The sequence below is a fragment of the Malus domestica genome, chromosome 15, assembly GCF_042453785.1.
Source record: "Malus domestica chromosome 15, GDT2T_hap1".
In the NCBI taxonomy this organism is placed as follows: Eukaryota; Viridiplantae; Streptophyta; class Magnoliopsida; order Rosales; family Rosaceae; genus Malus; species Malus domestica.
Window position 1 is genome coordinate 18,354,850 of NC_091675.1, and position 52,168 is coordinate 18,407,017.

Sequence of the window (52,168 nt, forward strand, 5' to 3'; positions counted from 1 at the left end):
AAAGTAACCACGTATTATAATTATTGATTTGCAACGATAAAAAATCCACCAGAAGCATGCCAAATCGAGTAAAGGTAACACTTTACCGTGAGTTTGGTAATGATGGTGATTAAGATCACCATTAATTATGATTATAATGAATATATAATATATAATTGTCAAATGATAACTTGGTATCGTATGCACAATCATTGCTAATGATGTTTCTCCGGAAAGGGATCCTCTCCGGATCTCTTCTTCATAATCCACCAAATCAGTGGATCCGTGCCATTGAAATGTGATCCAACGGCTGAAATTATTATAACTTTTAAAGTTGACCCTTGCTTGTAGTCGTTGGATCAAATTTCAATGGCATTGGTTCACTAATTTGGTGGATTAGGAAGAAGGGATCCGGCGGATCCCTTTCCGTTTTCTCCCAAGCAATAAGACTTGAAGGCATCCAATCTCACAAGTTGATAAAGACGATTGTCGATTCACTAATAAGGCAAGCAATTATGTTAATCTTTCCTATTGCGTGTTGCTTTAATACTATACTGGATAATGCTAGAGAGAACAAAATTTTTAAACCAAATTTACAAACCAAATAACGTAGTTGTAGATGATTGAATTATTAATTAAGTGTTGATTAAAGTGTTTGTTTCTTATTTGACACATCATTTGATTTACAAATTTGATCTCCTTAGCATTATCGTACCCTAATTCATTTTCTCTCCACCAAACAAATAATATCATATTTGCAAAGTTGGAGGACTACTAATTCATGCTAGATTTTGATATGTAATTGAAAACATATTTCGAGCTAAATGGAATTTTCTTATAGAATAGTGAGAAAATATAAAAAAACGTGATATATGTTGTAGCCTATTTTATCTGACAGGGGAAGGGGGCCGACAGCAACGAGAGAGATTGGAGAAAGATATGTGTTTGTAGGGTTGTGTATAATTATGTGTAGAGGATGTGTTATAGGGAGAAAAGAAATTTTTCATCCCCAAGGAATACAAGTTCATTTAGGAAAGAATAACTAGAATCAAATATAATCTAGGATTTACACAATCACACTTAAACTAGAAAGTTTATAACACTCCCATTTAAGTGTGTAAATACTGACGTAGATTCGGCATCATGTAGAGGTTGAGGAAGTCTAATTATCAATAAGGTAGGAACTTGCATAAGGAAGTAAGTCTCACTAAAGAACCCTATGGCTATGGTAAAAACCCAAGTAGGGACAAAACCCATAGTTTAAGGAAAAATGCGTGAGTAATGCAAAGTCAAATGAAACGTCTACGAGACGTCATCAAGGATATGATCAACCCAATGTGGGTGCCTCATTAAAACCTAGTTAGGTAGCAAAAACCTAGTGGGAAAAATGCTCCTAATCGAAGGAAAAAGAGTACATTAAGATCAAGCAAGTATACTTCAGGATACTCCCTCTGAGTTTAACACAATTCCAAAGAGAACTAGCAATGTTACAACTTAGAAAGTTTATGCATACCAATTCCATGAACAAGCTTCTGAAACGTCGCCTTCGGTAATGATTTGGTGAAGAGGTTAGCCAAATTGTCTTGTGAATGAATTTGTGTGATTTCAATCTTCTAATACTCTTGTTGTTGATGTGAGAAGAAGAACTTCAACGCAATGTGCTTGGTGTTGTCTCCTTTGATGTAACCCTTTTTTATATGTTCGATGCATGCTGCGTTGTCTTCATAGATCGTCACTGGGACATCAATGACGGGGTAAAGATCGATGAGCTTCAAATATGGCCCACAAGTGATCTCAACAAAAAACATTCCTAAGTTGCTTCATGTAAGGTGAGAATTTCAGCATGGTTAGACGAAGTGGCAACTAAGGTCTGTTTAGTTGACCTCCAAAAGATTGCGGTGCCTCCAACAGTAAAGACATAACCTATTTGAGAGCGTGCTTTGTGCGGATCAGATAATTATCTTACGTCAGCATAACCAACAAGGCAAGAAACGACTCGAGATAAGGAGGTGCGACATCATTTGAGGATTCATAGGGATAGAACAAGTCCAAATCCGTAGTACCCTTAAGGTAACGGAAAATGTCTTTAACACCAATCCAGAGTCTGCGTGTTGGTGCATTACTGTATCTTGCCAAAAAATTAACAGCGAAAGAGATGTCTGGTCTAGTGCATTGAGCTAAGTACAATAAAGCACTTATCACCCTTAGATAAGGAACTTCAAGCTCCAAAATCTCTTCATCATCCTCTTTCAGACGGAAGGGATCTCGTTTGCATCTAGCAATCGAACGACCATAGGAGTACTTGAAAGCTTTGCTTTATCCTCATTAAAGCAGTGTAACACATTTCGGGTGTAGTTCGATTGATGTACCAAGATTCCATTCGAATGGTGCTCTATCTCGAAACCGAGACAGTATCGAGTCTTTTCTAGATCTTTCATCTAAAATTTCAACTTCAGGTGAGCGGTAATTCTTGCGAGCTCTTCAGGAGTTCCGATAAGGTTCATGTCATTGATATATACTACAGCTATTGTAAAACTGGAATGTGACTTCTCAATGAACACACAAGGGCATAGTTCGTTATTCACATATTCCTAACTAGTCAAATACTCCCTCAGACGACTATACCACATTCTTTCGAATTGCTTCAAATTGTAGAGTGAACGCCTCAGCCGAATTGAGAGCGTGTTCCGGGGTTGAGAAATATTTGATCCAGTCAATGTAAGTCCTTAGGGAACTTTCATATAAATTTCTGTATCAAGATCCCCATAGAGATACACAATTACTACGTTCATTAGCTGCATACTCAGTTTTTTGGAAACTATCAAACTGATAAGGTAGCGAAAAGTAATCACATCTATAACAGGTGAATAAGTTTCGTCATAGTCAATCCCGGGGCATTGTGAGAAGCCTGGTGCAACTCGACGAGCTTTGTAATGCACAATTTTGTTCTTCTTATTACGCTTAAGAACGAAAACCCATTTGTAGCCAACGAGCTTCACATGTGGAGGAGTAAGAGCTATAGGTCCAAACACCTTACGTTTCGCAAGCGAATCAAGTTCAACTTGGATTGCTTGTTTCTAGTTTGACCAATCGATTCTACATTGACATTCATCAACAGAACAGGGTTCAATGCCATCACTCAACATGATCTCAATAGCTACTGCATATGTTAATGCATCGTCGATGACCATCTCATTTCTACACCACACATCATCTAAGCTAGCATAATAGACTGAAATCTCATGATTCTCGGAAGGTGGATTCATCTCTTCATTTAAAATTTTCTCATGAGTTGGATAGAATGAGTAAGCAACAGTCGGATTCATGGTAGGCTCTTCAGGTGCTTGTGTCGTGGGTTTCCTCTTCCGAAGGTGTGAATCCTTTGAACTAAGAAGTTTGCCACGCTTATGTGTAGGGGCAGATGATTGGCTAGCCGCTAATGTACGTGGATCACCAAAGTTAGCGTCCCAGGCCTCTAGGGGGAAGTCTGTCGTACATTTGGTACATCCATCTTTGTAGGCATATTCGTAGCTGGAATATGTGATTTTGTCACTCACGCCAGATCGGTGAAAGTATCTGGCATGCTCTGAGCTATGTTATGAAGATCTAATATGTGATGCACTTCAGTTTTAGACTTAACTATTCGGGGATCTAAATAAGACAAAGTGGGAGTCGTCCACGATAATTCACGTCGTTCTTTAGGAACGTTGACGCTCTTATCTCCCTTAACAACGAAAAGATTGTCTCATAGAAGTGACAATCCGCGAAATGAGTGGTAAACAGATCGCCTATCAAAGGTTCTAAGTAATGAATGATTGAAGGAGAATCATATCCGACATAGATTCCCATCATTCGCTGAGGCCTCATTTTTGTACCTAAGGGTAGCAAAATCAGCACATAGATCGCACAACCAAAAAACACGCAGATTTGATATGTCGGGTTCTTATCCGGTAACCAACTGAAGAGCGTTATATGGTTGGATTGCAGCAGGCCACAGGCGGACCAACATGGCTGCGTGCAATATTGCATGGCCCCAAACAGCGATCGGAAGTGTGGTACGCATGACCAACGTTAAGCAATCATTTGTAAGCGCTTGATGAATGCCTCTGCCAGGTCGTTTTGGGCGCGAACATGGGGTACTAGATGTTCAACTTCAAGCCCAACAGACATGCAATAGTCATCAAAAGTTTTAGATGTGAATTCTCTAACATTATCCAATCGAATAGATTTGATCGGATAATCAGGGTGTTGAGCCCCTGAGCTTGATAACTTGAGCCAACAGTTTGGAGAATGCAACATTTCTTATGGACAACAAGCACATGTGTGACCAACATATGGAGGCGTCAACCAAAACCATAAAATATCTAAAGGGTTCGCATATATGGTGAATTGGTCCATAAATGTCCCATTGAATCCCTTGTAGAAAAATATGAGGATTCAAACGAATCTTGTGATAAGAAGGCTTAATAATAAGCTTTCCCATATAATAGGTTTGACACGCAATTTCTTGAATCGAACCTAAACTTTGAGTTAGTGGATGCCCGTGTGATGATTTGAGGATACGGTGCATCGTTGTTCATCTAGGGTGTCCCAAACGATCATGCCAAAGTGTAATTTCGTGCGTCCCAGAGGTAAGGCCACTCGAGATATGCTCAAGTGTAATTTCGTGCCAAAGTGTAATTTCTATGAGGCGTATGGTTGTAGTATACAGACCACTCGAGATATACTCAATCTTCTCTAGAATACGCTTGTTGATGCACAAAACCGGATGGTCTTGGAACAACGTAAATCCGACCGTGAATCTGCATGAAATGTAAATAACACAAGATGTATCGTGGTTCACCCCAATGTTTGGGCTACGTCCACACTGTAGTTGATTCTGTTTCTCTGTAATTGTATGGATACAAGTGTTTGGGGGAAGTCCCCCGGAGGAGAAAGAAGAGAAGGGAGATGAGAGCTTCGGTGGTGTGAGGTCTCTCCTGAATGTAATGATAGCTTCTCTTAGCCTTCTTAGGCTTGGTTCTTTTTGCCTCCCCTAGAATGAGGGGAGGAGTCCCCTTTTATAGAATAAGGGGCTCCTCCTCTTTTACAAAGTATGGGCTTTAGTGTGAGGCCCAAATACAAGGCCCAAGGCCCAAATATACGAGGCCCTAAATATGGTATAAACAGTAGTCCCCCAAGTCTTCAGTCAAGAGAGTCTTTTGGCTGGAGACTTGAAATTCAGTCCATGTGTGGGCCGAAGTAACTAAATGTCGTCTAGAACTGATGCTCGATATGAGGCGGTGCCCAATCTGAAATGATGCTCAACTAGAAGTAGCACATGTTGTGAGGCCGCTTTGCTTGTAGCTTATGTTGCCTTGGTTGGCTTGGCTTGTGGCGTTTGAAGGTGAGGGAGTCCCTTTTATAAAATAAGGGCTCGCTCCTCGATACATAAATTTAGGAGTGATGCTCGTGGCGAGGTGGTTGCTCAGCTGGCGGCGATACTCTCTAATGGTGGTGAGGGAGTCCCTTTTATAAAATAAGGGCTCGCTCCTCAATACATAAGTGATGGGCTAAGTCCCCCAAGTATTTTTCATGAGGCCCAGTTGAGGCCCAATATATGGTACATAATGTAGTCCCCCAAGTCTTTAGTCAATAGAGTCTGTTGGCTGGAGACTTCAAATTGAATCCATGTATGGGCCGAAGTGGCGGTTGTTCGAATGCGGTATTTGTATACCCTGCACTGAAGCTTTGTAGGTGAAGCTTTGCAGGTGAAGCTTTGAAGCTAGAGCTCTGTAAATGAAGCTTTCGAAGCTGGAGCTTTTGTAAATGAAGCTTTTGAAGCTGATTGACATGAGTGATGCTCATGAATGTTTATGTTGATTGACATGAGTGATGCTCATGGATGTTGTCATGAGTGATGCTCATGAATGTTAACATGAGTGATGCTCATGAATGTTGACATGAATGATGGTCATGAATGTTTATGTACGATTGTCATGAGTGATGCTCATGAATGTTTATGTATGAGTGACATGAGTAGTGCTCATGTATAATTTTGGAGTACTAGGCGTACTTTTGATGACCTGGTTGGTGCCATTTCAGGCCTATGGGCCTTTGCCCTCCACAACATGTCAGCCCATTTGTTTTGGGCTTTTCCCTTTTTTTTTTCTTTTTTTTGTTTTTTTTTTGTTTTTTTTTTTTTGTTTTTTTTTTTTTTTGTTTTTGTTTTTGTTTTTTTTTTTTGTTTTTTGTTTTTTTTGTTTTTTGTTTTTTTTGTTTTTTTTTTTTTGTTTTTTTTTTTTTTGACCCTCTGATGGGGTTTATATATATTACCCTCTGATGGGGTTTATACATATGTCTCCGAAAGATACGAAAAATAAATTACATCATTCAAAAATAAAGAAAGTAAGCCACATCATTCTGATGGGGTGTTTATTCCTTGCTTTTACTTTCTCTTTTACTTTCTCTTTTCCTGATGCTTTTCTTGATCTCCCCGCTCATTCTCTGTCCACCTTGATTTGTAATGTATCTTTTGCCAAACCCACTTGCTTTGGTCGTGCCCATCCATTATCTCTGTCTCTGTCTTTTCCTTTTTCTATTTTGCTTTGCTCTTTTCCACCGCAAATCTCATGTTGAAAGGGTAGCCATGCTTTCTGCTTTGCTCTTTTACTTTGCTTTGCTTTTGCTTCCACTTTAATTATTTAATTGCTGGTTCTTGGTGGAGAAAATAGAGGCGGTGGAAAAGCAGTCAAAGTCTTGGAGCAATTGGTCCATTCTCCTATTCCCCGCAACTTCACCGTCTGATCGTCGCACGATGAGTCAAGCTCCGCTAGTTGATCTCGGCTTCCCCCACCAACACCCAAGTTGATTCTGGCTTGCATCGCCAGCACCACCTCCTTCATTGCCACATCAGCATCCATTTTGTTCCTTAGCAGGATCTCTCCTATCTGGGTCGGCGTGAGTACCCCGCCCGACCTCACACACCAGTCTACTGCTTCGAAGAGTGGGTGGGCATCGAGCCTCAAGTAATTCTTTGCCAGCTGCCGGAAGGTGAGGGGACCGCATGTACCGAGGCTGACGTGGACGTCCATGCGTTCGCAGTGCAGCAGTGCCATGTCGTTCATCTCCGCAGCAAGACCAGTGGCCGTCAGTGAAGTTGAGTAACCCCGACAGCGTCACTCTCCCTCCGCTGTTTTGCTCGTCGTTATTTTCGAGGATAAAAGATTCCTCGCATGTGTCACGGATCGTCATTGCTGCAATCTGGTTTCGGGATTTTGGCTTGTGCTTGCTGATCATCGCCGTCTACTACAATTTCTGCGCTCAAAGCTGGTACTGGAGCATCATGGCGGCTGGTGTTTGCGGCGGAGAGCTGAAGCGCAGATCTTGGAGAGGAGATGGTGTGGAGAAGATGACGAGGAGCACATGTGTGGGGTTCGTGGTGGCGAATCCGAGAGAGGACGGAGATGATGGTCCTTGTTAATGGGCTCTGGGAGGTGGGTGCGGGCCTGGGTATATGTCTGGGTTCGCAGCTGCTGAAGCCTGAATCTTTTGGTTTGGATCTGCTGAGGCGTGATGGGTGTTGAAGCTGGAGAGGTGTCAGATCCGGATCATCGGGCGAGTTGGGCCGGGTTAACGAGTCAGCAGGCTCGAAGGTGGAGGGAACGTCTAAGAGAGACGGAGGGAGAAGCTGAGACCGTGCAGCAGAGAGATGAAGAGATGGGATTGGCTTTTCTTTTTTTTTTCTTTTTTTTTTGTATCTCAGAGAGATAGAGAGAATGATCTGATGGAGAGTTGTGATTTTTGTTGGGAAAAACGGGAGAGTGTCGGTGCACTCACAGAGAGACGCAAAGATCTGATGAAAATGAGATGATGGTTTGATGGGTTTTTTCTGGGTTCTTTTTGCAGATACACGGGGAAGATTGTGAAGGTTTCACGGTGGTGTGATGAAAGATTGAAAGAGAACCGATGTAACTTTTCGTGTCGATTCCCACAGACGGCGCCAAATGTTGATGCACAAAACCGGATGGTCTTGGAACAACGTAAATCCGACCGTGAATCTGCATGAAATGTAAATAACACAAGATGTATCGTGGTTCACCCCAATGTTTGGGCTACGTCCACACTGTAGTTGATTCTGTTTCTCTGTAATTGTATGGATACAAGTGTTTGGGGGAAGTCCCCCGGAGGAGAAAGAAGAGAAGGGAGATGAGAGCCTCGGTGGTGTGAGGTCTCTCCTGAATGTAATGATAGCTTCTCTTAGCCTTCTTAGGCTTGGTTCTTTTTGCCTCCCCTAGAATGAGGGGAGGAGTCCCCTTTTATAGAATAAGGGGCTCCTCCTCTTTTACAAAGTATGGGCTTTAGTGTGAGGCCCAAATACAAGGCCCAAGGCCCAAATATATGAGGCCCTAAATATGGTATAAACAACGCTTTTGGCTATATTTGTAGGAAGTTATGTACAAAAATTCAACTCTATTTTCTACATAGGTTTTAGAATGGTAATTATTATCTCTAATGTCCTTGAAACTCAACAACGTTCTTCCAAAACGTGGAATAAAGTGCCTCATCAATGGTCAAAATTGTACCATTGGACAACATTATACATGTCTTACCATATCCTTCGATCAAGTTGGATGGACCTGAGAAGGTTGTCAGATATGCATTCTTAGGTATGAAGTTAGTGAAATAGATGTGTTTATGTAAACGCTGTGCGTGGTTGCACTATCCGCTAGACAATTAACTTCCCCACTAGTTATACCTAGAATAAAAATTAATTTGAATCGGTCACATGCATAAAAGTTCTAAAAAAAATATCAATTCAAAATAATTTTAAGTATTCAATGATGGTAATTAATTAAAACTTAATATCCAAAAACAAATCACCAACAAATAATCCAAACATAAAGGAAAATTGTTCAAAATTAACCAAAAACACAAGGGGGTTCGGCCACTAGGTGGAATTCGACCCCATTGTCAAAATTTCAACTAGAAAAATAGTTTATGTCTAAGATTCTAATCTTTCATAGGTGTAACGACCTCTTGAAAGTCAGAAACCTCCATCTTGGTACTCTCTTGTTCATCCACTTGCACAAAGGTGGATTCAAACTTCTTGCGACGAGAATGATATTTAACTACAACCTTCTGGGGAGTTCGGCAAACATGGGACTAATGATCTTTTGAACAACAGCGATAGCACCTGTCCGCATCCATGGTTTCAAGTGCTTTGCCCTTATTCTTGAAGTTTGGGGCCTTAGGAGCGAGGTTAGGGCGTTTCTGGGCTTTATTTCATTCTTTAGATGGGCCTTGGCTTTGTTGACCTTGATGGGGTGGCTTTTAGCCGCCCTTACCACACCTCTTTTGGTGTTTGGGGCGTTGGTTCATGCTATAATGTGTTTTAGGCACAACAATCGCCCCAGTAGGTCGAGCCTGATGATTCTTCATCAACAGCTGATTCTACTTTTCAGCGAGAAGTAAAACAGAGATCAAATCCAAGAACTTAGTGAACTTCTGAGCTATATATTGTTGTTACAGGACAATATTAGTAGCAGAGAAGGTCAAATAGGTATTCTCCAGGATATCCTCTTCGGTCAAAGTTCTTTACAAAACTTGAGAAGTGATCAGATTTGACAAATTTCAAAATTATATTTGTTTATACCATACTTAGGGCATCCGTATTTAGATCTCGTATAAATACTCGGGGGACTCAAATGTAATTATGTAATAAAGGAAGAGGCCAATATGTAAAAAGGGGAGAATCCCTTATTCTATAAAAGGGCCTCCTCACCCTCACAATCCTCAAGCCTCTCATATTCAGAGCAAAGCTCTAAGCTCTCTTAAAGCTCTCACTCTCATATTCAGAGCTCTCTCTCTCTCTCAGAAATACAATATCAGTGTGGACGTAGCCCAAACCTTGGGGTGAACCACGATACATCTTGTGTTATTTACTTTCTTGCAGATTCACGGTCGGATTTACGTTGTTCCAAGACCCATCCGGTTTTGTGCATCAACATTTGGTGCCGTCTGTGGGAAACGACACAAAAAAAACTATGTCGGTTCTCTTTCATTTTTTCATAAAATTTCACCACTGTCCACCGAAGATCTGCAAAACCAAGAGACGCTTAACTCTTTCTCTCAAGTCAATCTCAATTAAACAAAATCATTTTCAAGTCCGACACCACACTGCGAAGAAAGTCAGTGGGGAAGAAAGAGGAACTAGAGAGAGAGAAAAAGCGGAAGCTCACAAGAGAAACCGAAACCAATTTTATTGTTTTGAAGGAATTGGTAGAGTGAGATTACAAGAGCAAAGTTAATGGAAAGATGCATGCTTGTGGTCATGATTCTCATGTCGCAATGCTACTCGGAGTAGCCAAGTTGCTTCAAAACAAAAAAGATTTGTTGAAGGGAACCGCGAAACTAGTTTTCCAGCCAGGAGAGGAGGGTTATGTCGGTGCTTACCATATGCTAAAAGACGGTGTTTTGAATGATATTGATGCCATCTTGAGCATACATGTTTCACCATCATTACCAACTGGTGCCATAGCTTCGAGGCCCGAGGCAATACTTGCTGGCGTAGAGCTCTTTGAGGTTGCTATACAAGGAAAATGAGGGCACGGGTCATCTCCTCATGAGACTAAGGACCCAATTCCTGCAGCAGCCTCTATAACCCTTACACTCCAACAGATTGTGTCTCGAAAGACATATCCGCTTGATTCCAGAGTTGTAACAGTTGGCTATATACAAGGAGGTCAAGCAGGAAAAGTGATCCCCTACAGTGTGAAAGTCGGGGGAACTTATCACAGCTTGAGTCCCACTTCTAAGCTGGCAGAAAACAGTATTTCTCTCTATCTCTCTCTCTCTCTCTCCCACTTCCATCTTCTCTCTATGCAAGGAAGAGCAAGAGCAAGAGTTACAGAGAGAAAAAATGGATGTCGCCGGAGGTCTGCAACATGGGTGGATAAAGAATGAGCGGAGAGATCAAGAAAAACAAAAGATAAAGCTTCCTATTATTATGATTTCCTTGTCTGCCCTCTGCAAAAGGGAAAAGAGAAAGTAAAAGCACAAAGCAAAAGCAGAAAGGAAAAGAAGATAAAAAAAAGCAGACATAATTGCGGTGGTGAAGGCATTATGGGGGTGACCCATTGAGCAGAGGATCAAATTTATTTTTGAATGATGTAATTTATTTTTCTTATCTTTCGAAGACATCTGTATAATCCCCATCATAGGGTAAAAAACAAAACAAAAAAACAAAAAAAAAAGAAAAAAGAAAAAAAAAAGGAAAGCAACATAATGGGATGGAATGTTGTGTGGAGGGCGAAGGCCCATATGCCCAAAAGAGCCAAGCCCTCTATTATCACCAACCAGGTGATCAAAAGTACGTCCAGTACTCCAAATTTATTCAGCACCTTACTGTTATTATCATCAACTAAGTGATCAAAAGTACGCCTAGTACTCCAAAATTATTCGGCATCCTGCCGTTATTATCATCAACCAGGTGATCAAAAGTATGTCCAGTACTCCAAAATTATACATGAGCATCACTCATGTCTATCATACATAAACATTTCATAAGCATCACTCATGACAATCATACATAAACATTCATGACCATCATTCATGTCAACATTCATGAGCATCACTCATGTCAATCAACATAAACATTCATGACCATCACTCATGTCAATCAACATAAACATTCATGACCATCACTCATGTCAATCAGCTTCAAAAGCTTCATTTACAAAGCTCCAGCTTCGAAAGCTTCATTTACAGAGCTCTAGCTTCAAAAGCTTCATTTACAAAAGCTCCAGCTTTAAAAGCTTCATTTACAGAGCTCTAGCTTTAAAGGCTTCATTTACAGAGCTCCAGCTTCGAAAGCTTCATTTACAGAGCTCTAGCTTCAAAAGCTTCATTTACAAAAGCTCCAGCTTCAAAAACTTCATTTACAGAGCTCTAGCTTTAAAAGCTTCATTTACAGAGCTCTAGCTTCAAAAGCTTCATTTACAAAAGCTCCAGGTTCAAAAGCTTCATTTACAGAGCTTTAGCTTCAAAAGCTTCACTTGCAAAGCTTCACCAACAAAGCTTCAGTGCAGGGTACACAAATACCTCCTCCGAACAACCGCCACTTCGGCCCATACATGGATTCAATTTGAAGTCTCCAGCCAACAAACCCTATTGACTGAAGACTTAGGGGACTATATTATGTACCATATATTGGGCCTCAATTGGGCCTCATGAAAAATACTTGAGGGACTTAACCCATTATTTATGTATTGAAGAGCGAGCTCTTATTCTATAAAAGGGACTCCATCACCATCATTAGAGAGCATCGCCGCCTGCTGAGCAACCGCCTCGCCGCGAGCATCAATCCTAACCCATCACTTATATATTGAGGAGCGAGCCCTTATTCTATAAAATGGACTCCCTCACTTTTCATTAGAGAGCACCCATCACTTATGTATTGAGAAACGAATCCTTATTCTATAAAAGGGACTCCATCACCATCATTAGAGAGCATCACCGCCTGCTGAGCAACCGCCTCGCCGCGAGCATCAATCCTAACCCATCACTTATATATTGAGGAGCGAGCCCTTATTCTATAAAATGGACTCCCTCACTTTTCATTAGAGAGCACCCATCACTTATGTATTGAGAAACGAATCCTTATTCTATAAAAGGGACTCCCTCACCATCATTAGAGAGCATCGCCGCCTGCTAAGTAACCACCTCACCGCGAGCATCACTTCTAACCCATCACTTATGTATTGAGGAGCGAGCCCTTATTCTATAAAAGAGACTCTCTCACCATCATCAGATAGCACCGCCGCCTGCTGAGCAACCACCTCACCGCGAGCATTAACTCTAGCTATCATTTATGTATTGAGGAGCGAGCTATTATTCTATAAAAGGGACTCCCTCACCTTCAACGCCACAAACCGAGCTAACCAAGGCAACATAAGCCACAAGCAGAGCAACCTCGCAACATGTGCTACTTCTGGTTGAGCATCATTTCAGATTGGGCACCGCCTCATATCGAGTATCAGTTTTAGACGACATCTAGTTACTTCGGCCCACACATAGACTGAATTTTAAGTCTCCAGCCAAAAGACTCTCTTGACTGAAGACTTGGGGGACTACTATTTATACCATACTTAGGGCTTCCGTATTTAGATCTCGTATAAATACTCGGGGGACTCAAATGTAATTATGTAATAAAGGAAGGGGCCAATATGTAAAAAATGGAGGAGCCCTTATTCTATAAAAGGGTCTTCTCACCCTCACAATCCTCAAGTCTTTCATATTCAGAGCAAAGCTCAAAGTTCTCTCAAAGCTCTCACTCTCATATTCAGAGCTCTCTCTTTCCCTCAGAAATATAATATCAGTGTGGACGTAGCCCAAACCTTAGAGTGAACCACGATACATCTTGTGTTATTTACTTTCTTGCAGATTCACAGTCGGATTTACGTTGTTCCAAGACCCCTCCGGTTTTGTGCATCAACAATATTCATTCATAGACTTAAAGTCTTGGAAGCGCAAATGTTACCAGTCATGTCTTAGTTCAGGCAAGAAGATGTCATTTTGGTGATCAAAACGATCAGCCAAAGCGATCCATAATGCTCTTGGATCCTCCTCAGCAAGGTACTCAATTTGCAATGTGTCATGAATATGTCTTTGGATGAAGATCATGGCAGTGGCTTTCTCAGCTTCGCCAACTGGGTTGTCTATCACATCTTCAATGGCAGGATGTAAATTCTTTGCAGTGAGGTTGAGCTTCACATCATGGACCCATTTAAGGTAGTTCTTTCCAGATACCTCTAAAGCGGTGAAGTCAAGTTTGTTCAAATTCAACATGTTCCTATCACAAAATAAAGGACAAGATGTGATTAGTGTAATGGAGAAAAATATCAATCCATTCACATATGAGTAGAACATTCAGGTTCTAATAGACATATATTGGTTTAAATTCACATGAAAAATCTTCGGGTTTTCATGGGTGATGTTTTTAAGGAAAACTTTAGGTTTTCAAACAAGGCATGTTTCTAGAAACTTTAGGTTTCGAAATAATTATGAACTTCAGGTTCATATGTTCCTGCAGACAAACGCAAATATATATATATATATACACACACATAAATATACAACAAGAAAATATACAAACATAACTTCAGGTCTATAATTATAATTGAATTAATTATTTAGACTTCAGACCAAATTTAAAGTGTGGGTGAAAAAATATAAAACCCAAATTGTCAAAAAATAAACAATTAAACTCGAGGCCCAAAACATGGGCTAAAGCCCACGGGTGAGCTGAGCAAATCTGTATCATCAGGTCTAGGCCAGTGTTCTAAAAATCAGCTCAGGCGGCGCCTAGGCGCTGGACGGCAGCCAACCGCCCCGATTTACTCCTAATCAGCTACAAAATCGGAGAGCACATTAGGCGGATGCAGGATGGGACTAGACGAAGATATGCAAGTCTGGGTAGGGCTAGGCGGAGCTGGGCGAAGACTAATCGGGCTTATGTGAAGACACCGGAACAGCGAAATCTACATTTTTTTTTTGTTGCAAAGTAGGCACCGCGAAGAAGACGACTATGTTCCCAAACCTGACTTTAATTCACAATTTCAATTAAGATGGTCCCACCATCTTTTTTTCTATAGTTGCAGCCTGCACGTTTTATTTGAAATGGTCTCCACCATTTTTTTTACTACTTTTTATACTCTTTTCCTTTTCCACTCTTAACCCCGTTATTACTTTTCATTCTTTTTTATTTTTTTTGTTGTAATGTTTTATTATTCTTTTTCTTTTTCTTTTTAAGATCACACCATATGAATTTTTACTATGTACCTAAAATGCTAAAACTCTTGCCTAAAAAAAATTATTTAATGTTTAAATTTGATTAATTTATAATTCCAAATGAAATTATGTATTTTTTAGATATGAACAAACACTTACTTATAAGATATAATAAATTTACTTAAATCTGCCTAGGCTCCTGCCTAAGCCCTAGACCTCAACCCACCACCCGATTAGCGCCTAGCGTCTTTTAGAACCTTAGTCCAGGCACAAAAATGGGCCGGGGTAGGCACGTGCTGATCATGCCCTAATTAGTATTTGGGCTGCAAACCCAGTAGCAGCAAACAGGCTGCAGCAATAGGCCTAACAACGAAAGGCCTATATGGGCACTGATCAGGTGCAGCAATAAGCAAATTGGGGCTATAAGCCCACTAGGAGGCGCACTCCGGTGCTTCGAGGGTGCAGTGTACCGGTGTTCCAACTTCGGGCTGAAATCTAGTGTGACGCAAACGTAGGGACACCATAGCTCTACGGGCTAGTGTCACATTGAGGGTCAAGCCATGGCTTGGGCCGCATCATGCGAGCCCAGTCACAAAAAAATCCTTTTTTTTTCACAAGCCAAGAGGGCCAGCCCAATTTGGGCTTGGGTTTCATCCGAAAACACCCTAGCCAGAGCTGGGTGCACTCGTCGAGGAAGAAGACTGGTGCCGCCGCTTCAGGTGGCCGTGTTTTGGAAAATGGTTCTCGATGCAGGGCCATGGGTTCAACGGCGAACAAATTCCTAGTGACAAAGGAAGTACCTTGACATCAAGGGGAAGGAAAAAGAAAACCCATGAAATTCAAATTATAATTTCACCCAAATTCGATGGAATTCTTCTGGAATTTCAATGATATTGGTTCAAAAATCACGACACCATGTCGGATTTTGCCAGAAAATTGCACGGTAAGGCCATGGTCTCTTTGCAGATGAGTTGGGTTTTTTGGGTTGGACGCCATAGGCGTCAGGTTTCAATGGAGCTTGATGCTCCATGTTTGCTCGAGGTCACGGGTTTGAAGAACCCAAATATTTTTTTTTTTTTCATATTACAAAATTCAATTGCATGCATATTCAATTCAATAATTTAATGCATGGACATATATTTGATGTAATTCATGGCAATATCAAATTCACATAATTCAACAATTATGGATATAATGTATACACAATTTATGTAGAATCTAAAATTCGAAAAACATAAAGTTGGGTCATGCATTATGGTGAATGTTTTGATAACGTGTAGGAATGTGCTGATAACGTGTTGTAGCCTATATTATCTGATAGGGAAAGAGGGTCGGGGGTAGATAGAGAGATGTGTTTGTAGGGTTATGTAGAATTCTGTGCAGAGGATGTGTTATTCCCCCCTAAGTAGTGCCTTTATTTATAGTAATAAGGGAGAGAATAAATCATTCATCCCCAAAGAATACAAGTTCAGGAAAGAATAAATAGAATCAAATCTAATCTAGAATTTACACAATCACACTTAAACTATAAATTTTATAACAATATAGAGCTGGCTATACTTAAGTTTTTCTTATTCATCAACAATAAACTAATCGCAATCAGATCCATATTTTGGAGTGCAGAAATCATGGATGATAATGGATTATCATAGTGTGTATTACAATGAAAGTTTAATTTGACGAACTGGTAAATCATACTTAGTTTGGTGTCAAAATCCATAATATCTATTTACGTCGGATGAGGATCAAAAGTGAGGAACCACTCTTGATTATATTCAGCCAAAGGTGACGAAGGATATGAATGCCTCACTCATTGTGCCGGTTTCTCCAGAGGAGAATAAGGACACTGTTTTTCAAATGGGCAAATTAAAAGCCCCAGGCCCCGATGGTTTCTAAGGTGTTTTCTACCAGTCTTTTTAGGATAATCTTATGGCTGATGTTAATGGTTTAGTTCAAGGTTTTATGCATGGGTCTCCCTCTCTACACCGCATCAATTCCACACATGTTGTGCTCATTCCTAAAGTTCCAAATCTAGAGTCTATTGCCTAGTTCCGACCCATAAGCCTATGTAACTACTCTTATAAAATTTTATCCAAGGTCCTGGCCAATCGTCTTCGACCGTTGCTGCCGGAGTTGATATCTCGTTCACAGAATGCTTTTGTTACTGAAAGGTAGATTCAAGATAACATTGGCATTGCACACGAGATCTTCCATTATCTGAAGATACAAAGAACAAAAGGTAAATTTGAACTTGGGGTTAAATTGGATATGCATAAGGCTTATGACAGAGTTGAATGAGATTTTCTATTATCAGTCATAGATAGGATGGGGTTCAATCAGCGATGGTGCCAGTTGATATTTGGTTGTCTTTCGTCGATTGATTTTGCTATTTCAATGAATGGTCAGCTTGGTCGGAAGTTCGCTCATTCGCGTGGTCTCCGACAAGGTGATCCCATATCCCTATATATGTTCCTCATTGTTAATGAGGTCATTTCCTTATTAATTTTGCAAGAGTGTGATAAGCGATTGATTTCGGGGGTTCAACTTAATCCCCATGGACCTATTATTTCTCATATTTCTTTGTCGATGATACATTGTTCTTTTTAAAAGATGAGGTGGAGAATTGTCAGAATTTAGTGAAGCTAATACAACAGCACTGTTCAGCATCCGAACAACAGGTCAATTTTCATAATCTAGTGCTTTTTTCAAAGCTAATGTCCCGAGGGCCTTGTCGAAAGATCTTGGCTGCATCCTGGGTATGCCGATAGTAAATGATCCCGGAACTTATCTTGGCGTGCCAGCTATGTGAGGAAGGTCTAAGCGGAAAGTTTGACCTATGTAAAGGAGTAGATTTTGGGGAAACTCCAGCGATGGAAACAAGCTACCCTGTCACAGGCAAGTCGTGAGGTTATAATCAAGGTGGTGGTTCAAGTAATTCCGGCTTATCCGATGAATCTTTTCAAATTTTTGGATATTATTTGCAAGGAAATGGACTCTATGATTACCAATGTTTGGTGGGGACAGGACATGGAGAGGAAACACATTCATTGGGTCTTTAAAGCTACTCTGGGGCTGCCGAATGCGAAATGAGGGCTTGGGTTTTGGAACTTTATGGATTTTAATGATGCTTTCATAGTAAAACTATGTTCGATGCTCATCCATGAGCTGGATTCACTGTGGGCAGAGGTATTGAAAACTCTTATTTCCCCCATTGTTCTTTTTTCGATGCCAAATGGGGTGGGCAAACGTCATGGGCGTGGTCTAGTTTACTTATTGGACGTGATCTTTTATTATGGGCAATTCACTGGCAAGTCATGAGTAGGAAGGCCATTCAGGTCTGGGGTGATCGGTGGGTGCCTTTCATCCAAGTTGGACACTCCACTTTAACTGCACCAGTGCTGGTCAGTCGTAACACAAATGTAGCTTCTTTAATTAATCAGGAAAGTGGTGAATGGGATATTGAGTTCTTAAGACCGATTATTTCACCAGAGGAGTATGCGACTATCTTGGAAATCCACCTAGGTGACCCTGAGCTCCCGAACCGGTTAATATAGCCCCTTACTAAGACAGGTTCTTATTCAGTCAAATCGGGTTACCATTGGCTACGTTCCAAGGCACTACCACAGACCAATTTCAGCTCATCCTCCTCTTCTTCCATTCCGGAATGGTTGTGAACTCATTTGGCAACTCAAATCCCCTCCTAAGCTCTGGTGCTTTATATGGAAAATTATGCACAATGCCCTACCCACTATGCAGTCCCTCTATAAACGTCATTCTACCTCTTCCTCTCTATGTCCCATTTGCAAATCGCATGAGGAATCGGTGGAGCACTTTTTTTCTCCTTTGTCTGTGGGTGGCAACTATTTGGTTTGGGGGCATCCTCAATTATAGAGTTAATAGGGCTAAAATCTCTACATGGCCGAATTGGTTGATGGGCACTATCACGGCCTTTGAGCTTTCGATTGCTGATAATGACTGACTTCTCACTTGGGTTGTGTTTTCTTGTTAGTATATATGGAAGGCCAGGTATTGCTACCTCTTTTAGTAGCAACCAATAGTTCCTTCACAGGTGATGGTAGATATCTCAACCAAAGTCAAGGCTTTTAGTGCAAAATTGTGCAGTCATTCGAGTACTATAAGGCAGGGTAGTATAAAGCATAGAACTCGTGCTCATCAACTGCAAGAAAGATGGCAGATGTCAAGCCATCCCACCGTTAAAATTAATGTGATGCGAGTTAGGTTGCTACCTCGCATGATGGTTTTGTTGGGTTAGTGGCGAGAGACTATGTGGGTGCTTTCATTGCTGCTCGAAGAATTCTTATTCAGGCCCCTACTGCTACGGCTACTGAGGCTATCACCATTTTGAGGGGTTGTGAGTTAGGTCATTCCATGGGTATCCACAGTGTGGTTGTAGAATCTGATTCATTGAGCTCAATCTTGTGTTTAATGGGTACGCTCATAAATGGCAGGTGGGAGGCGTTTCCAATCTTAACACAGTGCAAGAAACTCGGCGTTTCCTTCCATGACTGTCGCTGGTCTTGGGTTCCAAGATCAGCTAACTTAGCGGCTGACCATTTGGCGTCACGAAGCTCTGTGGAGATGTGCAACTTTACTTGGGTCGATCGACCTCTATCTTCACTTGTTCATGTACTTCACCATGATTGTCTACCTTGCCCACATTAATTTTGTTCGATCGTGCAAGGGGTGACACTTGTTGTTCCTTTTATTGTCGGGTTTTCTCCCCTTGCACTTCCGACTTTGTTTTTTTGTTGTTTGCCTCGTGTGGGCTTTCATTGTATTTTTGGCATTTTTGCCTGGTTAATATATCCAGTTTACCCAAGAAAAAAAAGAGGAAATTTTGAAACAGATCCAATTTGATAGGCTTACTTTTGAAACAAGTCCAATTTTTAGTGACTTTTGAAATATGTCCAATTTTTAGTTACTTTGGACCCATATCAATAGACCTGGCATTCGTGTCGTGTTTTCTGTGTTCGTGTCGTTTTTGTGTCATACCCGATATATTAACAAGTCGTGTTGTGTAATACCCATTAAAATAAACGGGTAAAATGACCCGACCCGATAATATTAACAGGTAATATGACCCGACCCGTTACCCGTTAAGGAAAATATATTTTAAACCAATAAATAATCAAATGAAAAACATAATACTAAATAAGTATATACATATCATATTGTCACATTCAAAATATAAAAACGCAATTTTCTTTTTAAGTATATTTCACTTACCTAAAGTCTTTAATAGTTTTTTAATTAATGTAGAAGTGTAAAAAAATATGGAAAAAAAATATATAAACGCTCGTAATGACAAACTTTACAACTTTCATGAAGAGCTTAACTTCGAAATTCGCCACTATAATCATATAAATCATAGATCAAAATTTAACCGTTGATTTTTGTTTACATTTACGCTTCATTGTTCTCATCAAATTTTGTTTTTTCAGATTTTTCTTTTTTTGAAAACTTGATCTATTAGAGGATGCAGGAAGACGAACGGTTTGGATCGTTGATATTATATTCAGAGTTTTACGGTTAGTGAAAATATTGCTTGATGTTTATAAAGTTTCTACAAACTACATGACATCGACTCATATTTCAATTAACCGTAAATATCAAAACGTGATATCAAAGATCTGAACCATTCATCTTCTTACATCCGCCAGATGATTATGGTTTCAAAAAAGAAAATTTTAAAAATGAGATTTAGTAAGAAGAATAGAGCGTAAATGGCATTCAACGGTTAAATATAAATTTAAGGTTTATGAATTATAGTGTTAGATTTCGAAGTTGACCCCTTCATGAAAGTTGCAAAGTTTGTCACTATGAGTGATTGTATATTTTTTTTACATTTTTTTACACTTCTACAATAATTTTTATTAATTTTATTAATTTTTCCCTCAAATAAAAAACATTATTCGTGAAGGTTTGGAGGATTTTAAAAATTTGAACGATAATGTAAGTGTAACCATTATGTACTTGTAGAGGAATAATGATAAATCACGAGTGTTTATATATTTTTTCACATTTTTCATACTTGTATGTATGTTTTCTTAGTTCTTACTTATACAAATACTATATTAGTTTATTTTAATTTTGGACAACAACATGTTAAGTAAAATTTATCCTAGTAATGATAATAAGGAACTCTTATAATAAAAATAAATAATAACTAAAACTTTTTTTTTTAAACTTATATAGAATAATAATACAAAACTATATATTTAATATAGAATATATTGTATATATTAATATGGCTATTGTATTTTATAATAAATCTTTTAGTAATTAAACTTTAAAATTATCAAAATAAATTTTTTCTTAACGGATCGAAACGGGTTATCCACGTGTTACCCGAGTGTATACCTATTATTAACAGGTTCTTAACTGGTCATCCGATAATGACCTGATAAGTTATCGTATTGACCCGAAACCTGTTATTTTCGTGTCGTGTCAGAAACTGCTGGGTCTACATATTAAAATACCCCAACAATCCATGATATCTATTTGATTTGACTTAACGGGGAATAAATTTTATTGATTGAAAATTAGAAGGAATCCAACTAATTAAAAATTGAAACATGATTGTGAGGGAGGCACGTGACCATGCTAGATAATTAAAATAAAAATAAATAAAGAATGAGAGAGAGAGCACCTGGTGCAAATAAAGCAGAACACCAGCGAGAAGGTAAGCTCTCTACGCTCCTCCCTCACCTCTCATATTTTCCTCTTAATTTTCTGTAATTCTTTCAGTAATTATTATTTTTTCTTTCTATTATATCATCACTAGTGAAATTTCAATTGGGTTTTGAATTCATTGCAATTTGCATCTGCTCAAAATTCACGTTAGTGCAGAAAAGTTCGTGTCTTCATAAGTTGCCTGACTTTCTGTTCAGATTTTAGTCACTTGGGAAGAAGCTTTCTTTAGTACTTGTACTGGCCTGACTAACCCACTCTTATTATAGTCAATAGAATAATTAAAAGCTCTAATCTTTCCCCCTTTTTTAACTGAAAAAAGAAAAAAAAAATTCTCATTTCTCTTGCACTGAGTTCAATTCCCTTCAATGTACATTAGAGTAGTTTAGAATATCGCATTGTTGAGGAGTAAAGAACAATACAGTTGATGAATTTTGTGTAATTAAAGATTTGGCCTCATCATTCCATGGATAATCTTCTAATCTAATGAATGATTAAGATGCATCTAAGTCACTCATTTGGTTCCATTTTCATCATAGTTATTTGAATTTTGGTAAAGCTAGAAAGGCAATGTCCACCTTTTTGGGTGGTTTGGTCATCTAAAATTGATTGAATTTGTGGAGCTTGTTAGCAAAAGAGTAGTGATTTCACACCCCCAATTTCTCCTGCTGCACTCTCTATTTTTGTTCGTTGATTCTTCTTTGATATATTCAATTGTATCCGTAAAAAAGTAGAAGGGAGTGCGAAATCCCTACTTCCGCAAAAACTTAGACTCAGAACCACAGCAGAACATAGGTCTGAGTTTTACTAGTGTCACTCACAAGCTTGGACTACTGATCATGTAAAATATATAGCCGCTATGTGTTATCCGAAAGAGAAGATGGCACAAGAGCTTAGCAATCTTAATTTTTGGAAAACCGCCTTAGAATTAGTATTGTTTAGCTGCTAACTATATTATGCTTTTTAATATCTTCAGTAACAGAAAGAGCAGAACGAGGAAGAGGAACAAACTATGGCTGCAAGCTTCTTGTTTGCGTGCAATTTTAATGTAAACCATGGCTGTATGAATGATAATCCGTTACCCAAACTGTTCTTGGGTGCTGGACACAGAATCCGGGATCAAACGCTTTCAAATAGAAATCAAACCCATCAATGCTTTCTAACAAGGAAGTCCTCTCGTAGGTTTTCCGTTTCTGCTGTCACCAAAGGTTCCGCGAAATCAAGCAAGTCTGATGAGAAAATCCCCTCGTGGGCTAAACCGGATTCAGACGAGCCTCCTCCTTGGGCACAGAATGAAGGCAAGAAAGATGATGCACAAGAGGGATTTGAGGTTCCCTTTTTTGTTTATCTACTCGCCTCAGCGATCACTGCAATTGCCGCAGTAAGCTCCCTCGCCTGGTCCTTTTGAAACTGTATATGTCCCTTTGATGTGGTTTATAACAGGAAAAATAATGTTGAATTGCAGATAGGTTCTGTTTTTGAGTATGTGAACGAAAGGCCAGTCTTCGGAATCTTGGGTTCAGACAGCATATTTTATGCTCCAGTCCTTGGATTTTTTGCATTTACTGGCATTCCCACTTCTGTAAGTTGTTCTGTTTCTTTTGATCTTCTTAATTCAGTTTCAAGGTTTGATCTATTCATTTACTGATCCTCCATCATGAACCTATCATTCTTTTTAACTATTGTGCTATGCTAAACCATCAAAAAATTCATTTCAACGGATCAATAATCTGGGGTATGGATGATTGTGTGTGTGGATGATATGAACTCAATCCCCTTGGCTTTGTAACGTGGATGTTGAATGCAGGCATTCCTGTGGTTCAAATCTGTTCAAACTGCTAACAAGGAAGCTGAGGAGCAAGACAAGAGGGATGGATATCGATAGGGTAAGTAAGAAACAGCACCTTTAATGCATTAACCACCATATAGACTTATCTCTACAAAAATATTCGATTCTATTTCTTAATCCTATGTTATGGTCTTAGTTATTTGATTTTGTTTAAAACGGTCCATCTCAGAGCTCCGAAGTAGCTCACAATGGTAGATGATACCGATAATTCTCCAATAGTTTTCTTTATTTTTTCCAGGAAAGTGGCATGACTGATGATTCTATATGCTGATCTTGTCCCATTGGTTGTCATAATATAAACCGTTAGATGTATCTGATGGTTACTGTGGCTTTAGTTATTCCAGTCATACAGTACACTTGTGCAATAAAGTATGCGGATCACACATCGCTGTTGTAGACATCTCATTTTACTAAATCTAGTTCTTTGAATAGATAAAAGTTTAAAATTCAGAATTTAACCTAATTCATCTTTTTTCTTCGGTTTTCAGCATTGAATATCTCGGTGAGCTCCACATATGCAATCCGCAGAAACCAGCATAAGTGTTTGCAGATGAATTTTTTTTTTTTTTTTTTATGACATAGGAACACAACTTACCAATGAAACATATCATTTGTTGTAGTTACCTTCAGACAAATGCATCTCATATTCTCATGTATGAGAAAGTATAGATGCCTCTGCACATACCCTAGCATGAAAAGATCTATCAAAACTTTTTCTTTGGAAATTTTTTGCTGTCGAACAGAAGAAGTACGATTTGTGAGCGTATCGGTTGAAACGAGCACTTAAGAGTATGGAATATCCTTAAAGATGCAACAAAATAAGTTATTGGTACCTTAGGAGAGATGAAAAACGACACAACAGATAAAATGAAAGAAGAGAAGGTAGCAACATAGGTAAGAATCTTTCCTTAGAAAGCAATGAGATGTGACAAAAATCATAGGTTTAAACGTTTGGGTTCCTTGTCATCTTCAACGGAACCACCTAGGTTTTTTTGTTCGTTCTCAATCATCAAATGTGGGAGCCTAGACTTTTGATTTATAACACCACGTGTTCCTCCGAGCTTGTGGAAAATTGAAGAAGCCACACTCCCCAAATCCGATTTCTGCAGTAAAACTTTTCCATCTCTTTCCCATGGATACTTCTCGTCGAACGCTCGAAACCCCAGTTGAGCACAAGCTTCCTGTAACTGATGACGAGAAATACGCGAACACAAGGACCGAGCAAGTGCAGAGAGCTCAGTGGCTCAGAGCTGCTCTTCTGGGAGCAAGCGACGGGTTACTGTCAACCACGTCCTTGATGCTTGGCGTCGGGGCAGCGAAGGAAGATCGTGGGACGATGGTCTTATCCGGCATAGCGGGAGCTGTTGCAGGAGCTTGCAGCATGGCTGTGGGGGAGTTTGTTTCGGTATCAACACAAAGAGATATTGAAAGGACTTCTCTTTTAAGACAGGGCGGTTTCAAAACTGAGACGGGTAAGAAAGAGATGAAAGAACAATCTAACCTAACCATTTCAGTTGAACTGACTCCTTCAACAGGACTCCCATGTGGAAATTCAGCATCCAAGCCGCCGGAGCAGCCGGAGAAAACGAGGAAGATTACTGCCATTGAGATCACACAAATTAGGGAAGGGAAGGAGTCTTTGCCAAGTCCACACAAGGCAGCAGCTGCATCAGCCTTGGCATTTCTGTGTGGCTCACTTGTGCCTTTACTCTCAGCCATGTTTATTCCTCAAAATACTATAAGAATGGCGGTGGTTGTGGTAGTGGCTTCACTAGCTCTGGCTCTCTTTGGCTGCGTGGGAGCTCGTATGGGCGGCTCCCCGGCGATGCCATCTGCTGTTAGGGTTTTAGTTGGAGGTTGGATAGCAATGGCAATCACTTATGCCTTGCTCACCCCTTTTGAAAAGGAAAGTCCCAATGAAAAGGACTGATAGTTTCTGTATCCAGAATTTACTACATAATATATATTTATGCATATATTATTGTGCTAGTCGAGAAGAACTTTCGGCATCTTAGTTGTAGTTAAGTTTCTATTGTGCAAGTCCAGATTTTTATAGAAAATGGAGGTTGAACTTTTTTTTCTTGTTAAATTACAAAATACAATTTTCATGAATGTAACCAAGTTTAGAATAAATTATAGAACAAATAACTAAATTTCTTAAACAATTCCAGGTGGGTATTGTTTATTAAGCGAATAAGCGATGTAACAAGTTTAGTGATGAAATCTTGTAAACAATGAACCTAATTACAAGAAATCATTCCATTTATAAGAGCAAGTCCACCGGAGGTGGAATAGCCCAGCACCCAATTAAAAAACCAGGCTGGGACACTGTCAACCCACTCCAGCCCACGGGATTGCTTGGCACCCAGCCCAAGCTAGTCTCCAGGCCAGCCCAAAATTGACAGACCTTGGGACCGACCTATATGACGTCAGGCTGACGTCATGATATGAAATCGGTGATGACGAACTCCATCTCCGATGAGGAAGACGGCTGGACGACGCTACCTTCGAGGACAAGGTCGCCGACCCAAAACTTGTTGTTGAGGACGAGCTGGTCTTGGAAGCTGTTGAGGACGATAACATCAAATCCGATGATGCAGCTGAAGGTCAGGGCATAGGTCCAGAGGCGGTGGATTTGGAGCTGGCGAGCCCACGTGCCGATATCAACCAGTTTGGGGTGGGTAGACCGCAGAGGGCGGTGGGTGGTGGAGAAGAAGCAGAGAGTGAAGAGGAGGTGGGGATTTGATGGAGGGTGGAGATGGGGGGGTGCGGGGTTGGCATGCTCTGGTCTAAGGAGCATTTTTGGAGAGAGAGGGAAGGAGAGGGAGAGAGAGAGCTCATGGTGATGATGAAGGTGGTGGTGGGTTGGCGTGCTTTGATGTACAATCTGTCAGATTATTATTTTTTATTATTTTATAATAAAAAATAATAATATTTTAATAAAATTGACTTGGCTATTTTTTGTTAGGAGTGGAGATGTTTTGGCCTATTACTGTTTATCGGGGTCTATTACTATTCACTTGAGTGGATAAATGAGATGGGTGATGGCGTAAAGTCTTTAGGGGTGGACTTGCTCTAAGCCTCACATGTGACCTAATATCCCAGTAAATAGGGTGTTGAGTTTTCATCCAGCTGTTCAGAGTTCAGAATTTCTCCTTCCTAAATTATTGTAATAGTTTCAAATCTTTTTCATCTTCTTAATAATTAAAAAAAATATTTATAAGCCTAATTATAGCTTAATATGCATGCATAAACTCGTGCAAGATGTAACAAGTTTGAATTATATGAAAAACTTACTCAAAAAAACTCAATATAATTGTGAACTGCCTTTTTAAGAACATCCGATAAAATGAACAATATACATATAACATTAGCATGGCCTTGCGCAACTAAATAATGTCAAAGCTGCCGCAAAGATTTGATTATACGCCAAGGAAAACGAGCATGTGAAACAAAGCCATATTCACTTTCCAAGGACATTGTTTATGCATTTAAGAAATAATCATCAAATCTCGAGGGAATTTCTTGATCAAACCATAAAATAAGAATAATATTTCTTATATTAATCTTCTCCATCTCGGGAAAATTATGCAAGATTGAATATACAAAACCACGAGCAACCTGTAGACGTGAGTATAATCATATATTAGTTAGAGAGAACGTATTCCTTTCTTGCAGTTTATATTAAATGCATGTAATCGTAATAGGACTAAACACAATTATGTAAATAGAATATAATCAGAGATTTACGCCTCGTTTGGACGTGCTTTTAAAATAATGGAAACTGCTTTTAGAAAAAAAATGTTTTTGGATTCCAAAAACATTTAAAGTGTTTTTTTTCCATAATTCACTTATATTTTAACTAAAGATTGGTTTAAGAAATTTTTTCACCATTTTTAACAATTTTAAAAGCACTTCTAAAGAAGCCTTTATGACCAATTAAAATGGACAGTCCATTGTTTGTTGTATCAAAATGTGAGTTAGACAAGATGAATTATAAATCCACAATAGAATAGGTTATATAACATATTCTTACACCTAAATTACAAGTTATGTCTTACAAAACTTAATCGATCTCTGCCAATTCAATCCTATCCATAAAATCCAATTTCATTCAGCCAACCAAACAGGCTCTTGGAGTTAAGCGCCAACCCATCACTTCTGACAAGGAAGAGAGATTGGAAAGAGATATATTGAAAGCAAAATCTTGTGAAGATAAGAGATGATGAGATAAGAATAAATAAATAAAAAATATGTATTTCTAGAAGAAAACTTGTAGTAGTGAAAGTATGGCAAGGTGGTTGCCCTTAAAAGCTGCTTCTAAAATGGAAGCGTTGTCCATGCTCTTAAAAGTTTCAGAATTATAAGCCCAAATTTCTTGAAAAACGTTATACTTTTACAATTTAGCTACAAAAAAAAAAATGCATGCTTGAATCTGCTATTTGTTTATACTTTAGTCAATGTAGTTACGTCCACATCTCGATCATGGATAAAAATGGAAAAGAAGAAATCAGTCTACCAATGCCGATTCTCCAAAGACTGGATCGTCTCGATCGTTTGGTAAAATGTGTCTCTTCATTTTATTTTTCCCATTGATAGTTTTATTTTATGAGCTTGCGCATATGCTCATAGATGCACCATCTCCATGATTTACAGCTGCAGTTCTTGGAACACAAGCATTGCCTATCAGCCAAGCATTCTTCTTGTCCTACCTCCTTGGAACCAGAAGATGATCAGTGTAAGACTTTGTCATCTGCAATTGAAGAAGCACATCACAAAGGCACACTGATGGAGAGAGTAACTATGCTTGAGAAGCGTGTTTTGCAGGTAACCATGAATGAATATTTTTTGGTAGATTTTTTTCAAATCTTTTTTTTTCGCTATGAATTTAGTAATATCTTTGAAATATTTTTCATCCTCCCCAATTTAGATAAGCCATGAGATGGATGTGGAAAATGCATCAAGTTCAAGCTGCTTCACAATTGAAGCATCTGAGGAAATTGGGCAAGGATCTTCAGAAGCATATGTGAGGAAGCCAAATTGTTGCAAGAAGGGCAGAAGAAAGAAAAATGTTGCTTCCATTATTCAGATGAGAGAATGGTTTAGATGGAGGAGAATGGGATGTTAATTAATTAATCATCCTGAAAAATTATTTTCTGCATTAATTAATTAATTGTCGATGCCACATGTTAATCCATCACGATAATAATTGATTTCGTGTGCAATTTTTTCTTTTTTTAGTTTATATAAATATAAGATGACCACTGCCACAAGTTTTTGTTGATAAACAGGATTAAGATAATAATTGATTTCGTGTGCAATTATTTTTTGTTTAGTTTAATTAAATATAAGATAATGGACAACCTATATTATGTATGTATCCAGAGGCCACAATAAACGTGGACGAAAGTGCACCCTACAATTTATCCCCAAACAATAAGAAAAAAAATTATAGAAAATATCAAAAAATTATCACTTACAAATTACAATCACACATCCTAGAATATGAATAGAAAATAGAGGACAATACTAAATGGGGGTGGGATAAAGAGATGGGCTTGTATTGAATTTTTTCAACCAATTGGGAGTGAGAGTAGCCGTTCGAAATTGGGACATGTTCTAACATTGAAAAGTGAGTAAAAGCGGAGCCAGATGTGCAATTGGAAGTTTCTCAGCCCTTTATCTCCTCCCTAATTCCCCCTCTCTTCATCAATTTCCTCTAATCTGTTTACTTCGTGGCCGCTAAATTAAGGGGGGGTGTATTCAATTGAGAATGTGAGAGATTTTAATGGATTTATAAATCCATGGATTTTTATGGAGTTTAATTGATTTGTAGAGATTCCATATAAAATTTTGATTCAATTCTCTCGAAATCTCATGGGAAGAGGTGAGATTTGTGGATACTTAAAATACACTACGAAATCTCTCCAATTCCCTCTAATTCTTTAACTTTCTCAAATTCTTTAATAAACTATTTTGAAATTCTAATTGAATACACCTAGAATTTCAGAGAATCACTTAAAATCCTAATTGAATACCCCTGAAATTATTAATTCCCTGAAACTCTCTCAGAATCCTAATTGAATACACCCCTCTAAGAGTTTGCCGGTTACATTACATGCGTTGTACTTTTATGTGTATATGTAAGCGAATTCTAATAAAGTATCAAATATTAAAGTTATAGGTGAAAGTTAAAACAAACAATCACAAAAGAAGACTAGAGATTTATGTGATTCGGTGAAAAGCCTACGTGCAAGGGCAAAGCATGAAGAAAAATCTCACAAAACAAATTGAGATTACAAAAGAGTGTTTAACTCTCACAACGCAAATTCCACAACTTACAAATTCTAAACCAAACGAATAGAGGATCCAAAACAAACGGAGAAGTCTCTCCCAAAGCTATGAATTTGCCACACTTATGAATCCAAACGGTGACCTCCACTCCAAAAACTAAAAGAGAGGAAACTCTCTACATTAATGGCGACGGCACACAAAATAAACTAACCCTAAGGTCCTATTTATAATGCATAGGACTTTGGCTACAATGAGAATCCTAATCCTAATTGGAAGTAAATCCAAATCCTAATCAACTCGGTAATAAAAAAAATCTTTCCACCAAGCAAGGAATTCAACCAAAAAGTCAATACAAACCAAATCAGATACCAAAACGTAACAAGGTCACGAAACCTTAAACTTTTTTCATGTGCCAACTGATCGACTGCCACCACCGAACGTTCGCCGTTGCCAAAAACTTCTTATACTGTTTATATACTTCTCCCGATCAATGTCCAATTGTCCGCCACTTCTAAATTTGTATCTAACACTCTAATTTTGAGTTGTAAATCACAGCGGCATATAATTTTATGTAACAATATATAGAAGGTTTTTAATTTGAAGAGAAGTACCAATAGAAAATAAGTTTGGTTATGATCACCTAAAAGACAAAGCACCAAGACTGGAGGCGGTGACGAGATTTGAACCCACAAATCTCACATGAAACTGAACAAGGAAACACCACTTGTGCTAAGAGTAAACTTTGTTATACTAGTGCACAACAACATATATAACCTATAGGTATTGTATCACATTAAAAAATTTGGGGGCCCTGTGTGGGGGGCAATTCTTGCACTCCCTCAGGGGCAGCCCTGCTCATGACCTAAATTCTAGGACCTAAAATGTATTAAATTGTTGTGGAATGAATTTAACCCAATTTTTTTTCAATAGGATTTTTTTTGGTAACTTTGAGTTATGTTATCTTAATTTAATTTTATGAATGTTTTAACATAAAAAGAATTAAATTCCAGCAAAATTTCCAAAATTACTAGTCACTACTCAACAAACCAAGCTTCATTGTACACCCCAACCGACCAAACTTCATTACACACACCAAACATGTATTTTATTATTTTGCCCTTGAATTTTTTTTAGCCGATGAATCTTTTTTAACCGTTGGATTTGACAAAAATGAAACTGTTAGTTCAATTTCAAAAGATTGCTAAAAAAAGGGAGTTTGATATGGACCGTTGATAGCCAACGGTCCAGAAATCGAAGGATTCACATTACCTTTGGACAACTAGAGCCCTTCCATGCGAGGCTCAATTGTCGGTCACTAACTGTTTGCGGCCACATTTTAAAAAGAAAAAAGTGAGGCTCACTCAAGATTTGGGTCAGCCAAATCGGAACCCAAGTTTGAGTATTGATTTGGATTCAAACTCAAATTGTGTAGGTTTTGGGTCTTAGCTGTAGATGGCATTTTTTGGGTTTAAACCCAAATATTTATGTTTGGGTCTAAGAGTTGGAGTTGGTCTTAGACTAAAAGTTAGTTAACGAGATTAGTCGAACTTGTAACAGATAGAAAGGCTTTTGATTTGATACAAAGAGCAAACCTTCAAATGTGGACAAATAAACCACCACGGGGTGACCCAGTGGTTGGTGATGAATTCCAAACTCATACTCCACACGACACATCCTGGGTTCGATTCCTGACGCTGGTGAATTGCATAATGATGGCCAAGGAGATATTGAAATGCTTCTGTGAGTCTTCCCAGCCCCCGGAAGAGTGGACTGCATGACAAAGTCACTAGCTGACCCCTTTTAAAAAAAATTAAAAACAAATGTGGACAAATATGGAAAGGAATTCTCTCCGGATCCCTTCTACCTGATTCTCCTTATCAAACAATCCGGACCCTTGAAATTTGATCAAACGGCTAAAAACAAGGGTCCACTCTAAAAGTTATAATAACTTTAACCGTTAGATCAAATTTCAAGGACCCGATCGTCTGGATTGTTTGATGAGGAGGATTAAGTATAAGAGATCCGGAAAGAATCTGGAGAGATCCCTTTCCGACAAATATATGTAACCGCTCTCTAATCACTACTGGTTGTTGTTCACGTGTAATTAATGCGTGGTAAACTGCATCTTCTACTTGCCTAATTTCAGAAGCAAACACACTTTCAGTATGACATGTGAAAAATGGACGTTCCGTGCGGGTGAAGCAAAACTATGGTCTTTCGTTGAATAGTAGTCGTTACTGCCGCTGGGAATTTGGTACAGTCGTGAAAAGTTGGTTAAGCGTTGGTCAACTGCATGTTCGTCATGTTTAGGAAAAAGGCTAATTTGAATAGGTGATGTTATTCATATATTTTTTACTTATTAACACTTTTTTTTTTAATTTTACATCATTAGATCGAATAAATTAAAAAAAAATTCATTAACCAAATGTTAACAAGGATATGTGAAAAATAAACATGAGTGTGTAAAGAACATTATCCATTTGCATAAAGTATCTTTGTGGTGTGGTAACGTGTTAGGTATGTAGTTGACCACCAACAACAACAATAAAGTTTGGGTAATGATTTTCACACACTTTTCTCACTTTCTGACCGTTGGATTAAATGAATTGAATAAGATCAGATGACATAAATTAACAAGAGATGCATGAAAGGTAAAAATAGGTATGTGGATGACATCATCCTAAAGTTTTATCCTAATAAATGAGATCAGCTGTATGAATTCAAGAACGATGTTACGCTCAACTTTGTATCAAATTCTATGTTTGCTTTAAGAACTCCATATCTTGTAAGTTGTATGTTAGGTCTGTAGTTAAGAAAAAAATCTCAATATAATAATTATGTGATTAAACTAGTCTAAATAGAATTTTTAATTCAAATTCTCTCAAATTTAACCAATCGCACGTAGGCAAAAATGACAGAATTTGAATGGAAAGTTGGATCTCGGCTAAGATTGGTAATGAATTATAGTTAATGATATTATTAACATTTTTCTTACTATAATACTAACATAGGGATATCACTCACGCCATTTCGAAATTTAACCCAAGAGTGGTGCTATTCACACATTTATTTTAAGTTCTCACAAATTCATTGTTAACTTTTGCTTTTGATTTTCTTTAATTCAAAATTCGACGATTGAAATTAAGAGACGTGTGTGAAAAGTAAAAAATTCACACACCTCTAAATTCAATAAAGAAGATAAAGAAAGTAAACCAAAAGTGGAATTATTTTGCTCATCATTCATAAGTGATGGTGATGCTTGCTGCTTTATTGATTACCATTGGATGATTTTGATTTAATTTATCTACTACAAATCTTGAGATTTAAACTCATCTAACATTAATTAATAAGGTGGTGTGCATCACTACCACTTAAATGTGCTCAGCAAAAATGCACTTAAAAAAAAAAAAACCCCTCACTTTTTATAAAAGTGTTAACTACTCAATTCGTCTACCCGATCGTGTATTACATTATCCAAGTTATTTATTTATCATATATTCTTTGAAAGTTCATCTTGTAAAAACTTACTAAAATTAAAAATCATTTAGTGTTTTATAATTATGATCAAATAAATACCAACATAGTTTTTGAATAAAAAATATATAAATGTTTGGAACAATAATCAAATGACTAAACAAAAATAAGTGCTGGTTTCAACGATGAAATTGCATCATGGTTAAAAATAAAAATAAAATCTGTTACTTAGTAATACGGTTTAGTAATATTATTCTTTACAGTTAAGTAATTTTAAGTGAAAAACCTTAAATTCAATTTGTACCAAAAACGTCTCGTAGAAAATGACACTGTATTATTTAAGTGCAGCGTAAACATGAAACATTGTCGTAGGGTGGAGATGGTTGCACCAAATTTGTTAAATAAATAATTGGTGGACGAATCTGTTTTGCTCACTTTCTTGGTCTTTTATATGCCTCACCGATAGAAAGTGAAGCAATGATGCGCTTAACAGAGAAAGACCCAGAAACATTGAGAGAAGGGAGCTGGGACGGTGACAGCTGACACCGATGCTACTCAACCGTGACCACATCTTCTCGAAACCACCTAAGTTTCCATCTTTATTAGCAATTTAATTTGTTGGGTCGGATTAAATTGCTCCCAAGGACAAGAAGAAGAAGTTGCAGAAGCAGAAATGATGGAGATGAAGGAGGAAGAATCTCAGAAAATGGCGGTTTTCAAAGGCAGAGAAATATTCGGGTCAAATTTTTTGCACATGGTTCTGGCTCTGGGTATTTGGCTGGGTACAATCCATTTCAACGCGGCTCTGGTTCTCTTCACAATCTTCTTCCTTCCATTTTCCAAGGCCCTTCTGTAAGTGTTCATCTTTCTCAGCCTTTTTTTTTTTCTCCCCTAATTTGGTTTTTTTTTTTTTTGTCATTAATTTATTGATTTATTTGGTGAAAATTTTGAAAATTTTCAGTGTACTTGGGTTGCTTGTATTGTTTATGATCATCCCAGTTGATGATAAGAGCAAACTAGGAAGATCACTTTCCAGGTAAAAGTTGCACCCTTTTCGGGCTCTTTGGGAATTGGATTGCTAGTTTTTGGGGAGATTCTCCTTGCAGGACGTCATTTGCGCAATTTATTAACTTCAAATTTGATCATATTTAGTGACGTTTAGGGTGTAGAATCATCATGTAGAGCTTAGGCTTTTTATTTATTGTATCCGATTAGTTAAAGACAAGACGTCCTGCACAAAGCGGAACTGACAAGTATACAAGTAATTTATGTTGGTTTGGATTGGATTTTCAGGTACATATGTAAGCATGCCTGTGCTTATTTTCCCGTGACTCTGTACGCAGAGGACATCAATGCCTTTGATCCTAATCGCTCTTATGGTATCTCCTCTTTTATGGAAGTAAAACCGGTTACAAACTTTTAATCAAAAATAGAACCGAAGTACACTAAATGGACATAAACCACGGTTTAGTGTCCCTCTAGTTCTATTTTTGAGTAAAAGTTTGTGACTGGTCAAACTTTTGCATGTTTCCCAATGTATTTATATCACGTTAGAAGCTGTGATGAATTAATAATAGGAGTGGCATTTTGGCTATCTGTGGTTGATGCAGTCTTTGGTTATGAACCACATTCGGTTTTGCCAATTGGTGTTGTTGCACTTGCTGACCTTACTGGGTTCTTGCCTCTCCCCAAAATTAAGGTCCTTGCGAGTAGCGCGGTAAGACATCTTCGCTTAGTTGGCACTACTCTTTCTTCAATTCATGTCTCAACCTTTTTCCCTACAGTTTCTTATCTATATTCTATACTTTTGCTGATTCTGTGTTGGGAATTATGCTTAGGTGTTCTACACACCATTCCTGAGACATATATGGACATGGCTGGGTCTTACACCGGCCACAAGGAGTAATTTTATCTCCCACTTATCTGCTGGTTATAGTTGTATCATTGTGCCTGGTGGAGTGCAGGAGACATTTTATATGGAGCATGGCACTGAGGTTTACATCTATAAAATCTTTCTTGTGCTTTTGCTCTACTTTTTCATCTAGTCATCTGTTGCTATATGCACTAATCTGACAATCAGCTGGTGTCTGTTTTCTCAATTGTAATTCCGTTTCTAATTGCTAATCCGTTCTTACTTTGTAGATAGCATTCCTCAAGTCGAGAAGAGGATTTGTTCGAATAGCCATGGAGCTGGGTAATCCCCTGGTTCCAGTTTTCTGCTTTGGTCAGGTATCGCCATTTTTGGCATTTTCAATCTAGTTTTTCCACCTATTAAGTCATCTAGTACCCAGTCACGTGGTATCTGTTTTGCATCTGTGTGCTGGCTTTTCTGGTCCAAACATGTATTGATGTCAACAGTTTTCTAGCTATTAAGATTAGTTCGTTGCAATTTCTATGTGAAACCACATCATTTATTGGGATTGTTGATTATACTTTTCTCATCTCTAATGCATCTGCTTCATCTAACGATGGAATGATATTCCCATTTCTTTTCTATTGATCCATCCATGTTGCAGTCAAATGTTTACAAGTGGTGGAAACCAAGTGGGGAATTGATTTTGAAGTTTGCTAGAGTTATCAAGTTCACCCCAGTTTTCTTCTGGGGATTATTTGGGTATGTATTTTGAGTTTAAGATACTATATTGTCGTCGTCTTAATAGCAATTGTAGAACTTCTATCTTTGCAATTAGCTTTGGAAAGTATGTCTGTAAAATCTCAAAAGGAAAAACTATTCCGGTGGAAAAGTTTCCCATTAGAGTGAGAAGTTCTATTACTATTGAAGGATTCGTTTATTTTTCTAACCAAACAAGGATTTAGTTATGTATATTTGTACATTTGTGATGTTTGAATATTAGCAACGCTATGGTTTTTGGCAACTGTTAATTGTTCATATCATGCTTCTCGAATGCAGAAGTCCTGTACCGTACAGTCATCCAATGCACGTGGTGGTCGGAAAACCAATTGATGTCAAGAAGACTCCACAACCCAGCATGGAAGAGGTATGGATTCCACCAAAACTGAGCATAACGTATGTGTTCAGTTCTCTCTGAACATTCAATCATGGGAAAACTGTGCTTGGACAGTATCCAACTTACTTTTTAGCACTCTTTCTGTTGCCCCGAACTTCATCTTCCACATGCATCATGGTTGATTTAATGCATCTAATCTTGCCTTAAAAAACAAGACGTCTCTCAAAACCAAAGTTGTAATGTTCAATGCCTATTCCGTACCACATCCATCTCCATCTTCAGTTTCTTTTGCAATTGAAACTCCATTCGAGTGAAATATCGTATCTTCTACAGAGCCATAGCATATATTACTTGTTGACTTGAGGAACTCCTCCCATGTCAAGAGCTATTAATGTATTCAAAAGCCTATTGGATACAGATATAGTTCCATCCCATAAGCGATATCCATGAACTGAAGTTTATCGGGGTGATGGGAGTCACTGGCTGCTGCAGCTCCACGGAGTTATATATATATTGAAGTTTGAAAATTTCGTAGCCTACTAGACCGGTGATGGCTAAAAAGTCGGAGTTCATGCTTCTATTTTCTTTTTACAGGTGAATGAAGTGCACGGTCAGTTTGTCGCAGCACTGCAGGATCTTTTCGAACGGCACAAGGCACGGGTTGGACACGCTGATCTCCAATTGAAAATTCTTTGAACAGATCGTACGTACTCTAGCTATGTACACCTATACATGCAGCTCCCTCTTCTCCGGTTTTTTTTTTTTTTTAAGGAATTCTTAATGAAACACTTCTGGTACTGTTCGCTTTTAACATTAAGGACATTTTTACCTTGAAAAGTCGTTCCTGGTACTATTCACTTACACCTTTATTTTATCATTTTGATTAAAACTAAAGTTTTGAGGACTTTTCGTTAGTTTTTTTTTTTTCTATTCATTTTCTGGGAAATTTAGCGATAACACATTGTATTAACTATAAAGTCAGATTGTAAAATCGCTCTTGATGTCTTAGCTAGTAGTCAAAGCTGATAGTCAAAACCTTCATCTGGAGCAACAGAAAGTGGCATATTTATGTTTGTAAATTAAGCTCTAAATTAATTCATACTTTATTAATCAATTTAGTAGTTTATATAGGGTCGAAGCCCGTAGTGAAGACACTTACTCCATTTTTCAATTAATTGTTTGTCACACTCGTCCCTACTTGATGTGACATTGATCCTAATTGCTCACGCGCGCAAAAATTATTGTGTGGTACTAAAATACGTAAAATGGTATAACCAGTGCATGGTTTTAACCATAATTATAATATCTAGGCGCGCCGGGGATAGAGAGAGAGAGAGGGAGGAGGGGAGGGGAGGGGGGGGGGGGGGATTGCAGAGAGAACATTGAACACTACTCTTTCATTCTCAGCTTAATGTTTTCAACTTTAACAGAGAGCTCTAACTTTTGCTCCTCAATATCTTTCAAAACCGAAAGCAAGTTAGCTCTATACCATTCACATTTCCGTCGTGCGCGCTCGAGTTGACGCTCTAGTTTCTGCATTTTCTTGTCCTGGTGATCCTGCAAAATCGAATTGAATCGCAAAATTAACCATCAGCTCAGCATTTGCAAAACCAGATACCAGATGTCAAATAATCGAAGGATGAAAACGTAACAGATGTATCCCGCAAGATAAGCATGTGCACCCAAATTTCCACGTCTCCGGTACTCATGATATCTTGCCAACTATCCCTCCCCAACTACTTCAACAGACAATAAAGCCCTAATGTTATCATATAGGTAAGAGGTTTCATGTGGTTACAGGAGGAAACTGACCGCGGATAGAGTTTCAAAACCCCGTTTATGATCACCGAAGGTATTGTTTGATTGATTTCCCAAACGAAACCCATCTTCTCTTCCAGCTGTATTAGTTGTGGCCGCTCTCCTGCCGTTCTGCATTTCAGTGGCAACTTTATTTGCAGCCACTTGAAGGGCGTCCATTGCCACATTATAAATTTCAGCAGTTGTAATCCCTTCGTCAACATATTTAAGTGCCTCGTGACGCAGATTATTGTACCGTACTGTTAGAGATTCTTGTGACTTACTCAGCAAATCGCCGGCATGTTCCTCCAATATGACACCACTCTTGGCATTCCTCGTCCAACGCTTCAAAATGAAATGAGATGGCAGAGTGAGAACATTTGTCACCCTAAAAACTGTCAAGATGTGTGCGCAAAGAAGGCCAGAAAACTCAAACATCTGGCAACTACAAAATGCTTTCATCTCATGAACGTTAAATCTAACCGTATAAGCTTTATGACTTTCCCCAAATTTAGCAACTTGATAAATGGATCCTGCCTCCTCGTCCTCAACCTTCGTTGCCAAAAATGTTAACGTCTCAACCAACTCCTCTTGAAATTTCGTAAACAATTTCCTCGTGTAAAGCCCAGCTGCCTGTTTCTCCATGGGCGAAGGGGTCTTAAGAACCGGAGCAGTGTTTATAGTATCATAATCTGCCCTCACTTCTTTCTCATACCGACTTTCAACAGCTTTCTCATACTGCTTAACAAACAGCTGTAGAGTTGTTGATGCATTGACATATCCATCAAAATAAGAGTTCATGCTATCACTGCACTGTGTTACTGACATTTCTGCAAAGAAGGTGCCTCTCAGGTACCCAGGGACCCACTGCTGCCGATCAGCATACATCGATTGGAGCCATTTATGCTCCCTGAGATCATATTTACCAATTAGGGACAGCCAACAAGACTCAAACTCTTCAATTGATTCACTCAGGTTGACACATTTATGAAGCTCTGATTCAAAGTTGGAATGCTCACAAAGCACAGAGGACAACTTCTCTTGGCATTCTTTAAATATGTGCCACTTGCAGAAGCGGTGTCGAGTCTCAGGGAAAACCTGGGTAATGGCCAGGGTAATCACCCGATCATGATCAGTCGTAATTGACAGTGGAGGTTGGCCAGACATTGCCATGAGCCATGTTTTGAAAAGCCAAAGAAACGATGCCTCAGATTCATTTATCAGGAGGGCACAGCCAAAAAACACAGGCTGTCCATGATGGTTAACCCCTGTGAAAGGTGCAAAAGGCAACCGATAGCGGTTTGACCTGTAAGTTGTGTCAAAGGTAACAGTGTCACCGAAGTAAGTATAGTCATTCCTTGCCTTAGGATCAACCCAGAAGAAATTGCCCATGCACTGATCTTCATCTCCCTGCACAGCAAAGAAGAATGCCGGGTCCTTAGCTTGCCTGTCCTTCAAGTAATCCAAGAGCAGCTGAGTGTCGCCTCCAAGGGTCCTTTGCTTACAACTCCTCATGTAATTCCTGCAGTCACGCTCCGTGAAGCCAACATTCCTAATTCCACCATATTCTTTGACGAGGGCAGACATAATTCCTCTGGGGCCAATCCCAGCACCCTGCAAGGTATCAATCAAAGACTTTGCAGAACCCGAGACATGACGATGAGAGCGAAGGGAATGCACCTTATCAGGTGGAACCAGCTCATGGTTATGCTCCTTAACAAAAGCAGACACAACCCATCTCCCAGAGTCGTGAATCTTTATTACCAACATGGCCTTACAACCAACTCGGGTCTCTGCTCGGGGGCGCTTGGCCCGCCCTTCGCAGTCAGACCCAGACTTCCCATTCTTGTTGACACGAAATCCCTCCTTGGCACAAACAAAAGACCGCTGAATGATGGCGCCATCGCGCCTGGAGCGACGAGACATGCTGACACGAGTGCTGAAGCCAATGCGGCGAGCATAGGAATTGTAAAAGGCCTTGGCAGCCTCCTCAGATTCGAATTCCATCCCCTCACAGGGTTCAAGGCTACTGTCTCCTTCCGGGATGTAATGCTCCAAAACAGCAACACTACTGACAACATCGGAACCAGTAGGAGTGGGAGTAGCAGTGGCAGAAGAATCATGAAGGACGTCATCATGGTCAACAGATTGGTCAATGTAACCCAGACCCATCATGTCGAATTCAAGAACATCATCACTGCCCAAGCTCAACGGTTCAAACTCCATTTTTTCACATGGAATTTTTTTTATTCTCTTGCTTAAATTAAAACCAAAATGCTATAAATCACCAATTCAATCATAAATTACAACGAACAAAATTGGGCAAATGGGAAAATAAAAAATAAAAAAAGCATAATTTTGATGGCATTTTGGATTTTAGAGGGAAAGCTAGAACCTTGGAGGCGATCCATTTGAGCAGGAAGGAGGAGGAATTGCAAATGGGTACAAAAATCTTCACTCTGGAGATGTTTTGGCAGCGCCTGGGAGTGCGGAGGAGCGAGACGGCGCGTGAATTGAACGTGCAGAGCAGTGACGAACAGAGTGGGTAAGAGAGAAAGAGAGGGGGGAGGGGAGGGGGAGTGGTGGAGTGTGGCGGGGGTTTAGGGCAGATGATTTGGTACTTGACGAAACGTGGAGGAGTATCAGGGATTACCACGTCTCGTGCCGTTGGATACTGCCCTAAAACCCTTTTCACACTCGGCAAGAAAGCCGTGCTATGAGTCAATATTATATTATAAATAAAACTAATGAAAATGATTTGAAAATTTTGAGTTTTAACTATAAACACAAAATAAAGAGTAAATAAATAGTATCAGATTTGACTTTTTAATGTAAAAAATGTAGTTTTTCGTTAAAGTTTATATTTGAAATTATATTTTATTTTATTCTATGTTTACTGATATTTTATAATATATATACACTTGATCGATATTTTTATTATGTTTGGATTGTAGGACAAGCAAAATCTCCTTTGAATAAAAGTGATAGAATGATGGAACTTCAGAGTAATTTCAAACAGAGTAGATTCGCAAGTCATACTTGTTGGTTATGTCAAAATCTCATCCCTAAATTACAAGTCGTTCGATTATGGCGATTAAATAAAAGTAAATACGCAGTTTGACATATTAACGTTTTGAGCTTATTTGGGCCATAAGTAATTGAAGATGATGTTTTCTAAGAAACTTTCTTTTTTTATAAAGTTGAAGGAGACGTCATAAACTTTTCAACGCTAACTTAATGTTTGATTCGTGAAATGCTTTTAAATGACTGAAAGCGTTTTTAAGAAAAATAATTTTGGGTTACAAAAACACCTGGACTTTGTAAAAACACTTCTAAGTATTCCAAGTGTTCTTATAGAATCACTTTAATTGTCACTCAATACTATAGTCTGGTGGTATTTCTCTTCACTTTGAAGTGAGAGGTATTAAGTTCGAATCTCGTAAATGGTGAATGCGATACCAAATTAGGTTGCCCATTATGTAATTTTGCAGCACTTCCTCTCTCCTTAGTGTAAAAATATTAGGGCTAGAAAAAAATCCCAAAAATCCCAAACCAAACCGAAAGTTTCGGTATGGGATTCGGTTTTGCATTTCATTTTTTCGGCATTCCCATACCGAACCCAAAAAAAAATTATATATATATATATTATTTTTTAATTATAAGAAAATTATTTGAACTGTTCATTGTTTTAGATTTAATTTGTGCCGTTGATTTGTTTTAGGTCTGATCTCACTAACTTCACTTCACTTCACTTCACTTCCGTCTCCATTTGTTCCATCGAACTGGAATCGAAGCAGAAGCGCTGCGCAGCCCCTGTTCGATTGTCCCTGCCTAAGCCTCCCTCATCTCCAGCCCCTAAACCTCCCTCTCCACACCATACTATCGTCTCTTTCTAACTCTCCACTCCAGCCTTCCTTCACCACACATCCACCGGCCGACCGCCACACCACCGTTTTCTCTCTCGATCTGTTATCTCCTCGGAGGCAAAATCCGAAGACTCAATCGCAGGCAGGCAACAATTTCATCAAGGTTGGTGCTTTCTTGATTTTTGAGGCATTTTATTTTCTGGGTTTGGTCGATTGTGGCTTGATGTTGCTGCCTTACCATGAAAGTTGGCGGCTTTATGTGTGTATTGTATATTTTGGTTTTTGGTGGTTTCTGGAAATTATTAGGATGAACAGATTATGTTTTGATTGTGTAACGTTTCATATGAATGTGTTTTTTACTTGGTTTTTTGTTGCATTTGCTTTTGTGTTACGAATTTAAGGAAGATAACCTCGTATCTGAATGATTTGAGGAGCTGATGCTGGTTTTGGGAAGTGAGTATGTGTGTGTGTGTCTGTCTGTAAAGGTTGCACCGACAGACAACTTAACATGCCTCCATAATTCGCGAGTCTTACCATTCGATATATCAATATCAATGTCTGTACATTATGTTGGCTTCTTTTGACGTCTACATTATGTTGTTATATGTTATTTCCTTTGTGTTGTTTTCGATGCTGCAGTTTGGAAAACTTGTGTCGTGTTTTGATCACCGTGTTGGATTTCCAATGGACACATGAAATGCGTAGTTAGATGTTGTAGTAGCTAAAACTAATCCAGATCATAAAATGGTAACTGTGGCTAACATGGTTTTTCTGATCAAGATTCATTTAAATAAGAGGATTTAAGTAGAGTTCGGGAGCCTATGGATGATTCGGATGTTCTAATCGAGTGTAGAGACGTCTACAAATCGTTTGGCGAGAAGCATATATTAAGAGGTTTGAGCTTCAAGGTGAATCTAGTTCATTTGATATTTAGTTGTTTTAAAAATTTATGTGCATTCTTAAATGTTAGTACTAAAAATTTATTTACATATTTTAGATGTTCATTCACGGCTAATAGACTTGTACTACTAAGACATGATATGTGTCCTTTATTTTTGCCGCATTCTAGACAAGCATTATAAATATTTAAGGACTGAATGCATCGTGGTTTACCGGGTTGTTGATTTGAGGATTGAGGTAACTGTTGCTTTCTTTTTATTGCAAGTTTTCCGAATATCTGTTTCACTATTTGGTAGTGATGCTAGGCTGATGTTTATATTGATTCTATGTTGAATTTGCTTTGATCTGGACTAGATAGCAGTTGGAAATATTTTAATATTTTATTTATTGATTGGAATTTAGATATACGCTGAATTGTGGTTGTGATATATTAATGTGCATTGTTATTTTATTTGTTAGGATGGACGGGTGTAGTAGCCAATCTAGTACACCTATGGTCTCGGTATTAGGAAAACGAAAACAAACCCAACCTAGTGGTACCCTTCAACTAGGCACTCCCTCACCTCAAGATTATTTGCATAATGATTATTATGAAGATTGTTGGGATGATGATCCGGATATGGAGGAGGATATTGCATTAAAACAAATAGAATAAGAGGGGGAAGATGGGGAAGAGGGGGAAGAGGAAGTAGAAGAAGTAGTGAGACAATGGGAGGGTCTTCCTCAAAAAAAGGGCAATAGGAGAAAGGGTCCAAGTCCGGTGTGGAATGATGCTAAGAGGGTAATGATTACCAATAACAATGGGGAGAAATCTTTCATGGCCGAATGCAAGCATTGCAAACTCTTAGTACCGGCACACCCTATAACTCATGGGACGACGGGAATTCTTAAGCAATTGAGGAAATGCCCGGGTTCTAGTCTCTTTGAGAATGTGGATCCAAACCAACCTACATTGACACAAGCGAGGATGGGAGGTCCGGTTATCACTCACACTTTCAATCAAAAAAGACTTGATAGGAGATGTGTGAGATGGATTATAATAGCGGAGATGCCTTTTAGGGTGGTTGATCAAGAGGACTTTCGAGATTTTATTCGTGACTTGAATCCAAAGTACAAACTTCCTAATAGGCATAAGGTGGCGGGGGCGGTTTTGGAGTTGTATGTTGAAGAGAATGCAAAAATAAAAAGTGTGATTAAGGGGTTGAAAGTGAGTATTACAATCGACACTTGGACCTCGATTCAAATGATAAACTACATGGTCATCACGGCGCATTTTTTGGACACTAATTGGGGGTTGCATAAGAGGATCTTAAACTTTGTCAAAGTTAATTCTCACAAGGGTGATGATATTGGAAGATGTCTAGAGGTTTGCTTGAATGATTAGGGCATAAACAAGGTGTTTAGTATTACCATTGACAATGCTAGTGCAAATGACACCGTTATTGCATACATGAAAAGAAGACTCAAGTCAAATGGTACTCTTTTACTTGACGGGGCTCACTTGCACATGAGGTGCGCTTGTCACATCCTCAATTTGATAGTTAAGGATGGAATGACAGAGCTTAGTTGTGGGATTGATTGCATAAGAAATTGTGTGAAGTTTATATACTCATCCCCGGCAAGGTTGGAGTATTTTAGGGAATATTGTGTCTTGTTGAGATTTGATAGGATGTCAAGTATCCTTTTTGATGTTGTCACAAGGTGGAATGCCACATATAAAATGCTTAATAGTGCTTTCAAGTTTAAAGAAGTGTTCTCTTATTGCTTACTTTAAAGAGGAGGCCTCGAAAGAGGTTGATGGGGTGACAAAAAAAGGCCACGCAGGTGGGTCTTCTGGAGGTGGATGATTAGGAAAGGTCAATGAGTTTTGCTCACTTTCTTAAAAAGTTTTATGATGCCACCTTGACATTGAGTGCAACCCTTACTCCAACATCACACTTAATACTTAGCACGGTGATTGCCTTGCAAGTGGAGATACAAGAACAAATTTCAAATGCCTCTAATGCCACTTTGCAAAGTGTGGCTACCTCAATAAAGCTCAAGTTTGACAAATATTAGGGTCACATTGAAAAGGTGAATCCTATTCTCTTTGTAGCCTAAGTACTCGACCTGAGGTACAAATTTGATATGTTGGAGACAAATTTAGAAGAGCTTGGCTATGGATGGGACAAAATAAGGAAGGAGAAAGTGAGGGTTAAAGGCTATGTAACCGAGTTGTATAATGCATATAAAGAGGGAGTGGTCCTTAGTACTAGTAGTACTAGTAAATGTGGAGCAAAGATCAAGTGTTGTACTAGATGATGTGGGGGGTGTAATCGTAGATATTGATGTAGCTTCAAGGATGGCAAAAAAGATCCAACGAAAGAGAGCGGAGGCACAACAAAATGAGATAGCCAATGAAGTGGATATGTACTTCAATGATCCACATCAAAGCCTAACATATGAGGGTTTCAATCTTTTGGATTGGTGGAAAGGAAATTGTGCTCAATATCCAACTCTTAGTAAAGTTGCTAAGGTTGTATTGACCCTTCCTAGTAGCATCGTTGCTAGTGAGAATGCCTTTAGTCTTGGTGGGAGAGTTATTGATCCTTTTAGAACTTCCTTAACACCTAAAACGGTTGAGGCTTTAGTGTGTACTAGTGATTGGTTTAGAGGAAAGGAATTTTGTTTCTACAAGAAGCCTACACTTGACGAATTCCATTTCTACCAAGAGCTTGAACGATTAGAAAGAAGTAAGTACACAATTTAATTTCCTCTTTTATTTTCTTAGTATTTATTATCTATTAGACTATAATTCAATGTAAATGATTTGTGGTTTATTGTTTTAGGCATGGCTAATTTGGGAGGTGAGGAGAATACAACATAAGAAAATGATATGCCACCTCCACCTCATCGACCACCTCAAGTTCAAGTTCAACAACGTCAAAATCAATCACTACCTCCACGACCATCCATTGTAAGGGGAAGGGCTCAACCATCAACATTAAAGGGAAGAGCACAAGTACCAACAAGAAGGGAGCAACCATAAGCATCAACAAGATCTAGGGGCCGAAGAGGCCAACAATCTTCATAAACTTTAAGCTTTGCTTTTTGGCTATTGGTTTGTAACTTAATTATTGAAACTTTGGCTCGTATTTCTTTTGGGTTTGTTACTTTATTTATTTTAAAACCTTGGCTTGTAACTAATTTTTTTGCTTTTGGATTTGTTACTTAATTTATTTTTATTGCATGCATTTGTAGTAGAATTTGAATAGGCAAATTTATGCTATTGTCATTGTGCACAAATTTGTGCTATTGTCATTGTGCACAGATTTGTTCACACTGCACAGATTGGGCAGAATGGCACACTGCACACTGCACAGATTTTGTGTTATGGTTTTACTCGTTGAGAACTCCATGTCATTTCATGTTTTAGTTAGTTAGCAAAATTTCTCCTTAAAAAACAAAAACAAAGAAAAGATTTGTGTCTGTACAGTTATATGTTCAACAGATTGGCAGCCCAAAAGCATACTATATCAAAGTTTAGTCCAAAAGCCCAAAATTATTTTGGGATTCCCGCTTTGTCCCGAAATCCCTAAACTATTTCGGGATTCCCAAAAATTTGGTTTGGGATCGGGATTGAAATTGGGATTCCCAAAAATTTCGGTTTGGGAATCGGGACAAAGGTTTCGGTATGGGATCCTATACCGAACCACCCCTAAAAATATCGATGTACTGAAAAAAAAATCACTTGTGTTGCAGTCCTATTAGATTAGGAATGTGATTGTGTAAATTCTAGTTTATCTTGGAATATCTCTTATATTTCTATTAGGAGTTGATTACCTATTAAAGAGTTGTAATCTTAAAAGGGTAAGAAATTAACCTTCCTTATTACTATAAATAAAGGCAAAATGGGATGGAATAGAACACACCCATAATTACACATCCCTCTCTTTTTTCTACTATTGCCGCACATTTCTCTCTCTTTATGGCCTCCATAATTGTTCAGTAAATTATGCTTACAACACGTTATCAACACGCTCGTGACGCTACGCTAAAGAGAGTTTGATCTTCAATTAGGGGAGTATTACGTTTTAATTATTCTTTTTATGATTAATTTATTATTTTATTGAATTGATATACATGATATTGATTCAATTTAATTTTTCTGTGATGAACGTGATACAACACATTGGAGATGCAATTCTGGCTTTATGAGAAGGATCTTCTACAAATTCAAAGGCTTTTGTTGTTTTCTGTCAATCAAGTACGCTTAAAATAAAGTAAGATATTTGAAACGACCTTGAAGCATGAAAACATTCTTCATGATGCATGAAACCTTCTATGTTTATATTTTCCTTCCGATATGTTCATATATTTGTCAATATATATATATATATATATATATATTTGTTTCATGCATTACGCAATTATATTTGCTATGTGGAATTTGTAAGTCAATGTATATAAAATAAATTAGAAGCATATTTAGGGTTACCTAAACCCTAAGGGATTTCGAAAAGAAAAAAAAGGAAACTAGACATGGTGCGGCACACCCACCACACCATCACTATGCACGTCACAACCAGGCCTCGGCCTGGGGTAAATTTTGATGGGCTTGAAGCCCTGAGCTCAACTGCACCTTGGCCTGCAGCCATTAACCCACAGCCAGCAAGCCTTGTTTGCTGGGCTCCTGACCCACACGCACCCAGGCCTGTAGTTTCAAATTTAGTGCCTTTGAAACCCGAAATTTTCATAAAACAATACACTCATGAAAACCATGTCTTAGAACTAGAATGTTCTAACTTTGATGCTTATGGATGATTCATTCATATAGCATCAATCACAATCTTATTCCCTTCAAATTCAATGAATTGTCGAACCGTCACAAGTTCGATTTCCCTTATTTGGACGTTTCTAATAGAAACCATTTTATATATGGGTACAAGGCTTGAATCTCCACTTGACTATCAAGAAGCTAAGACATCATTGAAGCCAACAATGGCAATGAAGAGCTGAATAAGTCTCTGCCACGATCTTCATTCGAAGACTTATGCCAAAAGTATTACAAATGGAAGTACCACCCGAACGAGGATTCCATAACTTTTTAGCTCGCTCCTATGGACTGTTTAATCATGAAAGACATTGCTTGAAGCAAACCATGATTACGTCCATGAATGAATACAATTCTAAAGTTTATAAATCCGATTGAATTTTGACTATATAATACTTTTATTGTCCTTCAATGTTTCTAACTCACCTCTGAAGCAGTAGTGTAGAAAGTGAAAGTTTACCAAATTCTCAGATCTGATTACTACCACAAACATATGGTAGAATTAAGGTCTGCCAAGATGTGGCATTATGCTCGAAGCGTGATCCTTGGCACCTAAGACCTAAAGCTTCAACAATAAGGGATAGTATTCCTAAACCTTAACCCTACAAAATCTACTCCTGTCTTAATGGAATATATCATTGGTTATGCACATGTTCGTACCCCTACCAATGTTGTTAAAGAGTACCACTTTAGTAGTCAATATGTGAGACTAATTTTGCTCCATCGAACATCCTTGGAAGAGCAGAATTTTGACATGGATGGCCTTGTTAGACGAACCCCCTTAGTAGATCATTTACTTTGTGAACATTTTTCTATGTTCTTGGATTCAAGTTTGGTGTATGTTTTACTTATGGATAATCTTATTGATATTGTCCTCAAATATAAGTTAATTGAATCATGTTTCTTGTATACATGTGACCACTTTAATTAACCACATGATTAGGTAGGAATGTGGGAAAGTTAATTGTCTGGATGAATGCGTACTTCGCACACTAACTTTACACCTAAATCACATCTCTAACAACGACTTCAGGTTTATCCAACTTGATTAAAAGCATTGGCACGCTCATCGTTGTATGAATGGTAATGAATTACCATTTAAGGGACCTTAAACTATCCCTATCGTTGAGTTTTTAAGGATATTCGAGAGGACAATGATCATCAATGAAACCGCTGAAGAAAATAAGAGTGAAATATTTTTGCACCACCTCCAAAAATGAGCCTGAAGCTTTGATTTGGGGCCAATGGGTTGTCCCCCAACTAGGAACACGCCACATGTGGCCGCCTTGAAGCTGGGTGATTGAGTAGTTTACTTGCTTTGGCACGACCATTTAGGACACTTAGGTCGAACAATGATGCTACAACGCATATCCTTACCCCCGAAGTAAGGATATTGTACCTACAAGCACACTTTGCCAAGCCTGCTCATTAGGGAAATTGATTTTCTAAATCATTCCTAGCAAAGATACGAAACGACATTCTTTTCACAGTGGATTCAAGAGAATATATATGGACTAATCCAACCAAAATGCGGACCATATAAATACTTATGGTTTTGGTGATGAATCGACAAACTGGTCACATGTTTGTCCACACACATTGCTGCTAAACCTCATGGCCTATTAAAGGCTCACCACCTTACTTATCCCTTAAAGTTCGAGAGACTGGATAATGTCGGAGAGTTTATATCGATGGTTTTTCGATAAAGTATTGCATGTATTTTTTGTTTATAATTGAACATCGAATTCCCATGTTCACCCTAAATAGCCTCGTATAGTGATCATAAAGCGCAAATAAAATGATCGCCCGAATTTTGGTAAACATACCAAGTTTTCGGTTTCTGCCTAAGGCTATGCAATCTTGTACGTAGTTATGTTGGTCCACCTTAAGGCCCATTGTCACCCAACCTATATGACGTTACTGGGTATGAACCTGATGATTTTCATATTTACGCATTTGGGTGTGCAATCCATGTGTCAAATTGTGCTGCCGCAAAGTACCAACACGGGTCCTCAAATAAGGATGTGAATCTTTGTCGATTATGATTCTCCTTCACACTAGCTCTCCTCAAGCCCTTGCACACGATCTTTTTACCGTTCATTTGCGGGTTGTCACTTTAATGAAACAGTCTTCCCGCCGTTAAAGGAAGATAAGAATGTCAATGTTCCTGTAGAACGGCGTGAATTTGCGTGGACGTTGCCCACTATGTCTCATCTTAATCCCCATACCGCACAAGTATGATAAGCAAGTGTGATGAATTCTAGATTTCAAAATGTTGCTCCAGACACATTCCTTTGATGTAGCTAAAGTGACGAGATCATATACCAGCTGTAAACATGCATGCAAGGATAGACGTACTTAACGTACTCAACATCCCTAGAGGGTGTGCCGCCTCTGTTAGACGGTCCGGTACACTAGCGGATATCCAATCAATCTGTCTTGGCTTGGAGCACGACAAATCACTCGGTTCATAGGATTCACTTCCCTAGAAGAGGAAGACATAACACAAAAAGAATCCATACTTGATCACTGTCTCAAATCATTTCCATCTCATGAGATTAATCCGGATTACTCCCGATACTTGAAGTTCTTAGTCCAGTATGCTAGTTTGGATAGAGCTATATGGAATTGAAATAAGATTACCATCGATGATGCTTTCACTTATATGGTAGCTACCGACATAAATGAAAAGCGACAATATCGAACCGTGTTCTGTTGATTAAGTAACAACGTAGAACTGATTGGAAAACCAAAATTACAATCCAAGTCAAATTCCTTACCAAAGTGTGTTTTGGACCTATTGTTCCTACACTGCCCAAGGTAACCCTATTGTGTTACAAGTGGGAAAGGAAACATTATGAGATGAATGAAATAGTGCGATATGATGCACGCCTTATGGCGCAAGGTTTATCTCAAACGTCCTGTGATTGATAGCAGCATTATGAAATGTGGTTAGTATTTCTCCATGGGGATATAGATACGGAGATTTACATGTAAGTTCCTAAAGAATTACATGGACTGGTTCAAATAGTTCCAAACCACGGAACACTCTCTTAATTCGTTTTAAGGCGTTCATTTATGGAATGAAAAATCTGACGGATGTGGTATACCCGTCTACATGATTATTTGATCAGTCAAGGATATGAATTATGCCCTTGTGTGTTAAACTATGAAGTCTTATTCCGAATTACTAGAGTTACAGTTTATGTCGTTGACATACATCTCACTAAGACTCTGAAAGAGCTTGAGAAAACTACCTCGCACCTGAAGATGGAATTTGAGATGAAGGATCTTGGGAAAACTCGTTTATGCCTTGACCTGAAGTTGAAGCATTGTCCTGATGGTATTTTGGTCTACTAGTCGAACTATACCCTTAATGTGTCACTTTTAAGTATACCTTTGATCGTCCATACGTTATATGCAAATGACACCCTTGAAGAATTTATGGAATCTGAAATTCCATATCAAAGTTCAACTTTGCGCTTCGTTGTACTTAGCTCATTGTATTTAGACTGGTTCGTTGTTGATCTTGGTAAAGATGCAGCACCTCGCCCACTGAATTGGTATTAAAGACGTACCATGAAGGTATTATGAATTTGGGCAAATCAAATCTTGACGTATCTCGAGCGTATCCGACCCTCTGATCCTTGAAATGATGTTTGTCTTGTTTGTTATTGTAACATCTCACATCGACCAACGGAGAAGGGGTGATGTGCCTTATATGTACATGCCCACCTCCTATAGTACGAGGCCTTTTGGGAACTCACTGGTTTTGGGTTCCATCGGAACTCCTAAGTTAAACGAGTTCGGGCGAGAACAATCCTAGGATGGGTGACCCACTTGGAAGTTCTCACATGAGTTCTTAGAAACAAAACCGTGAAGGTGTGGCCGGGCCCAAAACGGACAATATCGTGCTATGACGAAGTTAATACTGGGATGTGATAATTTGGTATCAGAGCCACTCTACCGTGTAGTGCGAGTGTGCCGACAAGGACGTTGAGCCCCTAAGGGTGGTGGATTGTAACATCCCACATCAACCAACGGAAAGGCGCCTTATATGTACATGCCCACCTCCTATAGCACGAGGTCTTTTGGGAACTCACTGGCTTCGGGTTCCATCGGAACTCCGAAGTTAAGCTAGTTCGGGCGAAAGCAATCTTAGGATAGGTGACCGACCCACTGGGAAGTTCTCACATGAGTTCCCAAAAACAAAACCGTTAGGGTATGGCCGGGGCCCAAAGCGGACAATATTGTGCTACGACGGAGTCGAGACCGGGATGTGACAATTATGCTGATGCAAGTTAATTATTAAACCCACACAAGGCAAAATCCTCAAATGGTTATGTCTTTAACGTTAGGGATATCGCAATATCTTAGAGATCCACCTCACTTCACTAAGCCACAAGTGAGACATGGTTAGAAGTTTTTGTTGAGTATATTCGAAGTACTTGCAGTGTTTTCATCCATCGTTAAATCTCAACAATGATCCATGAAGATTATGCCGCATTTATCCACCCGACCAAGCGATGATACATCAACAAAGTCAACGCCAAGACATATTGCGTCTACATCAACAAAGTATCAGGATATTGAAGTCATGCAAGCCGATCCTATACAACTTTGCCGACCTCTATACAATGTCACTGCCAAAGTCAACCTTCCAGAAGCTTGTCCAAGGAATTTGTATGTCTAACTATCATATGCAATGCTTGTAGTTTTCATTTGGAAGTTATGTCAAACTCAGGGG

At 38.8% G+C, this 52,168-nt stretch overlaps 4 protein-coding genes, 1 long non-coding RNA gene and 1 pseudogene across 9 annotated transcripts; 5 read left to right on the forward strand and 1 right to left on the reverse strand.

Annotated features, from left to right (window-relative positions):
- Positions 1 to 7,303: 7,303 nt before the first annotated feature.
- Positions 7,304 to 10,923, forward strand: LOC114821325 (IAA-amino acid hydrolase ILR1-like; annotated as a pseudogene).
- A 10,474-nt stretch (positions 10,924 to 21,397) lies between these two features.
- On the forward strand, positions 21,398 to 24,033 carry LOC103429089 (uncharacterized). Of its 2 annotated transcripts, none has more exons than XM_008367235.4 (5): positions 21,398 to 21,451; positions 22,436 to 22,840; positions 22,925 to 23,041; positions 23,267 to 23,345; positions 23,797 to 24,033. In XM_008367235.4, the coding sequence occupies exons 2-4, from the start codon at positions 22,472 to 22,474 to the stop codon at positions 23,342 to 23,344; spliced, it is 564 nt and encodes a 187-aa protein (XP_008365457.1). In that variant the 5' UTR covers positions 21,398 to 21,451; positions 22,436 to 22,471; the 3' UTR covers position 23,345; positions 23,797 to 24,033. The 2 variants fall into 2 exon arrangements, with proteins under 2 accessions (XP_008365457.1, XP_008365458.1); XM_008367236.4 differs by lacking the exon at positions 23,797 to 24,033 and adding an exon at positions 23,547 to 23,766.
- Positions 24,034 to 24,440: 407 nt separating this feature from the next.
- Positions 24,441 to 25,308, forward strand: LOC103429180 (vacuolar iron transporter homolog 4-like). The gene has a single exon (XM_017330588.3). The coding sequence runs from the start codon at positions 24,441 to 24,443 to the stop codon at positions 25,236 to 25,238; it is 798 nt and encodes a 265-aa protein (XP_017186077.1). The 3' UTR covers positions 25,239 to 25,308.
- A 2,047-nt stretch (positions 25,309 to 27,355) lies between these two features.
- On the forward strand, positions 27,356 to 28,533 carry LOC103429088 (uncharacterized). The gene is made up of 3 exons (XR_011576634.1): positions 27,356 to 27,868; positions 27,965 to 28,135; positions 28,239 to 28,533. It is a non-coding gene; the product is annotated as an uncharacterized lncRNA (long non-coding RNA).
- Positions 28,534 to 33,444: 4,911 nt separating this feature from the next.
- On the forward strand, positions 33,445 to 36,882 carry LOC103429086 (diacylglycerol O-acyltransferase 2D). The gene is made up of 9 exons (XM_008367232.4): positions 33,445 to 33,928; positions 34,038 to 34,112; positions 34,370 to 34,455; positions 34,687 to 34,793; positions 34,915 to 35,070; positions 35,219 to 35,305; positions 35,593 to 35,690; positions 35,988 to 36,075; positions 36,640 to 36,882. Exons 1-9 carry the CDS (start codon positions 33,750 to 33,752, stop codon positions 36,739 to 36,741), a joined length of 978 nt encoding a protein of 325 aa, XP_008365454.1. The 5' UTR covers positions 33,445 to 33,749; the 3' UTR covers positions 36,742 to 36,882.
- A 540-nt stretch (positions 36,883 to 37,422) lies between these two features.
- LOC103421563 (protein FAR1-RELATED SEQUENCE 5-like) lies at positions 37,423 to 40,529 on the reverse strand. 4 transcript variants are annotated; one of them, XM_070813161.1, is made up of 3 exons: positions 40,238 to 40,529; positions 37,858 to 40,095; positions 37,423 to 37,602 (listed from the first exon to the last, which is right to left on the reverse strand). In XM_070813161.1, exons 2-3 carry the CDS (start codon positions 40,066 to 40,068, stop codon positions 37,435 to 37,437), a joined length of 2,379 nt encoding a protein of 792 aa, XP_070669262.1. In that variant the 5' UTR covers positions 40,069 to 40,095; positions 40,238 to 40,529; the 3' UTR covers positions 37,423 to 37,434. The 4 variants fall into 4 exon arrangements, with proteins under 4 accessions (XP_070669262.1, XP_017183921.1, XP_008357827.1 ...); XM_017328432.3 differs by having other exon boundaries at positions 37,858 to 40,039; positions 40,238 to 40,504; XM_008359605.4 differs by lacking the exon at positions 40,238 to 40,529 and having other exon boundaries at positions 37,858 to 38,187; positions 38,326 to 40,218.
- Between the last annotated feature and the right edge of the window lie 11,639 nt (positions 40,530 to 52,168).

What these genes read in the sequence shown, in the direction of transcription:
- LOC103421563 (XM_070813161.1), bottom strand. Translation starts at nt 40,068, where the DNA reads ATGGAGTTTGAACCGTTGAGCTTGGGCAGTGATGATGTTCTTGAATTC. An exon ending in GTTTTGAAACTCTATCCGCG is followed by an intron (nt 37,603 to 37,857) that starts GTCAGTTTCCTC and finishes TCGATTTTGCAG; the next exon opens with GATCACCAGGACAAGAAAAT.
- LOC103429180 (XM_017330588.3), top strand. Translation starts at nt 24,441, where the DNA reads ATGGATACTTCTCGTCGAACGCTCGAAACCCCAGTTGAGCACAAGCTT.
- LOC103429089 (XM_008367235.4), top strand. Translation starts at nt 22,472, where the DNA reads ATGGCTGCAAGCTTCTTGTTTGCGTGCAATTTTAATGTAAACCATGGC. An exon ending in CGATCACTGCAATTGCCGCA is followed by an intron (nt 22,841 to 22,924) that starts GTAAGCTCCCTC and finishes GTTGAATTGCAG; the next exon opens with ATAGGTTCTGTTTTTGAGTA. An exon ending in TTACTGGCATTCCCACTTCT is followed by an intron (nt 23,042 to 23,266) that starts GTAAGTTGTTCT and finishes TGTTGAATGCAG; the next exon opens with GCATTCCTGTGGTTCAAATC.
- LOC103429086 (XM_008367232.4), top strand. Translation starts at nt 33,750, where the DNA reads ATGATGGAGATGAAGGAGGAAGAATCTCAGAAAATGGCGGTTTTCAAA. An exon ending in CTAGGAAGATCACTTTCCAG is followed by an intron (nt 34,113 to 34,369) that starts GTAAAAGTTGCA and finishes TTGGATTTTCAG; the next exon opens with GTACATATGTAAGCATGCCT. An exon ending in AGGTCCTTGCGAGTAGCGCG is followed by an intron (nt 34,794 to 34,914) that starts GTAAGACATCTT and finishes AATTATGCTTAG; the next exon opens with GTGTTCTACACACCATTCCT.